Consider the following 72,089-nt stretch of genomic DNA (forward strand, 5'->3'; position numbering starts at 1 on the left):
CCCCCACAAGTTAAAAGAGCAGTTGTAACTTCTCTCATTGACCGTGCCCTGAAAATTTGCTCCGATTCATACATAAAAGCAGAATTAAATTTTATCACAGATATTCTTTTTGGCAATGGATACCCCATTCCTTTTGTCAATAATATGATTAACCATAGACTAAAAAGACATTTTCATAAAATCAATCATATTTCACAATGTGAGGCTCCAGAAAAACCCTCTAATATAATCTATCTTCCGTACATCCCAAGAATTACCACAAAAATAAAAATATTTGCACAAAAAACAACCTGTATTTAGTTTTCACCAATAATTTTAAAATCACAAATTTCTTAAACTCCGGTAAAGATAAAACCCCAGTTACTCGCCAAAGAGAGGTTTATCAAATACCATGCGATTGGGGCAATTACTACGTTGGCAGAACTCATCAGAATCTAGAAAAACGGATACACCAGCATAAAGAAGACATAGACAAAGCGTTAATTGCTAATAGTTCCAAGAACTCCTTTGATTGTGCTTTAGCTAGCCATATATTTGATAATCACAGCCACACAATACTTTTTGAAAAATCTTCTCTCATTAGTAGTGATTTGGGGATAAAACAGGTGGTCCGGGAATCAATCGAAATTAGGCTCAAAATAAATGACACAGAAACAAAGACGACATTGGTACGACACATTGGCGGCACTGTGTCGGCAACGAGACTCGCTTAGAATCGCTTAGAGAATACTTAGGAGAATATTCACTGAATTCTTTATACTCAAATTTAATTAAAAATGGTCTAACAAAATATTTTATTAAACCAATTGACAATAGTATTGAACCCGTTACAAAAAGGCCTTTAAGACTAGCTGCTAAAAAAGTAAGATTAGCTTTGAAAACTTGCAGTTAATAATTTCATTTTATTTCGTTTGGATGAATTCATCCTCTTTCATCATTTTATTTATCAGTCCTGGTTGAACTTCGTTGAACTAAGGATACTGGGGCTGTTTTAAAAGTTTTTAAAAACACTTTTAGTTTTGAATTTCGTATTTTAATTTAAGTTGCTTATATATATATTGTTTCTTTAATGTTGTGCTGAAGACGGGCCTTGGACATAGGGCCGAAATATTCACCGATTTAAATTGCACTGTCTTGGAAAAAATTTCCCTATTGTTTTTAAGTTGTGTTTGTTTGACCTTGAGCATAGTTCTATTTCTTGTGTGGTGGTAATATATTAAAGTTCAGAACAGCCACTCAAGAAAGGCCTTTCCGACCGTTAATTCCTCAGCTGACATTTTTTATGGCGTGGCTTGTTCTCACAAACTAAAAATCAACATATTGGTGAATGTGGAGTGAACAATTTGTGTTAATATTCCCCTTCAGTTTCATGATGTAATCCCAATAAAAGCCAATAAAACCCAATCTGTCACTCGCATTACGAAAACTGAGCCTAGTATAGGGAAGTCTGATTCAGTTGTTAAGTTTTCTACTGGGCCTTGACTAAGCCTCTTTTCCATGCTCACAGGCTCTTCCTCAAAACACTCAAACGAAATCGTCGGAGATTCTGGGAGTTCATGAGGTAAGTGACTATTAGTGTTAGGTCCGGTACAAGAAGGCAGAGGGGTCTTGTCTCTCGACTTGCTGATCAATGATCAGGACTTTCACGGGTTTCGTCTTCCAGTAACAGCCTGTCGGCAAAGTTACAGTCATGTTTGGCTGTATCTGGAGCCTGAAGAATAAGAATTACTAAAAAAAGACAAAACAAAAAGTTCTGCAGCACCAAAATAGCGTCCTCTAAGTTATGTAGCTTACAGTATTAGGATGTAGCTGGTGTAAATGATGTGTAAGTCTTACATGAAGTTAACTGTATCTTGTGGAAAACGCTATTTAATGTTACCAGCTATGATCAGTGACCTGGATACAAATGTCAGCAAAGGAAAAGCGCAAAAAAAAGTAGCGGGAAGAATCCGAAAAAAGAAAGAAGGAAAAATGAGACAAGACAGCGAGTCTGACATAGGCACTATTAATGTCATTGATATCGCCCGTCTGAGCAGGTTTTATTAGCTAAAAGTTTTTTGTCGTTTTTAGCAGGAGTTCCTGCTAGAACTTTAGAACAATTTGTTGCCTTCGTGTGCCGCCAAAATGTTTGCCGTAAACTTCTGATACTGCATAACGGAATCCCAAAAAATTCAATGGAAGTGAAAAAACGCTTCCGTTTTCAGAACCTAGACTACCAAGGTCAATCAAATTCCCAACACGAGATTTTTGAAAGTAGGTTTTCTGCTGAGGTAAAAATCTACTGGTCGCCGGATAAGCATCGTTAAAAGAATTCAGATTTCCATGCAGGTATACTCAAAGTACCTAGAATAGCAATCTAGAGGAGAACTTGAGATCTACAGCCATTTAAATATTGAAGATAAAATTCAATCTTCCAAAAAATCAGTTCATTAGTTATTTCCCTTTGTTTACTCTTATGTGCTTGCTAATTCCTCAAAATATATACGAGTATAGTGGTACTGGAGATTATAACTCTTTGCCTCAATGCTTATTTTGGTATTCTACAATTAAAAAGTTAAAATAGTACAAACTAAAGAGGCTCAAATCTAGATCCCTTCTTGGCCAAATTCTAAGTACAATCCAAATGGACAGTAATTATGAATTTTTCGCACTAAAAGTCAAAGATTGTGTAGCGATTGAAAAAATATTATTTTGCTTATACTAAATGCGGTACTAAATGCTAACCGCGTCAAAGGCAATATTATGCCCAAAGGTCGTGAACTTACACCTTGTAATTTCTCCGACAGTGCCGCTCACAGCGCTAAAGATTGTGTCGACTAGGCTAGCGCCGCTCTCAATTAATGGGAGAAAATTGAATATGTAGACATATAAATGTGAAATAAAATGAACAAAATAAAGTTCATTTTAACAAAATAAAAATGAACTTTATTTTGGTATTTCTAAATACATCGCATTTTACTCATGGTACAATTGGTAGTGCCCTGGTGGCGCTCACAGTTTGCAGCCCGTTATCAGGAATCCCCTCACTCGATAATGCTTTGGATTCAGGGCCAAATTCTTAGGTTATTGGTGCTTCTAGTTTATTTAAATTATCCACTTCTAGAGCTCTCGGTTGATTCAGGATTTATTTAGGAAAAACGGATTGTCTTTTAGCGTTTGTAAAAGGTGCAAATGTGAAATTAAGCGGTCATTTTACATTTGTAAAAGAATCCAAATTAAGTGGTCATTTTGCTTTTGCAAGAATACAAAGTTTAAACTGGGTAGTCATTTCCCAAATCAATTATATCCTTTTAAAGGCACGGGTGTTACTTCATATAACGACCAAAATGGCAATTTCATGGGGTTGGATTCAGCAATTTTGTTTTTGTATCGTCCTGATTGCTAATATTTTCTTGGTAGCAATTTGTTTTTGCTATTAAGCTGAATCATGAAACGCCTTTAGTCCTCACTCTAAACGGGTTGCGAGCAAGCAATTGATTCAGTAGATAGAAGAACTTCAGCGAAGGTCCTATCCTTGTGAAGTATACCAAATAAATATATTGAAGCAATTAGTGCTATGTATGAGAATAACATAGTTGTGGCTAGACCCCGGCGCCGAGGCGATGAGGGAAGACCGGCGGCGGCGGGGCCAAAAACAGCGCGCCGCCAGTAAGATGTCAGCGGTGCGCCGCCGGCGCGATCAATGTTGACCGCAAACATTAATGTTTTCGTCAGTCTTTCTCAAATCACAGCTTAAATTTACAACAGATTCGAGCCTATTCATGAGTTAAAAACTTCACAAGTCGCTGACTGGAAACTGGTCTTCTTCGTTATTCATCAAGAAAAGTAGAAATCTGGTAGAAACGAAATGACTGTGGAGTTTCAGAACCTTTGCATAATATGAGTGGTTGAAGTATCTATTAGCTATGTATTCTTAACATAAATAATTATCAAAATTAGTAGTTTTTTTCATCGAGCATTACTGCATACAAAACTTCAACTACCGTATCACAAAATTCGTCAGTTATCTGGGTAAAAACTTTGAATATAACTTTGAACTTAGAAGCTTAATTTTTTCATAATGCCCTTTGCCCATATCTGTTTTGTCACCTTTAAAACAGTTGAAATGGGCGACTTTGATATTGATTGTTTTTTTGCTCTTTTGGATTCCTAAAAAGCCTTCTTGTGTTAAAAACTGGGTTTTTAATAACAATTTAAAAAAAATGCATTTTAAAGTTTTGTTGGCTTCTTTATAGAATATATGTCATGTATGCTAAGGCTGAACTGCTGCTTTTTTATTGCTTTTGGCTGCTCTTTTGGATATTATTCATTTTTTCTTTTGGGGATTCATTCCAAATTATAAACTGATAAATACCTAATATCAGTCAAATTATAAACTGCATCTAAAAGGAGTAAATTTATCAAATTGAAAAATACATGATGAACACTTCACATGAGAACACTTCAATTACAATGAAACAAGAACACTTAATGGTTTATTCGGTATGAAGAAAAATGAAGTGCCACCTATTTTCTTAGGTAAAAAATGCCGTTTTAAATGTAATTAAATGAAATAATATGCAGACTGAAGTAGCACCGGGAAGATGTTGAGATTTTCATCCTGGTTCGTCATTTTTAATCCCAGCAAAATGTTAGGACACTTAGCATCAGTTATTGATTTTAAGCTTTGGTTTCCAAATGCTCACAAAAATTACCAAATTTAAGAAAGTTGCAACAATAAGTCAGCTGTGGTCAAAATACTCAAAGACTCCTCTTTGATCCCCACCCAGGCTCAAAGCTTCTGCTATGGTCATTTCCATGGAAATGTACCGTGAGCAAAATGCGATGCATTTAAAATACAAAGATTCTTTCCTTATAAAGATGATTCGGACAGAAATTAAACGTCCCCTAATTTAATTCAAATACCGCTTTCAAGAGTATAAATTCTTAATCAGCAAAAAGAAAAATTGCATTCTAGCTTCAGTCAAACAACGACGCTAGTCGGTTTGAATTTCGCTAAGATAATTAGTAACAAAAAAGATGCTACGCACAATATTTCTAAGGAAGTTTAAACTATAAGAGCCGTGTGAACGTTTGAATCATCAGAAATAATCAAGACAGATTATTGGACGAAGGGTTCGCATCCTTGGGCCACCTGAGCCAATTGTGAGCCAGTCCTCACAGCGCAGGACAAAAAAACTATGTTTGATAGTGGGGTAAAAGTGCTTTTTGGGAGCATTGGTAAATCAGATTTTGAAGGATTCGAAAAGCAGAATCAGGATCATTTAGACAGAATTTTTCGACGTTGATTCGAAAAGTAGATTCAGGACCATTTAGATAGAACTTTTTCGATGTTCAAGATTTGCAATTCTCTCATTGTTGTATCTCAGTCACCGTTGTGTCATTTGAAGTGACCTACTGCTGTTCACCTAAATATGTAAGTCTCAATAAATCCATTGCTTTTTACCTGTGTTTATTTTATTTTATATGCCCGTATCCAGCCTAAGGATAGCTACTTAGTTCGCATGTCTCCAAGGTAGCGCTCCTAGAGGAATCTGATCTCCAGATAGCTCGAAGAGAAGAGGTCACATTTATATGGCTACACATTTTATTTTCTCTCATTAATTGAGGGTGGCGTAAGCCTTGTTGTCACGATCTTTAGCGCTGTAAGCGGCGCTGTCGGAGAACTTATAAGGTGTAAGTTCACAGCTTCAATGTACGATATTAGATTTGACGCGGTCAATATTTATGACCACAATTAAGCCCAGTCCTTTTCTTCCACCGCAACAATTCCCTTTATAGCCGCAAATTTAATTCACCGCTCACAAATAAAATTCATTCACCGCTACAAATGGCACGGTCGGTAGGATGGGGGGGTGCGCAAAATAGGTTGATCCGATAAACTTACGTTAGGAGCAACTTTAATTAACGCGAACTTGCGTTAATTAAATAAATTACACTACTTTAGACTACGTTAGGCCCCCTGGATCCGCCACTGCGTTACACCCATATAAGTGCTGTAGGAGAGCGGGGAAACTAAGAAAAAAAATGTTCTATGGGATTTTCACCTGTTACTAGCGAAGGTTTTATACTAGGGAAGTCCACTTCAAAAATGTGGAGAATAAAACTTTATTGCACCAAAATGAAGCTAGACGCTGTGGAGTAATGGAAACATCTCAGTATCTCTAGAATAAACAAAAATAGAAAATCGGTTGATTCCACAAACGTGTGGATCTCTAATAGACTAGTGACAGCATTTGTTTTCCTTTCACGCCACCAGCATAGGTTTATTGAAGTAGAGGAAGAAGGTAAAACCTGTGAAAACCGGTATTTCTGCATCTCTCAGCCGACTGATTGATTACCATTGTTTCCAGCACTTTTGTTAGATGCTTGGTACATGTTTCCATGCTACTACATGTAGTAATACAAACAGGGTTTCCACCCTGTTTCAGTTATTACATTGCGTTTTCTATATTAATCTATTCATGTAATAAATCTGAATCTAACGTTCTGAATTTAAAAAGGGTATAAAGTGGGGTTTCATGAAATGTCACATTATATCTTTTAAATATTCCCAGGCGAGTTGGCTGTGTTAATTCAGAGAGTAATATGTGTCATTATTCAATGCTGAGATTTATAGCCCATTCTTTTAAACCGGACACTCGGGATTTATTAATATACTTCATCTATTACGGTATAAATAGGTTCTTTAGATGTTTAGGCGGATTGTACTTTTTCAATACTTTAGACGTCCTTATTTGTTCTGCAGAAAGAGTTCGAAAATGAAGCCTTTGATACCAAAAGTTTTTTTCTTGTCCTGAAAATCTGCTATGTGAGGAACAGATTATATCTTATGACAAAGGAGAAGGTTTTATTTGGGTAACTAATAACCACGAAAATGATACAATTACAATAAAAAAGGGGACGTGTTTAGTTCAAATTCAAGTTTTATCACAGAATGATTTAAATACATGGGAAAATTCTAAAAGAAACCTAGTTAACGGCATTAAAACCTCAAATATTAGGTACCCTCTAACTAAATCGCAATTTTTAAACAAATTTAATATGGATCATATTACGGACAAGGAACTTGAGAACAAATTATGCGAATTATTATGGAATTTTAAGGATGTATTCTCTGCATCTGAAGATGACATCGGGATGATACCGTTTTAAGAACACTCAATTTTAACGACTGGTAATCCCGTAGCGAAACAGCCATATCGAGTGCCATATAAGCACAAAGAATGGTTAAAAAATAAAATCCATGAATTAGAAAAAAATGAAATTATACGCCCAAGTATAAGTCCGTATAGTGCACCAGTGATCTTAGTACCAAAGAAGAATGGTGACCTTAGACTTGTAGTAGACTATAGAGCCCTCAACAAACAAGTAGTTAGCGATAAATTTCCTTTACCAAGAATAGATGAAATTCTTGACTCTATTTCAAGCAAAAACTAAATTTTTACTTCTTTGGACCTCACCCAATGCTACCACCAAGTGAAAATAGCCGAAAAAGATGTCCATAAAACTGCATTTTCAACATGTGAATGTGGTTCATATGAATACTTAAGGGTACCTTTTGGACTTAAAACAAGTTCAAGCGCGCTATGTAGACCCCTATTACACCTGTTAAGAGGATTAAAGAATATAATTCATTTTGTTGATGATATCATATGCGTGGCAGAAAACGCTGAACAACAATTAGCAACATTAGGTAGGGTCTTCAAGAAATTCAGAGAGGACAATTTAAAATGTCGGCCTGAAAAAGTAAATTTATTTCAACCTAAAATTAAATTTTTAGGAGTAGTAGTGACGAAAGGAGAGATGTCCCCAGACCCTGATAAAAACGAATGTGTTGAAAACCTCAAACCCCCTAGAACCATGAAATAATTAAAGGAAATATTAGGTCTTACTAGCTACTTTAGAAAATTCGTACGTAATTACGCCCAAATTGCGAAACCCCTCACGGGATTAACTAAATGGAACTCCCAAAATGTTACCTGGTCCCAAGAAGCTCAAACTTCCCTAGACCTCCTCAAAGAGGCACTCACTTCTGAACCAATATTATCACTTCCTGATTTCGAAAACGGAAAATTTGTGGTCACAACCGATGCTAGTTCAAAAGGTGTTGGGGCTATTCTCTCGCAAATAATTCCCATAGGAAACCTTGATCCTTTACAAGGACCTTCTAATCAAAAAAATAGAAAAAGTTATATGCTATTAGAGTAGAACTTTATCAAAAGGTGAAAGCATTTACACAGCCACAAACTTAGAATTATTATCTATATTCCACCACTTGGGCAAATTTAGACACTATTTAATTGATAGAAAATTTATACTACGATCAGACCATAAAAGCTTGCAGTACCTGCGCACATTTAAAAATCCCACGGGCATTCTAGCTAGATGAATTATGAAAATCCAAGACCTAGATTACGAATTTGAAAATTTAAAAGGTAACCAAAATGCAGCTTGCGACTTTTTGAGTAGATACCCAGAAAATATTCCGTCGGAAGCTGAGGAAAATGAAGTTAACGCCACCAATGCTAAGAGCAAACATAAATGTAAGAAAAACAAAGACAAAGACACAGTAAAGGAAAATAAGGTTAACTATTGTCCCTTGTCTTTAAAAAATATAAAAAGAAAGCAAAAAAAGGACGAAACTTGTTCAGCGCTTATTAATTATTTTGTGAATGACGATGCGTTACCGGATAAATTCAAAACTCTTGGAAAAGAAATAAATAATTTTTACTATGACCTTGATGAAGAAATAATATGTAGAATCGTGACTGCGGAGACAAATAGAAACCAAACCTCAATACTACCTGTATTACCACAAAACTTAATAGCACCTGCATTTGAATGTTTTCATTTAGATACAGGTGGACATTTAGGAGTAATGAAAACTTTCCATAAATTAAAACAATATTTTTACGTGCCGTCGGCAATGACAAAACTTAAAGAATTTTTAAGTACAAGCGAAGCATGTAACTTAAGAAAAATCCCCCCAGCTTATCCTAATCCTCCAATGGGAAGAGTCCCGGTAGCAATGTACCCCTTCGATATTATCTCATTTGACTTATACGGGACGAGCGGAGGCTTGCCTGTTTCCAGCAGAGGCCATACTTGTATTCTTTCAGTTATAGACCATTTTTCAGGATTTACTTTTGCAAAAGCATTGAAAAATTAAGGTGCTTATGCCATAAGTAAGGCTTTAGCAAAATTATTGTTAAAATTTGGTATTCTTAATAAAATTTATAGTGAAAACGGGAGCAATTTTGTTTCAATAGTACAAAAAAACTTAATGAGTTGTCTTAATAAAAAGAAAATAGTAATAGCTCCGAATCAACCACAAGCTAATGGTAAAATAGAAAATAGGCATAAAATTTTCTCGAACTCATTAATTATTTATACAAAAGACAATAGGAACGTCTGAGATCAATTCTTACCTTAATTAACTAACGTAATCAACACTGCTTATTCAGAAACAACTAAAGATAATCCATTTTATTTACTCTTTGGTCGTGATTTTAGAATCCCGTATGATGATATTATTGCATCTCGGCAGTATTACAATAACTCGGAGGATTACAAACAAGAATTCATAAATAGTATGAGAAAAACTTATAAAATAATTAAGCAAGAGTTGGAAAAATGTATAAGAAATCAAAATCTAAGAAACCAAGCCAAGGTAAAGAGCAATATAAACTTCAAAGTAGGAGACTGCGTCTACCTAAAGAACGAAGCAAAAACGGAAGGAAAAAACTTTCCAACAAATATTCTGGACCGTACAGAATAGTCAAAAAGTACGATAACGACTATACTTTTAAAATGGAGAACCCCGATAGTGGAAGAACTTACAAGGATCATGTTAGCCGAATAAAAAGAGCCAAATTTCCTGAGAGATAGGTATCACATCCATCCTCTACAGATTCGTCCGATGCAGAAAATGAGCCCCCTAGATCAAGATTGGCAGAGCTAAAAACCCTTAATTTTAAACAAGATTATTTTGAAGATGAGAGTGATGAAGAAAATTTTGAAGAATTTTTAGCAATGAAAAATTTAATTATCCCTAAGAAAAAATTCCTAATACCAGGATTTTTTCCTGAAATAAAAACACCAAGAGATTCAAAAAGTTATTCATCGGCGAGCGCAGGAGAACTAGATTATACGATATCTCCAAAATCCCAATTTTTCCCCGATAGAATTTCGACCCCATGCCCCCCCCCAAGATTTCCAGACGATATGGTTTCCCCTGCAACACCAATAGAAAGGCTCCTGTCATTGCAGGAAGAATTAAACAGAGCTGTAGAAACCCCTGGTATTACTGTAAAGAAACCCCCCCCCCCAAAGATTCAACTAAAACAAATCTGCGAGAAGCTATGGATTTAATAAATTTCCCCATAAAAACGAGTCAAAGTACATTGCCCGAGAATCAAACTCCCAAGGATGACCAGCAAGGACAATATCATGATATAACTGTATCCAAGGTCAAGCCTAAACAATGGACTTCATGGAGGGAAACCCTAGTGCAAAAAATGCCCCATCCCCTTGAAGACATGGCATTCAAACAGTGGAGGAACCCCGCAAAAACTATTGATTCCTCCCAAAGCTCTCAAGAATCTTTCAAATCTCCCAATTTGAAAACTCAAGGTGAGGACTTAGAGAATAAACCTTCTACTTCCAGAGGAGTAGAAATTTACGAAGGAAGGGGAGGTGATACATCGAAAACGTGAGGCGCAACCTCTAAAAGTTCTAATACGGATTCGTCGGAAACCAGTTCTGAAGAGTCTGACGGCGAATCAGACCATATAGTAGTTAAAGAAATAGGGAATTCAAGACCGACTTCAGCAGCCGCACACGCGAAACAAACGAAATTAAAAGGGCAAGAATTTTTTAAAAAACAATACAAAAAGTTTTATATTATTTCGCTATAAAAACCAAAAAGAAAAAACCGCAAGAAACAGAGGAGAAAATAACGACACAGTCAGGAAGAACGGTTGAAAATCCTGACAGATGGAAATATCCCTAATTAATGTAAAGACAAATTTCAAATCCCTTGGTAGTAAATTATTTCTGAAACGTATGAAAACTTACCAAAGAAAAAGAGACGCCTATAAAAATAATAACAAGAAAATTAATACAGAAGATTCTAAACTCAAAACTACCTATTAGTGTGGACCTACCTATAACTGTGGAAGAAATTAATCTCATATAAATAAACTATTTTGCATTAGTGCAGATTATAATTATTTTAGGCCTACACATAAAATAGGATACCAGTGTAATTATGTGCTGCACGCTTGCTTATTCATGTGTTTCTTACTCGAGAAATATAATGTAAAATTAAATTGTATAGCGATTACTAGCTACACTTTAAAGTTATATCTAAACCAGTCATAGAGGTATATCACGACCAGAATAAAGCTCGGAAGTCCTAACTTTACTTTCCTAACCTATCTAATCCTAAAATACTTATTCTGTTTTACGCCTACAGATCAGTTTTCTTTGGCCAATGCCACAAAATGATTATATAATAAAAAAATAACCTAAGTTAAAAATTAAAGTGCTGTTGAAAAAATATAATAATAACAAAGTAGTGAACAAACGAATTTTGCAAAAAACGGGTAAAATTAATGATAAATTAATTCTAGAAACAAAATATAAGATGAGGCTTAAGAATATCATCATAATCCTCGTTGTTCACGCAGTGGCCCAAGATATTGTAAAACATGGAGTAATATTCAAGCATGAAAATTCATTGCTAGCTAGCCATGACGCAAGGAAGATCTTTATGAAATTGGACCCCAAACCCTTCGAGACCTTGTTTCAACAAGTAACAAGACTAGAAAGAAACAAGAATGAGCTCAAAGAATTGACCAATTTCTGGTGGAACATGCTACTGGCCGTTAATTACGGAAAAATCCTACTTTTAATTACGGAAAAATCCTGAGACTAAAAAGGCGAAAACCAAAAGAAGAACACAGGGAAACAGCTGAGATACGGAGGTTAAACCCGGAACCCCCTGAGAACGTCTAAGCCAAGAAAAAGGGAAGACATTAAAAAACGAGCGGGTATAGAGGTCCCCACTCGTCCTTGCTATGTCTTCTTCCCTCAATGTAAGGTTGTTTGTGTAAAACCATGTGGCTAAGACGCTGCAACATACGTTTCTTAAAGAGCACGGACGTGCGTTAACAATGCAGGCATAAAATATGTTATAAAATTAGACCCCAAAATTAATAATGCAGAGTAACTTATGTTTATTTAATAATTATTGAAGGATTAAATAAACCCTTTATCGTTGTTTCCTATCTCAAAACAAATTTGAAGACATCTCTGTTTTAGATTTCCCAATGGGAATTATGTCGTTTTATTATAACCAACGTTATATAGTAATATCAGTGTATCTTTTTATATTATCTTGTGGGGTAATCGCCACCCTAAAATGTACCCAATGGATCCGTGACTTTTTTGCACTATGAGTATTTATTTTAAAGCACGTGTGATTCTGCATCGTTGTTTTTATTACAGGAAGCAGATTGACTTATTGGATTTTAATCGTCACAATACGTAGTCCCATGCAGATGCAACCTAGCAGCGTCTATTTTCATCATACCTCTACCAACGACGAGTACTCACCATACACTCCAGCCAATTTTTATCCCAGCTTCGTCTACGAAAACAACAGTTACCCTTGATCGTTGTTTCCTCGAACATCAACCATATTACGTATCAGGTAACATTATATTTGAATCTCAGTATCCAGTGCACTATCGAACTACATAATCACATAAATTCTGAGAATCCCATCGACCAGTACAAGATATATGTACATAAATATTGCCTCTATAATTATTAAGGACCCATATACCATATGACCGTATAGTCACGATCCTTGATGACCCCAAAAACTACTTATGTTTCACAGACTTACGCGTCGAATTCCTTTCGACCATCTCTCGGAATCCATCCTATCCCCTCTGTGTGGAAAATTCATATATGTTGTTCTATAATTGTTAAGAGATGATTTCTGAAAAATGGACCCGGAAATCAAAATTAACCACAGTGACCAACCCCTCAGTGACAATATACCCCTCCCACAAGTTAAAGACAACATGTTGAAGGAGTCACTATAGTTTGATGTCGACCTGTTCCAAACCCAAATTTCAATTCCCCCATGATTAACCTAGAAATTACCGCAAAGGTTAATAGACGCAAGCCATGAGCTAACAATTTTCTAAGAGACACAAATGAACAATTTTATGCGAGAATACATTCTCTATGTGCCACAAAATATCCCAAAATTGATATGCCGAGAAGAAAATAAACGCACTCCCAGTGTTCGACCCCTTAATAAGAAGGCACCCTATGAACTGTCAAAAAGCAGGTGAGAATGAACGCTGATAGAATATTCCCACACCTGTAATTGGAAGCTCATTTCCCAGTTGACAATTAGAGAAAGCTTGTCATGTGAACACAATCATGCTTGAACTGTCCAATGAAGAAACCATAATGTAAGTGCTTCAAAAATTTTGTGCCAAGACGAAAAGAGTGAAGGACATTAATTTACAACAGAAGGATTGAGTACGTTAAGGACTCGAATGATGATGAAATAGATGTAAATTTACACAGGTTACTTCTTAATAAATTTACGTTTACTGTATGTTACCTCCAATACCCTATCATTAACGTTGCGTAGCAAACATTCCCAGTGAAAATGTTCTAATGTTACCAGTGAACATGGTAAACCAAATGTTGTGTGTTTTAAATCGTTCTTGTATGTAGTGTTAGATGTCCAGATAGAGTTATATGTAGCGTTGTCGAGCTATTCATTTAATGTAGCATAGATAGAAAGTAGTGTGCCAAAAGTAATCAGTGTTAGATGTAGAAAAAAAAATTTCTTTAGTATAGTAGCTAGCCTAAAACCATGAATAATCTTAGACCGGTACATGAATTTTAGATAGGGATGTAGAATAAAATAAGAAAAGTAATAGAGAAAATTTTTAGCACTCCTGATTAAGCCATAACATAAATATAAAATAATTATGTAGAAGAAATAATTAATAAAATGCGAACATTTCAAAAGTCCAAAGGCAAGCAAGTCATAATGACGGGACGTCATTAATTAATGGGTCGGGTAATATGTACCGTGAGCAAAATGCGATATATTTAAAATACAAAGATTTTTTCCTTTTAAAGATGATTCGGACAGAAATTAAACGTCCCCTAATTGAGTTCAAATACCGCTTCCAAGAGTCTAAATTCTTAATCAGCAAAAATAGAAATTGCATTCTAACTTCAGTCAAACAACGACGCTAGTCGGTTTGAATTTCGCTAAGATAATTAGTAACAAAAAAGATGCTACGCACAATATTTCTAAGGAAGTTTAAACTATAAGAGCCGTGTGAACGTTTGAATCATCAGAAATAATCAAGACAGATTATTGGACGAAGGGTTCGCATCCTTGGGCCACCTGAGCCAATTTTGAGCCAGTCCTCACAGCGCAGGACAAAAAAACTATGTTTGATAGTGGGGTAAAAGTGCTTTTTGGGAGCATTGGTAAATCAGATTTGGAAGGATTCGAAAAGCAGAATCAGGATCATTTAGACAGAATTTTTCGACGTTGATTCGAAAAGTAGATTCAGGACCATTTAGATAGAACTTTTTCGATGTTCAAGCTTTGCAATTCTCTCATTGTTGTATCTAAGTCACCGTTGTGTCATTTGACGTGACCTACTGCTGTTCACCTAAATATGTAAGTCTCAATAAATCAATTGCTTTTTACCTGTGTTTATTTCATTTTATATGCCCGTATCTAGCCTAATGATAGCTACTTAGTTCGCATGTCTCCAAGGTAGCGCTCCCAGAGGAATCTGATCTCCAGATAGCTCGAAGAGAAGAGGTCACATTTACATGGCTACACATTTCATTTTCTCTCATTAATTGAGGGTGGCGTAAGCCTTGTTGGCACGATCTTTAGCGCTATAAGCGGCGCTATCGGAGAACTTATAAGGTGTAAGTTCACAGCTTCAAGCTACGATATTAGATTTGACGCGGTCAATATTTATGACCACAATTAAGCCCAGTCCTTTTCTTCCACCGCAACAATTCCCTTATAGCCGCAAATTTAATTCACCGCTCACAAATAAAATTCATTCACCGCTACAGAAATCTCCATAGAGTTTCTTTTTAAAATAGCTTTCAAGCTTAGTTAGGGGTATTTAGCCTTTTTGCTTTTCTCCAAAGCTTTGAAAAAAGTGTTATAATATTCCAAATGTTACATTTGTTTATTTGTGCATATTTTTTGTAATCATTTGTGAGGTGATCGAATTTTTTAAACCACTGTAGATACGTAAGAATGTTGCAACATCTAGTACCCTGAGGTCATAAGACTGTCAAAGACTCCTCCTTGAACCTCCCAAATTGAAAGCTTTTATTATGACCTGGCCTTTTAATGTAACTTGGACACTGGACAAACGGCGCCATTGTCACTCGAGCGCTACGTTAGGTGGGGATGTCGATATCACTTTCGTCACACCAATTCGTTTTAGGGTGAATCTGCCTGGTGCTTATGAATGAATGTTTTCAAAGTAAACCCGTTTCATCAATAAGAAAAAAAAAACCGGTTGGACGCATATGGTCCTTTCCCTTTGGACAGTAAAACCATGGAAGTCTTATATCAATTATAAATCTAGAAAATCTTTTTAATTTTTGTCAACTTTTCAAATTTTTTGCATCCCTGCTTTCAATAAAAAAAAATCAAGGTACTATAACTTAAATATAATAACTCTCTATGCCCCTTCCCCCCCCCTCTGGATAACATCTTGATAGGATACCGTCTCTGCTTTAAATAAAAAAAATAATTAACTTATTAGCACCCCTGCTTAAAAAAACGAGGTATTATCATTTAAATATAATAGCTCACTACCCCCCCTTTCTGGATACCACCTTGATAGGATACTGTCTCTGCTTTAAATTAAAAAAAAAATAACTTTTTGGATCCCTGCTTTCAATAAAAAAAAATGTCGAGATATTATCATTTAAATGTAATACCCCCCCTACCCCCCTCCCCTCTGGATACCACCTTGATAGGTGGTATCCATTTTGGTAGGTGGTAACCGTCTAAGGTCAAACGAAAAGTTTGTTGTCCCCGAATAGGATGGGGGATGTTGTAAGGAAAGATTTAAGGGAAATGGGAACTTCTGGAGTGCGTGTAATGGGGGAGGCCTCTTTTATACCATTCAATCATGGGATGCAGGTGGGGTCTGAGTAGCTTTGTTGGTCTCACGTGGCTTGGTGCTACAGTGAGGTACTAGTACTAGTAGTAGTAGTAATTTGTTTGGTTGGTTTCCTACAACTATCTTTTGAAATAGGTTATCCTAGTAGGTTTTGCTGGATTTTTTTCTGATGTCTTTTTCAACTTCCCATCAAATTTGGTAATTAACGCTTCTGTTTACATGGGCTAAGAGAAAATTCCTAGAAAACATTGTGAGTTAACAATTGGAGGGTGGAAAAGAAGCATTTTGTATCAAAGATATCTAGATATATCCTGTTTCAATCCCGTCGCCATTCTTCTAGTTGTAGTTGTAGAAGGCGCAGAATAAATCAAATTTTGAAGAAAAATCAACAAATCTTCCTAGCCTATATATTTTGGATATTTTTCGTTGGTCATTGACAATTATGAATTATTATCCAATATCATTGGACAGTGGTTCTTCTGATGAAGGTTTATTTACTTATTCTTTCTTTTATTTGTGGTCAGGCTATAGTTTAAATCAGTTTGAGAAGGAAACATGTTAAGCAAACAATTTTTACTTCATAGCCTAATATACGGAAAATTTGGGTAAAATTCTACTTTAGCTACTTTTGACTATCCTGGAAAGGGGTTGGGTTAGGAAAATAAAACTTTCATGGATGGGTCTACAGGCTAAAGTATGTCCTGGGAAGGTATTTTGAAGTACTTATCTCCACTCCTTCTCCCTCTGGAGGGTCCTGACCTTTGGTGACCTTTAAAAATCTGTGTGTTATAGAAGTGAAACCTTGCAAAATGAATCTTCTGCTTAAATTAAGTGCAGCAAAATTGGGTAAATATCTACCAAATCATATTATTGACTTATGCATAAAGTGAATATGGTAAAGTTCTACCAAATCATATTATTGAGTTAGGAATAAAGTGAATACACCATTTGATGCCTTTTTTTTATGCTGATTACAAATATAATAATTATTTCTATTGGAAATGAATTTCAGCCCCCCCCTTTATATATGCCAATTCAGGGCTAGGTTAGGTTGTAGAATTATATACCCTGAATTGGCATATATAGGGGGGGGGCTGAAAGTCATTTCCGATAGAAATGATTACTATATTTATAATCAGCATAAAAAAGGCATCAAGTGGTATATTCACTTCATGCGTAAGTCAATAATATGATTTGGTAGAACTTTACCATGAGTATACCACTTGATGCCTTTTTTTATGCTGATTACAAATATAATAATCATTTCTATCAGAAATGAATTTCAGCCCCCCCTATATATTCCAATTCAGGGTATATATTTCTACATTAGGGGGGGGGTGGGTGGTGGGGGTAAAGTTTAAACTTACTTCCCATTTACATCAGAAACAAAATTTGCCCCTAAAACCCTAGGAAACTACTTGATGATTGTGTATGAAATTCTTATAAATGAATCCATAGCCTTAGTGCTCTCCTGAGAAGTCATTTTGAAATACTTAGCTCAAGCCATTCCCCCTGGAAAAGGCACTGACCTTTTATAGTCTTTGTGTGACAAAAGTAAAACCTTGACAAATAGTTGTACAGCTAGACCAAGAAATAAAGGAAGTGTTTTTAAACCTCATTACACAATCCTGAATTATAAGGTTTACACACAGAAAAGAGCTCTCAAGCTCCTATCTCCACACCTTCCTAATTTGGGTAAAGTTCTAGGTGTTGAGCTATTAGCTATCTTGGAAAGTAGTTGAGTTAGGTGAATGAAATTTCTAATGATAAATCCATGGCCTAAAATATACCTTAAGAAGGTATTGTCAAGCTACTATCTCTACCTTTTCCTTGTTTCTGGGGCTTGAAAGCTTCCATAGATACCAATCTACTTGTATAAGCTTGAAAAGAAATGTTTTACTTTGATTTTGGGTTTTCATTTCGTTTTTTGTTGGCTTTAATTTTTGAAAATTCATTTTCAATTATTCCAGTACAGTTTTAAGGCAAATTAAGGCTTTTTCATGAACACAAGAAAAACCTTTGAAGGCTTATAAATCAGAATTGAGCAAAGGTATAAGGCTCAAAACACTTTCTTTTTGTCTCATTTCAGCAGTAGAACTATTTCCCAAGATTTTATCTTTATGACATAAGGTTTTAAAAGGCCAGTGGCTTTTAGAGAGGGAAGTCATGGATGTAGGTACTCCAGATTACTTTCTGAAGGGTCATTAAGGCCCTGGATGAATTCCTGAAAGTTTAGTCCACCTAACTCAACTACTTCCCAAGATAAATTTATTTTAGGCTGTAAATTTATCCATCAGGGTGGGAGTAAAATGAACTCTATAATCAACTGATATATAAGCTTGTTTAGTGGACTATCTTGTTACTCTTTGTAGTTTTATAATCAAATTAACACTTACAAGCTGTGTCTTTTTCTGCAATATTTTATCAATTATTTAAGCTGTTTTTTTTTGTTTTTTAAGCTGTCAATTCAATATAGTTTTTTTTTATGAATTCTATTATTTAGACAACAGTTGGTCATTTATTCTTATTTTGTGTTTGTAAAGAACTTATATTTTTTTTTATTTGGATAATTCTCTTGAGTAGGGTTTTATCTTATTTCTTTTTAGATGCAGACTTTGGTGATTTCTGGCTGTTTTTCCTACATAAGCCTGTTGGGAAATCATGCTAGATCAGATAATTGCTGACAGAAGGGCACATGTTTTTTTTTTTAAATGCCAATAGGACTAAAGGAAACAGTTTGTTTCTTTTTTTATTTTTCTTTTGTAATTAAAATTATCTTGCTGTTTATTATCTCTTTTTTCAATTTCAATAAAAGGTTATTTTGCTGGATACAACAATTATGTCCTACATTGGACTTCTAATTAAAAACTAAAAGCATGTTGGGTATAGGCTTTACTTACAGAATCATAATATTCATAAGTGTACAAAGGTCTAACCCTTAAAAGGAGGAGGGCAAAAGGACTTTTCCTAGATAAGAGAGGGGAGATTAAGACAGAAAAAGTGTATTTTTATCCAAATTTTTTAATAAAGGGGTAATGATTAAGCCATTGTTTGACCAAAAGTTCTTTTTTCTCCCAGCTGTTGAATATAAGCTTCCATATTCCTTTTTGTTTCCTTATTAACTGTTGCAATTTAAGCACAATTCAAATATGACTAGCAAGACTTAAATTACAAGGATAATCCAAAACAAGCAGGCAAGAAGAAGTTGGTTTATATCACAAGGTCAAGTGTTACACCTATTTTTGTGTTGTTGTTTTTTACATGCTTTCAAATAGATTCAATAGCAGCTATGTCCATACAGATTGGTGAATATCCTATGTTGTCTTCTTCTCATTGAAACATTTTTTTTTTCAGAAAATGAAGAGAAAGGTGAAATTGAAGTTTACAAGAACCAGAATATCAAAGGGTAAAGCCATAACTATACTTAATATTACTTTTTTCAACATTCTTTTAAACCAGCATAATTGGAATTGGATAAACATGCATAGATTTAGGCCTTCAGCAGATTTTAGAGGATTTTTTTAGGGTGGTTGTACTTGCAAAAAAAAATATAAATAAATAAATACTAGATGATATTTTTGAAATTAATTTTTTTTGTTTCATTCTGACCAATCTTGGGAGTGAGCTACCCAACCCCTTTGTGTGTGTGTGTGTGTGTATAGGTATAGTCTGTAAAAACACAAAGAGTAAAAATCAGATACTAACTGGGAAAAAACATTTTTGCTCCTCTATAAAAAAAATATTGTTTTTTTTTATTACTTAAAATGTGGAAGCAATTTATCTGCCAAGCAGGATTCCCCTAAAAATACAGCCAAAAGCTGCCGAATCCAACTAAAAAGTGCTATAAATTCATTTGAACTATTTATTAGTGAGCTCAAAAAAGATTTACCTCCAACACCAAGATCTGATTTTCTAAAGGTTATTGACAAATAATAGATGCCATTTTGAATTGCCACTGTTTGTTTCTGAGCAATATTGATTGACTAAAGACAAACTTCCACAAGGAAGTGTAAAAAAAAAAAATAACAAAATGTCCTTTTTTTCTCTTTTTGACACAAAGCGTCAAAAAGAGACACTTTTGGTTATGGCAAATGGCAATACTTTCTGAGCCATCAATAGGCTTTATCACATTGAATTTCAATGGTATGCATTAATATCAGTCCTGAATAAGATCTTTTTAATTGAGAACCCTAAAAACAAGCAAAAGTTTGTTCTGTCAGGGTTATTACCTGAATTTGCTCCTTTTCTTAGTCAGTAGCTTAGTCCTGACTAATTTAGCAACAGTAAACTCTAGCTTTTGGTTGAAAAATAACAGCAAGGGATAGAAACAGCAAAAATGGATTGGAGAGAAAAACGTACGAAATACTTGGAATAGAAAATTAAGTATGGTCTTCCAGATCACAAATTTCACTTTTGTTCATGGAACAATGCACCTCAAGACTGGTTCTTAAAACTTTGGAATAACGACATCTCTACAGCATTACAGAGGCATAATTTTGTCAAAATCCTTTGGGGGGGGGGCATAGTAGGAACCGTTTTTCAAAAATAAATTGAAAATGAAAAATGAGCCATATAGTACAATAAAGGTGAAGGTATACTAAAGAAAACTGACCTGTTGGTGTGGATGCTTTAATTATGTAGGCCTATCTTAGTTTGGACAAGATTTTTGAAGACATCAAATTTTAGCTGAGGGGGGGGCAACCCCCTGCCGAATAGTAAACTACACCCCTTTGATAGAGGGTGTTAGATGCCAGCTTGCCTCAACCTTTTCTTTTTGTGCATGACACTGGGGTGGGAGCTAATTTAATGACAGCTTCTTGTTATTACTAAAGCTGTATGAGAAATCCCCTGACATCTGATATTGATGCAATCAATCTATATTAGGGAGTGGATAGTCCTTTGCTATTTCCAAGGGGGGCTTTATTTTAAGATGGCACAAGTGTCTTGCGCATGTTGTATGAATTGTATGTGCAATGTCCAAATAGCTTAAATAACCCACTTTATTTAGCTGTGTACACTAGCTCCATAGGGATCGTTGAGGCTTTGCCCAGTGTCAAACAACCACATTACCTTAAATTACCTTAAATTGCAGCTAGGAGCAATCTAAGGATTTCTTCCTGTAGAGCTCCAGAATGATGACTGGAGTTGTATTCAAATTTTTTTTGTGACCAGGTGCTGTTGCATGATCAGTAGCATCCCAATTGAGTTTACACTCTCTGGAGGACCACTCAGCATCCAACCTTCATTTGAAAACAATAATGGATTCAGCAGTAACTGTTTCATTAGATAGTTTGTTCCAACTGTTGACAATTCATGATTGAGTGCGGACTCTAGATATGGTAGACTTTTTGACAAGTTTCAGGTGATGATATCTAGTTCTTGAGTTGGGACCAACAGTAGGGAATAATGCAGGGAGAGTACTAGCTTTCATTAACTTGTAGGCTAAAATGACATCCCCTCTATTTCTCCTGTAAACAAGTGTAGGGAGATTCAGCTTTGATACTCTTGCTGGGTAGAAAAGCTCCTGCATGCCAGATATTGCTTTGGTAACATGTCTCTGCATATCTTCAAGAACTTTTATGTCTTTTTTAAAATATGGGGAGGCAAGAAACGTTCAACTTCAAGCTTAGGACACATAGGCAAGGAAGGGTAGATTCTCAATTCTGGTCTCATCTTCTCTCAAGAATCATTTTAGAATGGTTGGAGGTCTTATGTTTGGAGAAAGACAGATTTCTTAGATTCTTTTAGATAGCTAATACATGCATGAAGTTCTTGTTCTCTTCTATGCTGAAGCAGATATCAATTGATAATAAAGTCCAGTATATTAAGGGCTAGAAATGCCACTAGAACAAGTCAGTTTGTTTAATTTCCATGAAATAGATTTTATTTACATTATTTTCAAGATTTGCTTTAAGTCATAACCTTATGATATGATAAGTCTTATGTTGAGAAAATATATTGTTCATGGGCTATTTTAGTCCTTTTATTTTAGTCTCAAATTAGCTAGTGAAATACATATACCTGAAACAGTGACATCATACTTGAAAGATGGTGTGGATTCTTTCTCAGGAAAAAGGATGTCTTCTATACTCAAGAAGCTGGAAGGCGAAAATCTTCAAAAAATAAAGACTATAGAGCCTCTTGAAGTCAGTAAAAGAAAGAAGTTGCTGGATAAAAAGGTTTGTTTTCAAGACATTTTCTATTCTCTATCAAATGTAAAGGCAATTCACTTGATGTAAAGCTATTGATTGAAAATGTGCTATTAACTTTGAGTTTAATAATAACAAAGACCACAATACCTTCCCATCATATGAAATATAAGAATTTTGAATATAGGTATTTTCAAAGGCTATATTACCTTTCCATGACAATGAATAACAGTTCAAATAGGGATAAATTATTTTATTAGACAGTGAAAAACAATTCAAAAAATACTAGATATTTCAATCATACAAAGAGTAAAATTTGTTATTGCTAAAAGCCCATAGGCCATGGTAAAAAATACAAATAAAGAACAATTCCAAAGAAATTGCACAAATCCTAAAATAATCCTACAGAAATCTACTCCAATATTCATTGCGAGACAAAGGAATCCTGCCAAGCTTCTGATACCCATAAAACACTCATCCGCACACAAATTCACCAACCACTCAAAATCATAATCTCCCTACCAAGCACTTCTGGTCTCCAATCACTCAGCTCCTCACATTCACACATCAAATGATATATGCTCTTATCTAAACCTCCACACATAGGACAAAAATAAGGACCAGCCTTAAACCTTTCCCTCCCAATAAACTTTCTTCTTTGCATACAGTGACCATCATCAGCAGATATAAAAAAAATATCATCAGCAGAAGTAAAGCAAATAAAACCAAAAATATATATATACAAAATGAACAAATTACATATTATTTAGTGCTCTTATTTTTTTCAACTTTAGTAGTGATGGATACTGAGGACTATGAATCAAAATTAAGGACTTCATTAAAGGAAGAAAAACCTACAAAAGGCTTTTGTTATGATACAACAGAATCATGTACAAATAAGTTTAAAAAATGAGTTTAAGTGTTTAAAAAGACGAAGGAAGAATTAAACCTCGACTTTGTTATAAATGTTAACCATGCAGTTCCTTGTGCCCTAAACTATATGGACTTCCTAAGATCCAAAATCCAAATCTGCCGTTACAACCAATTTTATCTAGTACAAAGTCACCAACAAGTCTTCTAAGCAAGTTGTTAGTGTCTAGACCAACCAAGTTGTTAGTGTCTAGATCAAAGTGGTAGACGAAACCACTTTGGTCTACATAAATCTCTTATATTAAGAACACTTCAGAATTAGTTTAGTGTTTAAAGAAGCGAAAATTTCTTCAAGTTTGTTGATCTCAAGTTTTGGCATCATGTCAATGTTTACAAATATTGATGTGAAAGCAGCTGAAGTTCTTCTTGAAAGAAAGTCATTAAGAAATTTGGAAGTCCTTGTAATTATGAATTTAGTAAGATTGTGGAGCATGTTCTCTTATTTTTATCAATTCAGAAAGAAAATTATTGAACAGGGAATTGGTTTACCTATGGGGGCATCCTTAAATCAATCATTAGCAGATATTTATATTGAAAATATAGAAACAATAACGTAAGATTCATATTTCTTAAAACATAATTTCTGGGGCTGGTATATGAATGATATAATTTCAGTATAGAAACGTGGAGAGGAGGTATTAAAAGGTTTTTCGGAATATTTTAAGTTTTTGGGGGCTGATTTAAATTTTGCTGCTTAATTAGAATCTTCTTCTTCTTCTAATTCACAGCAGACGGGCTATTCAGTTAGTACTATTTAGCTCTTTTCTCTTTGCTTCACTCTGTGGGCTGCAGAGCTACTGGCTTGGTCGTCTCTTATTTATTAGATATTCTCAGATATCTTTCAGTAGATCTTTTGACTCAAGGAGTTCAAATATAAGATGATAGATATCGGTTTCTGTGCTCTGTGTGCAGGTATAGTTGGCTAGGGTCTTGGCTGATAGTGAGATTTTGTGGTGTTTGAAGCATTTTAGCAGTTTACAAAGCAAAGTATGTTGTGCAGACGTCAGTATATTACATTCAAATTGATAATGGTCAATTGTTAAATTATTCATATTACAATGCCTACAATGAGGGGACAGGGGAATTGAACCACTTGAATTAGAAAACTTATACGAGAATGCAAGGAAATTTAGTCCATTTGTTCCAGAACGAATTCTATGATAAACTTTAGAAAGATACTTATTGGGAAAGGGGGAAAGAATAGGATTAATCTTATTAAAATTAATATCTGATAGCCTCCATCGGTAAATATCTCTAATTGGGATTGGTCTCCCACTTGGCTGGTCAATATTTATAGCATTTTTTGCTATTTCATCAACCTGATGATTACCACTTATGCCAGAGTGGCTAGGAATGTACTGAAAATAAGTTTTTATGCCACTTGAAGCAAGATTATCTATAGTACTGAGACAATGATAAGTGTCAATGTCCAACTTATATTGAGGAGCTGAGACCAGCAACTCAAGGCTTGATAGAGAGTCGGAATATATGATAATATTATTTGAATTTGCAATCAAAGGTTGGTTTTCCTTAAGGTGTTCTAATGCCATGATTACGGCATTTAACTCAGCAGACATTATAGATAAATTATTATATAATCTCTCGCCCATTGCAATTTTCAGGTGAGGAAGGAAAACACCACTTGCAACCTTCTCATTCATTTTTGACCCATCAACAAATATTTGGAAGTGATTTTTATAGGTGATTGTATTAACTTCTGCAATTTTTTTCTGGACAAAAGCAATGGGGGTTAAATATTTGGTCTACTTTGAGAATTCAGTATTTATAATGGAACTGGACCAAGGCCATGGGGGGGGGATCAGGGGGCCGGTGTTGCAAGAAGCGTGGCGTATATAGGAAAGTTTTTCTTGGTATGGACATACTCATTGTCAACGCTTCTAAGCAGGGCTGTTTGTCTTAAACGCTTATGTAGTGTGTGTGAGCCATGTGATCCAATTTTTGACAGGTGCTTTGTCGATAGAAAGCTAAGTCTCTCCCTTATTGTTGTTAATCCACTCTCCATGAGCAGAAACTTGGTGCTTGTGGGTTTCCTAAGACCAAATATGAGACGCATTATATCATTTTGTTTTGTTTCAATTTTTTGCATCTGGGTCTTTGCACATGCACCATAGACGATGAGCCCATAGTCAATATGGGGTCTTATATGTGATTTATAAAACTGGATTAAGGTTTTCTCCTTACGGCCCCAGGGTGTGGAAAGAAGTCTTTTTAGTATAATTATTTTTCTACAGAATTTTTTTATTGTGTTTGATATGTGGATGTGGAAATTAAGTTTTTGGTCAAGCATTAGACCTAGGTAATTAATATGATTATCTTCTGGAATAGTTATTTTATTTAGAGTTAGTTTTGCATTAACATGGTTTCGCTTCCGGTGAAATTGGATTATTTTTGACTTGGTGGGTGCAATGGGTAAATCTGAATGTTGAGAGAATTTTTCAAACTGGAAAAGTGACTTTTGTATATTTGACTGTGGTATCTGAAAGGTGTTGCCAGATGACCATAGCACCAGATCATCAGCATATTGTAGATTTGTGTGGGGTAGGCTCATGTCCCAGAGATATAGGGCAAATAGGAGGCAACTGAGGACTGCTCTCTGAGGTAGGCCTTTGGTTATTGTCTTTTGGGGTGAAGAGGCTGAACCAACACAAACGATGAAACTTCGCAATTCTATGAAAGATTTAATAAAAGATACTAGCTTAGGGGATACTCCAAGGTTTACAAGTTTGTTTAAAAGGATTTGGTAGTTCACATTGTCATATGCCCCTTCAAAATCTAGGAAAGCTGCTACTAGGACATTATTTTTTTAGAAAGATTCATTGTTTCCATTTTTTAGAAAAATGAATGCATCTGTTGAGGAGTGGTGTTTCCTGAATCCAGTTTGAGTGTGATATTGTTTTTTTCAACAAACCAGAGGAGTCTGTGATAGATCATTTTCTCTATTATTTTCCCCATCACAGGAGTAATCATTATGGGCCTATAAGACTCTGGGTTATCTTTGGGTTTATTTTTCTTTAGGATTGGTAGGAGGGATGAACATTTCCATATATTGGGGAACATAGAAGATGCCCAAGCGTGATTCTAACAATTTAGCAGTTCTTGTTTGTATGAAGGTGTGAGATTCTTTATCCATGTAGGGTGTATATTGTCATAGCTGCCGCTAGTTTTGGTTTTAATATGATGTATTGCATTATTCAATTCCTGGATTGAAAATGGATTAGTTATGTACTCGGATCCTGGGCGTGGATGGTAACTTGGGTTCATAGGAATTGGGGACAGTTTGCTTTGACTATTTGATGTTAGCTTATTAACAAAAAGAGTTGCAAATAGGTTAGCTTTTTCATTATTATTGTCATAATGGGTATTATTATGTATAAGCTCATACAGGAGTGGGTTGGGGGAAGTCTTTTTCCCACAGATGTGGCTTATGACTTTATGTATAATTGGCTCATGTGTTTCTCTGGAGAGATTATTTGCAAAATTATTCCAGTATTTATATTTAGCATCTATTATAATCCTTTTTAGATTAGATTCTGCTTGTAATTTTTTTAAATATGTAGTAGTTGATGGTTTTTTATGAATTCTGTCCTAGCTGCCTCTTTTATTCTCCATTTATTTAGGCACTCATTTGTCCACCATGCTTTAGGAATTTGTTTAGGGAATGTTTTCCTTGGTGTTGTCCTGGGGATAGCATGATTAGCTGTATTTATTAGTAAAGATGTCAAGGCTTCAGCATGTGTGTCAACTGTTGTCTTAGAAATGCATGAAATTTGGGTGAAACTTGTAATTTCATCATTTAGCTAATTTTGGACATAGACCAATTTGCTTTACTGTTGATGTATTTGGAGGCATGAGATGAAGTTTCAGCAGGTTCATTTAGGTAGCAAACTATAACCAAGTGGTCAGTACATAGACTATCAGTTTTATCGATGTAAATTTTACTCAAAAAAATTAATGACACAATTTGTAGGTCAATTGTGGATAATTTGCCACTTTTGGGGTTGAAATATGTTTTCACGTTTGGAGGGGTAGCAACAGCTGATTTATTATTATTTGAAGTCATATGCTCTATGAATTTACCAGCTTTATTTGCTGGTTTATTCCCCCACAAAAGGCTCTGGGCATTGAAATCTCCACGAATAATGATATTTTTTAACATATTAGAATTATTTATATAATTATAGAAATCCTTGGCATCTGTAGTTTGGCCACTAGGGTTATAAAAGCTTATTATTTAGGCTTTTAAATTATTCAGCCAAACACTGATACCAATTGCGTCCACATCATTTGCAAAATCTGGAAAATTGATGCCACAAAATTTTATATTATTTTTAACTAATAAAGCTATCCCACCTCCTTTTCTCTCTGAAGATCTATCCTTTCTGAGGATAGTATATCCCAGAGACTTAATTTGTTGATTTTGGGTTAAATGAGTTTCCTGGAGGTAAGCAATATTAATGGAATTATTATTCATAAAAGATATTAGTTCATTTAGCTTATTTTCTGTGAGTGATCTTACATTCCATTGGAGTATTGATATATGTTGTGACTGTATCAATATCAATATGACTGTGTATCAATGTTCAGCTTTGTTAAAAGTAAAGCAAGATCTTTTTTTGCTTGAATGAGCATATCATCTGGGATGTAGATTTTTGCCAATTCTGCAATGATTTTTGTTTTTTGTAGTCGATGTATGTTCATGGCCTGAACTGCATTACAGTTTAGAATGAATAAGCATATATTTGGGGATTGCATTTTTGGTTGTGCATCCTGTTTGTCGGTTAAGGGATTAATTCCTGGTAGTGTTTCTGGTTTGTTTCTTCTTGGGAGGGGGCCAGGCTGACCTCTTCTCACCGGACAAGGTGGCTTGGTGGCTCGGCGATTCCTTCTGATGGGGCTTTCAGCTGGGGAGCTTAGAAGATGGTGTTTTATCGGGGGTGCTTGGTGCAGGGGGGGCGTGTGACGGGGAGGTTTTAGTTGGTTTCACTGCAGGCTTTATTTGCTATTGTGTGGCAGCATTTGCTTCCATTGCTGCAAAGGGGTATAGGATGGCCTTCTTTATTGATATTTGGAGCGTTAGAGCTCTTTTTTTGTATGCAGGGCATAATGATTTATTTATAGATTCATATGGGCTTTTGCAATTGATGCCTTGAGACTGAGTGTTGATGTAAGTTTGCAGGTCTTTAGGGAGGAATGATTTACAAGAACTACACTCTCGGAAAATTTCATTGCAGTTATTTGTCGGGTGTCCAAGTTCGTGACCTTTATGGTCTTGAATAGTGTAAGAGTTGAACTCTTTGTGTGATTTTATTTGTCCAAATAGGAACATTTTTTCCGGAGTATTGAGTTTTTCCTTCAGTGTAAATAAGCAGGATCTACTCGTTTTAAGCCATTAGAGTTAGGTTTGCCAAGTTGGGTAACATCATCAACTGGGATTGTGTTTCCAGCCCTATTTGAGAGCCCTTCTTTTAACTCCTGAGTAGATATCTCTGGGGGATCATTATAAACTTCATTTTTGATTGGTGATTTTTTTAGGATCAAATTAGATGCAATAATTGGGGTATTCAGAAGAGATTTTAGGTTAATTATTGTATCTGGCAATTTCCGATCTTCTACAGCTATTAGCAAAGATCTATCATAGTTAATATTAAGAGAGAACATTGATTTTAGTAATTTAAAAATTGCAACTCTTGTTGCAGTGATCATTTTTATTTCAAAGGGGGTAGTAGGAGTAATTTTAAGGTAAATTCCTAAGTTTTTGGAGGGAGGATCTTGGGCTGGGAGAGGGGAAATGCTTTTGGTTGGGGATATTTTTTTCTTTTTTTTAAAGCTTCTACAAAGAACCTCTTGAAACTACGTATCATCATTTATGGTTAAATTATCCCCTACACTTATCATTGTCCTATTCTCCAAATTGGAGCTATCATTTGAAGTTTGAGATAGCGTGCTTGACTAGCAACGACGAGTATCTTTCACTTTGACACTTTCACTAGAACTTGATATGGGATCTGGTGGGACTTTTTTTTTGGAGGACTTCTAAACATTGCCTATTGGAAAAAGCTTTAAACAAAAAAAAGCAAAATTAAAATAAGAAGGGAAAATAGAATGATATCAAACCGTCTGCACTATACTATGGGGAGGAGAAACACCACAGTATAGCACTGAGGATGAGTTGAGCAAGATTGGTATGGTACAACTGCTGATTAGAAGGAATAATAATTCACAAGAAAATCTATTTTAATTTTCTTATAGAGTTGCTGCTGTGATTCTCTAACACAATTATTTTAATATTCTTCTTATTCTAATATTATTCTTCAGTTTCCTTGGATATTTAAAAGTTTTGATTTCGAAGAGGACGGGAAACTTCCTTTTCTTGATGTTCTTCTTTGAAGAATGAAAATAGTCTGGACTTTGAAATTTACAGAAAACCGACTAACGACAATAGATTTTTTTTTTCTCTTGTCATGCTTGCCAAGTAAAAATTGGTTTGATCTTAACTGACCGTGTTTCAGTATATGATCTCCGAAATTTATTTAGGAGGAGTTATCTTTTCTGAAAGAAATAGTAATAAGTAACCATTACCCAGATTGATTGACTTTTCGAAAAGAAGAAAAAAGTTTCTGGACATTTCTAAGGAAGCCAGGGTCTAAAGCAGATTTTCGGACCAGGGTCTAAAGCAGATTTTCAGGGAAACAATCGAAATAAAGAACATTTTATTCAACAACCTAGATTTGAATAGAGATGCCGGTGCATTTGGCTTAAATTCAATTTACGATAATTTACTGAGGTCAGATAAAGTAAGGTTCATTTCGCCCAATGCTTTTGACCTATGCCCACCTGCTTATTCAAATAAAGCTAATGAACCGGAAAACAGGTAGACAAGAAGGGTTGCTTCCAGTATTGCGTTGAAAAAGATACGAGCACTAAATAATATGTAATTATTTTATTTTGAATATATTTCGTTTGTTTTATTTGCTTTATTTTATTATATCTCGTGATGATGGTCACTGTATATGTGATTGAAATATCCAGTATTTTTTATTGTTGTTTCACTGTCTAATAAAAGGTTTTATCTCTATTTGAACTGTTATTAATAAGAATTTTGAATACGGTGAATAAAATATAATCTAGGTGAGTATTTTGGCTTTATGACTAATTAATTTTAATAACTTTTTCCACAAAACAAGTTTTTCAATGAAAAGTAAAGAGCTCCATTAGGCCAAGAATGAGCAAAAATAAAGTCAAATAATCTTCCATGCGTAAACTACCACAAATCACTGTCAATAAATAAATGAAGCTCCAAACGAACATAAATTACAATAAATAGCCGAATCAAACTCAAAACGTACAAAAATTAACAAGAGTCAAGGTGATAACCCCCATACCTTCTCAAGACCAGAATACAACTACTGAAAAAAAAACAACTACTGAACTGCTCTACTAAAAAAAAAAAAAAAAAATAAAAAAATGACTATGGATTGTCAGTCAGTTTAATTGATAAATACTGATATTTATTCCTTAAGGTTTTGATAATTTTTATTTATGAAAGCAAGAAAAGTGAAAAAATTTCAAATGTATTTTGGTTTCAGTAAAGCGAAAATTGGGTTCTGGTCTTGAGAAGGTATGGGGGCTACGACCGCAAATGGTCATCTTAAAAAAAATTTTCAGACGCATTTCGGGAAAATACGTGATGTAGCGGGGGGGGGGGGTTATCCACCCTCCAATCACTCTGAATCTTAAAACAAGCACTAGAACTTCTGATTACCAATCCAATGAGCCCCCTCCGATGTTTATACAATCATCCTTTCTATATATACCTTATATGTCCACAGGGCATAACTTAGAACCCTTGCTCTGAGGGCTGTGGGGGGTTGCCATCTTCAAAGACATAATTTTTAGACCTCTCAATTATGTTGAACAAAATGGCTATCTGAAAATTTTCATTGGATGTGTTTGGGGAAATGGTGGGTGCAGGAGGAGGGGTTAGTTGCCCTCCAACCACTTTCGACTATTACAAAGGGCACTAGCCCTTTCAATTTATAATCGAATGAGCTGTTTTCGTAGTTTCTAGGACAACAAATGGCCATCTCAAAACTTCTATCAGTCGCTGCTTTAAAGTCTATATATATATATATATATATATATATATATATATATATATATATATATATATATATATATATATATATATATACACATATATATATTATATACCTATATATATATATATATATATATATAATTTATTAATGTATGTAAATATAAATTTATTTTTTTGGATTTATTTTATATCTATTTTATGTGCATAAAGTATAAATTTTATTTTATACGTATTATTTTATTTATATATATTTGTGTTTGTAAATCTATTTATATTTGTTTATATATAGAAGGAAAAGGAAAAGACCAAGGGACAAAAATGGTTCAACTTGCCTGCAACAGAAATGACTGAGGAAAAGAAAAATGATTTAGAGATTATTCAAATGCGATCTATTCTGGACCCAAAAAGATTCTACAAGAAGAACGACATGAAAGCTCTTCCAAAATATTTTCAGGTATGATTTCATTATTTATGTATATCAAGTTTCTATTTTGTAGGAAGATCTGTTGTTTTTTGGTTGTTTCTTTTTCAAGTTCTTTCGGTTTTGATTTTTTAAGTTCCTTTTCATTTAAATTTTTCTTTATTCCTTTTGATAAAGTTCCTTTTGATTACGATTTCAAGATTCGGTATATTCTATCGAGAAACATTGTCTCAACACATTTCTGAAATAAGTACTGCAATATAAAATTTTTTACTTCGCCACTTGCTGAAAACTTTTATTTATTGGAATCGTTTGAGTCACTTCCAGTTTACCTGCCTTTTCCTTTCTTTCAAGAATATCTTCTGGTTCGATTTCATTCCTTATATCACACCCATCGAGTTGTTACCGTTTAGGGAGAGTGGGGGCTATGTCACTTCTAGTAGTGTTTTGTTTCAAGTTTCTTTTTCCTAAAACGGAGGAAAACAACTCATTCAGGTTAATTGAACGAACTTATGCTCACGGCGACGGCGACGGAAAAGATCAAAATCCAAATATAAAGCAGAAAAGCTCAAGTTATGACTCAAAAAGACGTTTTTTAAACTCAGGTTTAATCATCATGTTTTGTAATAGTATGCAAAAAGCATATGTCCTTTTTAATTGTTAAGAATTTACTGTGAGGTGGGTAGGAGGGACGGATTTGTTCAGAATTTGAAAATTAAGTAATAATTTACAAATTATGGAAATTCGAAAAACCACAAGAATTAGAGGGATCTGGCGTGTTAACAACGTAATATTTATTGCAAAAACTGCAGTGCTATCTATTTCATATATTAATGAAAGCTCGCTTTTTACGTAAACGATTCAAATAGTCAACTCTATTAATTGATTAAAACAATTGTATTCTGGTATAAATAACTCTGACTCCATGCCTTAAGTCTTAGTTCCTCCAGAGGTATAGAGGGCGTTAGTGATTTAATTCCAATATTTCCCTAAGTTGGCTGCTGCGTAGATATTCTCTCACTCTATGTTAGGTAGACTATGATCTGGCATGTGGATAATATGTTCAAGGTTTAGCCATCTTCGTTGTCTCATAACGGAGGTGATTTCTGGTTTTCCTGTGCGACCATGAATCTGGTCGTTGCTGATATGATTTTTCCTGGGATTTGATTGACAAAAGAAAAAACTCACAGCACAAAACACTAATTGAGACAGAAGTAGGCTATCAACGTTAATATGTGCTATGTTATAATAAACATTTATTTGCTAAAGTAAACCCGAATATGATGAATCTGTATAGTAAGTACATACTTTTCCTGTATAGTGTAGTAAATAAGTACGTCTGTATAGTAAGTACATAACAGTATTACTATACTGTACAATATAGTAATACTGGTCTCGTATCAAATCAGGAGTTAAGCAGAGTTGTGTTCTATACCCCTTTATAGTTAGGTACATAAGCGTCAGGTTTGTGAATATTATGGTAAAAGCATGAAATTTGGCCGACATGTGCAGAAAAATATGGAGAATCTGACTGAGGGCAGAACTACATTTTCCGACGTGATTATCATGCCCTTTTGCGTTTCTCCGCGCGGGAAAAAAAAGCTGACTTTCAGAGTAGGGAATTTTTCCGATCAGAGGGTTGTTTCTGACTAATTTATCTCTCCTGATCCCTAAAATGTGCTTACTTTTTTCGTCCAACTCCTGGTTACTGAATTATCATCATTTTTTCCATGCACTTCTGAGTAATTTCCGCTTTCTGACTGTATTTTTCATCTTAATCGCATAGAAACTGGTGAACATGTTATATGAAATAATGTGAAAAGTTGACTAAGTCCCAAATTCAAATTTGTCTCCGCGGTTCCGTGCTACTTTGCGCTTTTCTGCGTGAAGAAAAAAACAGAAATTTTGAGAATGAGCGATGGCTGAGTTTAAAATGTGGTTATTTTCGCGATCGGTTTCTTGGTTCAGGATTTACCAGCTTCATAACCATGGTTTCTAATCCGTACTCTAACAAGAACTCATACCTTCCCTATAACATTCCGAAGGAGATCATACGTTTTTGGCTGTAAGTAATTAATTACCGTTTCAGATATCCTCAATAAGCTTTAAGTAAAAAAAAAATCATTTATTAAACTCAAGCAACTTGACTTAATAAACTTTGGACATAAAAAGCGTACCATTATGAAGATAAAATTTAGAACACTAAACTACTTCAGACATTTCAAATAAGTTAAACAATTACATGGATCATAGGAATGAAATGGCTAATTTCAACTTGTTTCATCATAAAGATTGCTATAAAAGAAAATGAGGTTCTCATGGACAGGATACAGGTCGAAATCGGCTTCTGACAATTAAAGCTACAAAAAGTGCACTACTGATTGTACTGATTATCACAACCTTTGCACGAGCAGCGATCTGTGCATTTAAGAGAAGCTTTTGCACATTTGCACCTGTTTTTGCACTTTGTTTTACAGCCACATTTGAGCAGTTCTTTGCAAATTGTCACTGCCTCAGGAAGATTAGTCCAGAAAAGCTCCTAGCTTCCATCATGCTTCACCCAGCCGTATAAACTTGGATCCAGTGGGAAAAGTTCTGGACAGCACGATGATGCCCATATCTGGGCCTGCAAGTAAGCGCGTTTGGTATGCTGCTCAAGAGCAGCCGCTGTTGAAGGCAGTCTTTCCATTCCGGCTGTTTTTTTGTGAAAAGCTCCTTCCGCAGACCGTTCACTTCAGATAAGCCGCTTGATTTTTCGTAAAGAACGACGACGAATTGCTGGATGTCTGTAAAGTGACAATCTAGTAGCGGGGCTCCTGATGTACTAACGATAGTCGGAAGAATGGATTCCACAGCTTTCCAGGTCTTCTAGACATCCTTTTTATGAAAAGCAAAAGAAGAAATCGTATCGCATCCAGAGAAGGCATGCAAAAAGAAAAGGCTGCGAGACCTGTAAAAAAGGGGCATTTTCATTCATTCCGAGCTTATAACGTTAAATTACGATCAACAGTTTTTGTTCTCTGAAATAAAAAAAAACAGCAAAGAAGAAGAGGAAAGGAAGGAAACGAAAGAATAGAGAGAGCAACAGAAAAGTATGCAACCCAAGACATGACGCTTTTTCCTTTTTCTGTTTCCTCTTTTCTTGTTTTTTACTTGTTTATTATGATTATTACTATTTTCCAGCTGTGAATAAGTCCCTTTCTAAAATTTCTAAATTCTACGTTTCCTAACCTTTCTAAATAATATATAAAGGCTAGGAGTTACCTTATGACACCTCTAAGTCTGATACTAGCACTGATAAGATCAGTAATCTTTGTAAACGTAGTATCTGCGTTTTATTGTAAAACTCGCGAGGGGTTTATTAACCTTGTAGCACTGTGGACGCCTATCAATTACATTTCCCATTCCTACTATTTGGAAACAAAAACCACATATGTGTGTGTGTTCATATGAATGCACACACTTATGCAATCACATTCCGAACTGTTCAGACTAATAATAATCTCAAAAAAAGAGAAACCCTTTCCAAATCAAACATCTCTAATCCTCCAATCTATCCCTCGCAGCAAAATGGGCAGGTATTCTGCGTGGTCGCTCCGTCTCTAAATTATTTTATTCCTTCCTTTATAAAAGAAAGAAGGATTTAAGAGTGAACCTCTTTAAAGAGGTAAATATCAGAGCACTTTTTGCATTTCATTTATATTTTTCAGAAATTATTGGCACTTTTCCACCAATTATTGTTTTTCTCATTATCTCTATCAAGCTTGCACAATTTTTTCGTTCGAAAATTTCAAAACAAGTTTCTCACAAAAATAACAACGAAAAAAGGCTCTGAGCATGGGCGCCCATAAGCTGAATTCCAGGGGGGGGGGCAAACCTTGTCTAATTGGTACTTTTAATGCTATATAATAGAAATCTCAGAACAAAAAAATAAAAATAAGGCAACATCATTCAGCCAGGGGGCGGGTGCCCCCCCCCCTTATGGGTGCCCATGGCTCTGAGGTGAAGAAAAAATAACGAATAAATATTTTACAGGTTGGAACAATTATTGATAGTCCTGTTGACTATTATAGTAGCAGGATACCAAAGAAGGAAAGGAAGAAGACGCTTGTGGATGAACTTATGTCTGATGCTCACTTCCAAAGGTAATCTTTCTTCCCGCTTTTCAGTAGGATCAAGGAAGATAACATGTTATTAAAGACTGTAGATAATGAAAATATCTCCGGCTTAAATCTTGACTAATTTATTCTGATCTGGGGTGTTTTTGGTGTGAACTGCTGTTTCGGGAAGAAATTATTTTCTTCAACAATCCATATCTTATTTGAATCCAATATTATTCTCGTCATATAGCGAAGCTGTGATCTCTGTGTGCACTAAGGGTTGGAAAGGACGAACTAAATGCCTTTATTTGTCAATTTTTCGCCACATGGGGCCGCGAGGAAACTCGCAAATGAAGTCGTGAATAAAAGACAATCCTTTTTATCCTTCTTCTAAAATATCAATGCTCATAAAATAAATAAAAACTATAAAGTACGAATATGAAAATATATGTATTCGCAGTGACTTTGCATTTCTTCTGCCTTATTTATTCCGCCCTGCTTGCTGAAACGTACGCTGGGGGGATCGAAATTTCAAACTTTTTGGCGATTTTCTTTATGGAATTGCCACCTCCTTGTACTAAATTCCCGTATGTCTCTACTCCCTTAATAATATCAATTTTACTCCTGTTCCATTTATTTCGATAATGAATTGTCACTTTTTACGAGAAATTGAAATCCTTCAAATCCGACTTTGTCTTACACTTAAATACTATATTATTATTATTAAATTATTATTTATTTTTCACCCAGACTAAAGAATAGTATAATCCATGGAGTGACACACACACACACGCACAATAAGCAAAAAAAAGTGATAATATAAGGAATGACTCACAATTGAAAAAACCTGATAATGCGGCGACTTGGAAAAATACGGACGCGTGGTGTATTTAAGAGCTATCTGGGCAGTACTTCCAGTTTCAGAACTCAGGAACTAGAAGTTTTTTTTAAATGAGAACTCTTTTTTGTACGAGATGGAAACTTGAAGACTTCCAAAATCTGAAATAATCAATCCAGATCTTTTAAACCCGTCTTTCTTAAGACATTAAAAAATCCCAGAAGCAAAAAGAATAGAAAGATCAAAGAAAGTCAAAAAGAGCTTGGTCAGCGCACGTCTGCTATATTCCCATAGGATATGTTGCTAGTACTATCCAGTAGACAAGAGACAGCGAATGTTTTCGAGAGTTCCATTTGCCTTTTCTTTCATGTCATCGTACTCTTTTATTTCGCGTCTTCTCGAAGAATCCACCACTTTTGCTAGCCAAAGGTGGATGTACACCTACTCGCTTATTGCATTGATTCTCCAAATTATGGAACCTGGCAAACTTCCATAATTTGGAATGTCTCTAAGGTTGCTGCCTTATTTCTGTTTTTGTGTCCTAAGAAACGATGTAGATTTTCAATATACCTCCGTAGTATCGTAAAAAAATCTGGATGTCTTGGCTGGTAAAAATAGTAAACCGGTTGATATATGCGGTTGACCACCTTTATAACTCCCAATATTTTGACTTTTAAAGCTTCTGCTGGCAGGCGTTTTCCAAGGTTTTAATCTTTTTATTACTAACGTGATTTATTTTTCAGATACAACAAGAAGAAATTTCTGGAAATCCAAGAACGAAAACAGAAGCATTCAGGTTTTCATAAGCATTCAAAGCGATTAAAGAAAAATAAATAGTTACTTTTTACGAGTGTTCCTTATCCTAGTAATTTTTGGGTTATTTGCTTCCTTACGATTTTATTTCAATATTTTCGTTAGAATCAAAAGGTATTAACTCCACCCCCCCTTTTTTTAAAATAAGAATCATCTCAAATAGTTAGAGCATCCCAATTGCTTAAGAAAAAAAAAGAGATATTCAGATTTAGTGAAACTTGTATGATTAGACATTATGAATTTGTTTTCTTCGATTAGACAGAGCAGAATTTTCTTTTCAACTTGAGGAAAAATAAGTCCCTAAAAACATTTTAGCATAACTGCTAGGGAAACCTAAATAATCAGCTCTAAGGAGACGTCATTTGAGGTATTTGAAACCGCCGACACAGGGGACATACTATTTCTGCTATAGTTACATAGAATAGACAGTGCTTTGCTTAACAATTGTTAAAAGATTATAATTTTCTTTAAGTGAGACTAGCCTCGCGGTAGGTTTTTGAACTGAGTGCGCAGTTAATAACCGCTCTCAGCCTATACACAGATTTTAATGAAATGTCTTTTGAGTAATTTGGTAGCTTTTGGAGTTTTTTGTGCTGCCGGGAAAATTCCCTAATGGACCCTTTGTCTTTGGGACAGTCAGCCAACGCTGAGGCTCGCAAAATAATTTGTAAGGTATCGAATGGCTTCAAATGTTAGACTCGTAATTTGCGATTACTCAGAAAATAAGCAGCTCAGATGTTAACAAGCGAATGTTTCCAATTCAGCACCTCTATGCGAATTGATTTCTGCTAGTCCCTCTTTTCCACACCATTTGTTAATGATACAGTATTAATTCATGTGTCATTAACTAATTCTGTAAATAAGGTTTTGACTGCAACTAAATTTGTTTACCCTGTCTTTGAGATGGCCAGCCGACGCTGATACTCAAGACTTTTTTTGTTTTCATCACATGGTTTGTACATATTTTTCATTTTTGAAAAGATTGAATATTTTGTTTACATATGCTGCCGCTTACCTTCACTTATCCTTCATCTTCTAGGATTTGCAGGTGTAATTTATCCGAAAACTAATCCACACTATTTCAAGTAGCTATCCTCCTGACCCCTGACGTCTCGTGAAACACTTAGCACAGTAATAGGGCTTTTCGGATAAGTGATCTTGGCATGCTCGAAGGCGCTCTTAAAGCAATCCGAAAATTTCAACAGCTAAATACTTTTATTATCCTTTTGGTGATTTCAAAGGACTTTCCTTTAACATTTGAAAAAGTCTGTTCTCTTTTCTATCAAACATACCAACTGGAATTGATATAATGAAGGTACCTGATCGTTTTCGTTTGACAAAAATAACCATTTCTTCCAAGTACCTGGCTTCAGTGGTGTCAATTGGGAGGGGGAATTGGGCTCCCTGGATTTTGATAATTACCTTTAATGGAAAAATGCTTTTTTGGTGTTTCCATCGGAATAATTAAAAAAATCACCCCCCCCCAAATTAAAAAAAATATATATTTGCTGCATTAAGGTTTTTTTTTCCAGCTATTGAAGACTTTCGCATCTTAAAACTGATGTTATCAGAGGGCGTTTGCTGATTCAAGCTGAAATAGAAAAATCTTTCACGGTAATAACTTTGTGCCATTGTGAAGAGCAGAAGGCTTGGCCGTATGAGACGCCCAAGTGAAAATTTAATGTGTCAATACCTTAGATTCATTCCTCTCACTAATGGGCAGAAATGTAACGAATTGAGGCAAAAAATAGGGAGGAGGTATAACCGTCTATTCATCTGAGTACTAAAGCCATTGGCAAAAGGTGATTCAGAACTCCTGGGAATCCGTTTAAGCAGATCCTGTACCTCCAAAAAATTATGCAATGAGTACAAATTTGAAAAAAAGCAAATTATGTGGAAAAGCTGAAAAAAAAAATATCAACGATTGTAGGGTGGGCTATGGGCTGAAGACCACCATACCTATAAGCCTGTATAAATAACAAACAGACCATGCAGGAATTACAAACAATTTATAGAACTTGATTTATGGCAAAAACAGAATATTAACAAGTGCTAAAGATATCAGTATTTGGAGGCAATTAAGCCCAAAAACTTGTGGCAGTTTGGCTAGGGGCCAAAAGAAAATAACTACATGTTTCATTTGCTTTATGGATCCAGTAGAAAGGTTGATTCTATTAAAACTGTTTGGTTTTCGAAGGAGACTGTTCTTCAAATAAAACAGATAAAAAGAGGAAACGCTAGTACAATCAATGTAAAGTGATTTTTCTTGTTGTTTAAGGTGGGGAACTGCAGCTTTCCTGGTAACTATGGGCCGTGGTTTGCTCTTTATTAACCTGCAGCTATCACTGCAATCATGATTAAGTCAAAGGATTTTCTTAGTTGACTCATTTTCAAAAATGAAAATAATAAAAAACGACCCCAACCTATTTAAGGAGTGAAAATAATGGCATAATAGTGTAAAGTGAGCTCTAAATGATGATCCCTTCTAAACTTAACAGAGTATAACTGTTTGCTTTATTATCGGGTGGGATCATCATTCAGACCTTTCTTTGTAAACTGGCCCCACAAATGTTGTTCTCTTTTCATTTGTAGAGATCGTGTAAGTGTGATAGAGACTAACCAATAATATGAAGCAAAGGAGAAATACTCTCCTCACCCATTTATACTTAAAAACTGAGCCTTTCTAAAAAACAAAAAACTATATTTTTACCATCATTTGGTTAAACACAAATTCTGTAATAATAGTATAAAAAACTTATTTATTGTAGTTTCGGCTTAAAAAAGGAGAAAAAAATAAAGAGCAATAGTACACTATTAATCATGTCAAGTAGTTCCAACAATCTGATCCTGTTTCAACGACCTTCAACTGAAAAAGAAAATTGTACATTACTACTGTCTTCATCAACATACTTATGCCAACAACTTATCGAGCTGATTTTCAAGTCACAAATTATAATGAATATTAATCAAAACTGTAAGCATTTGTAATTAGGTCATCCCAAATTGACAAATAGCTATCGCCCATAAAAGAAAGAAAGTACTAACATTAAAGTCTCTTGTCAAAAAAAAAAAAAAAAAAAAAAAAAAAAAAAAAAAAAAAAAAAACTGTATGGCATTGCTTTTGTTAACACTAAAACCTATTGCCCATGCTGCTTGCTCTAGATCACAACAAGTATAAACCAGAATGACTTCAATAAGGTAACATGTGTCCCGTAGTGGCACTGCGGGTTTGATCCCAGCTTGGCAGTATGGGACCCAGATTTCGAACTCAACAGGAGCAACACACTGGAGGATTCCAGGTTGTTTCATTTTTGCTATATAAATCAATGTCATATCGCGAATAGAAATCCGACATTTCCATGATGGGGGGAGAACAGATGGTAAAAAAGGATAATTATAAAATATTTAGGAAATAAGGGAAAAATGAAACAACTCTCAAAAATTTCCCGTAACAGGTCAAGCTTAACAACTTACACAGTAAAATTGGTTGCATTTCAAATTAAAAACAAACGAAAAGGTAATACGTAAAACTAATGAAGGTCGTCTCTTGAAAAAAAAAGAACTTAAGTGGCCGTCATCATGATTAGTAGAAGGTATTCCCAGAAATGTTTAAAACCCGCAAACCATAAATATATTCCAATTTTATAAATTTAAGTAGCTTTGCTTTCATGTATCACCACTCATAATATAATGCTCTCTTATATCCTGTATGTCTACCCAATAAAAAGAGATAATTCCCAATCATTGATCCAAAGGACACTTCCCCCCCACAAACTCCAAATTATGGCCTAAAATTATACTATTTCCGTGATAAGTCTATGTGTACATAAAAAATTATGAAGGAAGTACACCTTAGTTTCTTTCGAAAGGGCAATAAAACTTAAAAGTATCATGAGAAAAAAGGAAATTATAACAGAAACACAATATTAAGAGAGTATTAAGTGTTTAGATTTTGGGGGGTAACTGTAAGTGCCTCCTTCGAACAATTACTAAAACCTCTTCCACCAACCGAAGAGAAGAGATTTAAAATTTTAGATATTTGTATATCTAAAATTTACTACTACTTTATTGTAGATTCAAAAACAACTCCAGGTAATTTTCTAGCGATGAAATCTGTCCATTAAGTTCGTTTTAAAGTGTTTCATACAGACAAAATTTCAGTGTAACATGTTAAATAAGTGATTTTGGCCAGTTTTTGTCTTAGCACAGCATTTGAAAATTGCCTTTGAAAAAAAAACTGTGGCCTTAATAATTTAAACTATGTCAAGTCTCACGAGTTTTGAATTTACAGATTCAAATTTGTGTCTCATGATTTGGCGCTTCAGATACCTTGGTTCATAATGGAAGTCACTTGCTTTCTCAAACATCCTGAGTAAATCCTACTTGCTAAGACGTCAAATAATTGGGAATACATACTGAAGTAGGTGCTTAAAGATAAAATAATAATAAAAAAAAAACAATTTAAACTAAACTTACTATAGGTGGATAAGTCGATCTCATCTGGTAAGGGGGTGATACTGACGTCAAAGCGATCCTGAACTGAATTCAACGTTTTGACGTCTTCTTCAGAGCTGACAAAAGTAATCGCCAAACCCTAAAAAACAGACCTGTATAAAGACCTGTGTAAAATAGAGACTCGTAAGAAGACTAAAAATCCTCGTGGGCTACAATAATATCCAAGATGTTACTCCTTTTAGATACGGACTATGGACAGTTCATAATAATAATATTCAATCTGCAAGCTAAAAGTTAATACCGGCTTGTATGATTTGTTTCCTGGTAAACAAAGGAAGAAGTGGACAGACGCAGTGTGTAAATGCGAAAGTGTAGCATTCTCTCGTCAAAATTTGGAATTTAAAAATATAGATAACATTTATTTGGCCAATCTGACTAAAAATCCTTGTGGGCTGCAAGTCTCTTAAGATGTTAACTTAGACTGGATTGGCTTAAACCTCGTTAGCAAGCATCACAAATCTATGTCACATTCCACAAATCTATTACCGTAATAGTGCGTGAAATGAGCACTAATCTAGAAAGAATTCCCAACTCAAAAGTCACGTTGAAAACGGCATTTTAAAAAAAAATATAAAAAATAATGCTACTTTTGGTAAGGCCTTAAGTCAAGAGAGGTGGTTTCATGGGCGTCAGCAGTAATAACAACTACAAGTGTTTCTATAATTTATTTCAACACAACTGCGCTTCACTTACAACCCCTAAAGATAACCAAGAATAAGGCAGGAAGAATTCATGGGTCCTGTATTCCTCGTCCTACACAGCTTCAACATCTACCACAACCCAAATCATCAAAAAGTTTCTTTATATTGTTAATGACAAACAACTAAAAGATTTATATAGAGCAATGTCGTTTTATGACTTTCAATGCTATTGTTGGGGACCCTATTTCTTCTGTCCTTATTCGCCCAAAGAAGTTTCATTTTCCCCTAACTGAATTATCAAGAGCTAGATTTTCATTAAGGTGGATCGCCTATGTTGCAAATCAATTTAATCTGCCTGAAATATAGTCAAAATCCTAAACCGATGAAAATCAATAAATATATATATATATATATATATATATATATATATATATATATATATATATATATATATATATATATATATATACTATATATATATATATATATATATATATATATATATATATATATATATATATATATATATATGAACTATAACAATAAAATTTCCTAACTATCAATTCTACCAGTCATCGAGAAAAACTTTGTGGAACTGGGGGGACCGTGACGCCTTATTTTACTTAATTAAAAAAAAAAAAAATTCTATGAAAATTTATACGTTAGAATATTTCGTAAGAAAAAATTTCTATATTTAAAATAAAATAAAAACAAATTCCTTATCATGTATCCAAATGAAGGAACCAGCCTTTGACAGTAAAAATAACATATTTAGAATTTTTATTCCTCAATCTAATGCCATTTTCGAGAAAAAAAGGTCTAAGTTAATCGAACACAACCAACAATAGAAATCCACTAAACAAAATTTCTAACATAACATAATTGAAAAAAAAAAAAAAAAAAAAAAAAAAAAAGAAGTCCTACCTTTGTTCCAAAGCGACCAGCTCTAGCCACTCGATGAAGATATGTATCAGAATTTTCTGGCATGTCGTAATTAAAGACGATGTTGACACGTTCGATGTCCATGCCTCTTCCAAATATGTTGGTTGATACAAGCATTCTCTAGAAAAAGATTTAAGAAAAAATAGATAAAACCATAATAAAATTTAAAATCAGCAGACTAAACAATGGGAAAAGCTCAGACATCGGAGGAAACACGCGCTAATCAAAGACCAGAGTCTGTTCTGGCGTGAACCGCGAATGATAAAACCCGAAATTTCATCATAGCTATTTTATATAGACACCAAACAAAATATGGAGAACTTAAAGTGGTGATAAGTGCTGATAAAATCAACACTAGTATAGTGCAAAAGGAGGAAAAAATTATTATAAAGTTTTAAATTTCGGTGCTAGTTTTTAAGCTAGGAATTTGGAAACAGCAAATGATTTATATTCAGCTGCTGCACTAAAATCACTTAACTTTATGAGTTAATGTGGCTACCTAAAGTTTTATAAGTGACAAAAAAAAGTAGAAACAGAAAGTGTAAGGAAATAACTAAATCATGCAAAAAAGTTAAAAAAACAAAAAAAAATTATCTCTTGGACCTAAAAAAGTAAATAAATAAGTGCCAAAAAAAGAAAAAAAGAAGGAAAAAATGATGTCTAAGAATGGTATAAAAATCAGGAATTGTATCGGCAATGAGACATCAAGGAGGAATCGAGGAAATAGTTTGCATCATTCCATCACTATTAATATTGTATTCATAGCCATAAATTGCATGTTTAAAACTATTAAAACTCAATTTAAAACTATTTAAGAGATTTGTTGGGTGACACTTTTTCTCTTGTTCCAAACCCCAAAAAGCTGTGTCTCCTTTGCCTAGGAAATATGTCTTAGCGTCCATTTCTCTTGTCTTATTAGTTGTTTAAACTAAGTCTAATTTTCAATGAAATTGAGACTTGTATAGCTGTGATTTTTAATGGGAAAACAAGATTAGGCTAAATTAATCCCCCTCCTCCGAACTTCCCTGAAATATCGGGGTTATATCGGGTAAATATCAATGTTTCTATAAGTGGAAACAATTATTTCTGTAAGAGGCACCTCTCCTGCCCCCATCCTCGGCTAGCTAAAACCATGGGCTGGAAATAAAAAGTCGTTTGTACTAGCAGAGTGAATTAGGTTTTAGTGATCTTTTATTTGTTTAGTGTTGTTGCTTAGTTTTTTTTTTAGTGATTTATTTGTCAGTGTTTATTGTTTTTTTCCAGTAAATTAACAATTCAGTTTTCAACCGCTTTCACAATTTTTCGCAAGAAGTACAGGATAGTTCTTTTTCTAACATTCGACTGTTAAAAATGAAAAGAAGGTACACTTAACAACTTGCGAAATAATTTCTGATTACGCAATGAAGAAAATATTGAAACGAAAGTATGAAAAGTAAAACCTTTAAGTTAAGGCCGTAAACAAAGTAAAGTAACTGTGATTCCAGAGCCTTTCAAATTTTCAATCTAATTGTACAAGATTCCCATACCAGTTCGACATTTATCCCGTCAAAAGAGGCCTCTTCAGCAGCAAAGACACGTTGACATTTCCGGCTTGAAAAGAGACATAAAACTCTATGAGTCAATATTCGTATTTCCAAAATTGGAGTTTCCAATTTCCATCATCAGAAGTTTCTAGTTGCACCTTCACAAGAAGTATCTTGAATTCAATTACTCCACAGTTCTAATGACTAACAAAATCATATGAGAAAACGTGGAAAAAAAAGCTGACGCAAAAACATAGGATTTTTCCTTGGAGAGGGGAGCGGTCGAAGAAGATAACAAGGCGTTTTATGCTACTATTTTTCATTTGTTTCGGGGGGTCACCAGGAAAACACCAGAAGCTTCTTCCATTATACCTTGAAGTTTCAACATAAATGATATAATGTATCTAATATTACAAATTTCAACATACATTAGTCTTAGGATTAAGAGTCGTACCTCCTAAATTAAAGAATTCCAAGGTGCGCTTGGCATAGATAACTTGCGATGACATTTTCAAAAAATGTGGAAGAAAGTTACACAAAAACGCCAGAGAAAGTCATTAGTACTAATGGGAAGGGAGAGAGTGGAAGCCACCCCCTTGTGACAGGTTTTAATGGAAAAAAGCAAATCATCGCGAATATTTTAGCCTTTATTTCTTAATAAATTGTGAAGAATGAGTAAATTGAATAATTTAGGGGCCTCGGTGTTTCGTGGGTTATTACAGTTTTACCACGCAATAAATGAATTTTTAAATTCTGTTCCGTTGCTGAAGGGAATTAAAATCCCCCCACCCATTATAAAAAGAAGTTTTTATAATGAGTTTTATAATGTACTGTAGTATGTATTATCTTACAATGTAATGTAGAAGTTTTATAATGTACCCAAAAATAGCAACGAAGACCACATTGCCTTTCCATAACCTTTCCATAGGAAAATCTTTTTGCAAGACTGTGGAGATAATTTGAATGAATACTCTCATTGAATCGCCTTGTTTTACCATACTTTTTATCAGTCCTGGTTGAACTTCGCTGAAGTAAGGATGCTAGGACTGCTTTGAAAAATTTTTAACTTTTGGTTTTATTGGTCGCATTTTGTTGTGAGCCTTTTTTCATATATATATTTTTGTCTTGCTGAGGACGGCCCTTGGACATAGGGCCGAAATATTCATTCAAATTATCTCCACTGTCTTGCAAAAAGATTTCCCTATTGTTCTTCGTGTTTTTGTTGTTTGTCGTAGCTACAACGACTACCAAAGCGAACTTTGACTCCTGTTAGGATCCCTCTTTGTGGCCATGGTTCAGGAAATGGTTGACTATTCAATATTTAAAATTATAAGCTATATTTTAAAAGTATCGAGCTATAAAATAAAATCAAAATAGAACATCTGAGAGGAGAACTTACCGCTCTAAATTCCTTAAATTCTTTGTATTTTTCAAGCCTTTCTTCTTGTTTCATACCAGAATGGATGGCGATGGCAGGGAAATTCTGGTCCTTTAAAAGCAAAGTCAAGCCTTCACATCGACTCACCGTTCGTGTGAATATTACAACCTGAAAAAGAAAACTGCTCTAAACATCTTCATTAACATTTATGGGTGAAGAATTAATTATAGTCGAAGATCGGGAGGCACGGACAAATCAAAGACACATAGGTCTATTCTGTTAAAACTGGTTCAAATTGGGACGCTGACAATTGAACTTGAGTCGACTGATACTAATGTTTTAGGGTTATTTTTTGATGTAAAAAAATCCAAAGACATAAAACTGGATATTTCAGGGCTTTATACCACGCTGAATCGGGAAAATAAAGAAGAAACCTAAATTGGTAAATTCAACATCATTCTTCGTCAATATTCAAACAATATGCTGCTTCCCAAAGACAACTTCACCTCGAAAGGAAAGCTACACTTTCTTAATCTGTGTCTTCTACTTTTAGCTTACTTTTCGCTGATTTTCAATCCTTGTATCTTTTTTTAACGCTAATACTAAAACGACATAGCTGCATACAGTTTTTTTTGTATTCATCGGGGTATCGAATCCGAAATTTTCAAGATTTTTCATCAGATCTTTTTAGCTGCCTCTAGATCGCTAAATATGCCCCGAAAATTCGCTATATTGAATCTCTAAATTAAAAAAACAACAACAAATAATTATGCAGTTTTTGCATAACACCCAAACTTTTCTGGGGTCCGTTTCAAGAAAAAAAGAAAAAAGGAAGACAAAAAAAAAAAAAAAACCAAAAACTTAAACGCACCTAAAACCTAAATCCTTCACAAAAAAAATATTTACAAACATAAAGTCTTATTCACAGCAGCTTAATACAATATAGCAAAAAGTCACGCTAACTTTTGTCTACAAAATGTGGCATAAAGAAAATTTAACGGAAGAGGACGTGTGAAACACCCACCCACCCGCCTCAAGAATTATTCCTATTTATGCATCTAGCATGAATTGTTTTATTTTTGTTACGTATAAATGTTACTACTCATGGAACAGTGTGACAGAGGAAACCCTTAAGCTAGATTTGTCAACATAGTCATGTTAATTTTCAGAAGAAGAAAAAAAGAAGTAAAAGGACGTCCTTAAAAAAAACATTGGTTTCCCGCTTGAATTAAACTTAATAAAATTCGAAATCTATTAGCCTAATATGCAGCTATCTAAAAAAAATATAAGATGCTTAGTATTTAGCTTTAAAAAGCGACAAGGGCTATCCTCTCCCAAGTGTAGAAAACATTATTTTGAAGGTGGAGGATTCAAAGATAAAAGAGGTCACTATTTTTTAGTAGGAGCCAAAACTTCAATAGTTATTATACAATTGGTTTATTTTTAAACTGAGTCCTCTAGTTATTAGAAAAAAATCCTGCTAAAAGAGCTTTACAAGTTATAGATCACTACCACCAGTTTTAAAAAGGTAATAGTTAGATAAGATAAGACATTTCAAAAAAAAAGTTCAATAGATAAAATAACTACCCTCCCCCCCCCAAGGTTTCATGGCTTGTAAATGAGGAAGATCATGCAAAACTCTTTTATACTGAATTATCAAACATCTAGACACGTGACAGAAGGAGAAATAGAAAGGGACCGAGAGAGAGAAAGAGAATTAATTTAAATATGACAAATCTACAAGTCAAATCAGAGCATACGGGACTCTAAAAACTTTCACTTCATATGGTAATGTTCATTTAAGGTTACAGAATTAAGAAGAAAAAAAGTTCTATACCCTTATTTCAACTCGGCCTTTAAGTCTTCCTTAGACAACTGATTTGTGTTTAGAAAGTTCAACATCTCTTATTCGAAAGTAACTCAGGATTCACGATATGCTAAATTAGCAGAAGAAATTACCGATCCTGTGGTTGTGTTGAACCTCTTAAACTTAGAAGATACACTTTATTCACAGTGAAAGTTTCTATATCAATGGTTATATTATTGCGCTTGGCTTGCTTAGAGGTTCAATCCTCCAATTGCTATTAAGAAACAAACTGGTTAAATAGATAAAATTATTCACCTGGTTAAATTCCAGCAAGTCAAGAAGATCAAACAATTTCTTGTTTTTTTCCTTTTCTGTAAGTCTCACAAAATGCTGCTGCAGTCCATGGAGAGTTAACTTGGTTTCATCATCGACAAAGACCTCTAAAGGCTGTGGAGCAAAAAAAAACATAACCATTGAAAACATTTGTGAAGAAATTTATATGAATTTAAAATGTACATACGTAAAAAAGGATTATTGAATATTAACTGATTTATATATTGGGTTTCATTTCCTGGCTGCTGTATATAACTTGCCAATAGCTAACTCAATTGTGGTTTTCAATTCCAGTCTGTGCTGTACAAATCAGCTTACTTGTTTTTTGGGTTGTATTATCTTTATGAATTAATGGATTGTGGTCTACATATAATTCTAGCAGATCTGTACTCACATTGTTTGAAACTATTGTGAACAACTAGGAAATACAGAGGAGAGCAAAGGACTTGTAATTCTATAAAAATCAGGATTTATAGAATCTAGATATATAGGGGGACTAGTTGCCCTCTAATCACTAACGACTATTAAAAAGGGCATTAGCCCTTTCCATTTTCAATTGAATGAGCCCTTTTCGAAGTTCTTACGACAACTCATTCGATACCAAGTGCCCTGGTCTAAAAAAAAAAATAATAATACATTGTACCCACATCGACCTTTACTATAATAATGTCAAGCCTTCCAATCACTTTCGACTATTAAAAAGGGCACTAGCCCTTTCAATTTCAAATCGATTGAGCCCTTTTTGAGTTTCTACGACAAAATCTGGAATATATATTATAATACAGGAGGACAATGTTGTATAGGCTAAAGGTCTTTGGAATGTAAATAATGCCCAAATCTAGGATGCATGAGGCGATAAAAACAGGGACGTATGCAGGGTGGTGAAATGACTATATATAAATCAGTATAAATATACACAGAAACTGAAGACATCGACCAAAAGGGCTAGGAGCAATGGTACTAGTATATCCTTAGTCGTGCTTTTTTATCACAAAATACTATTTATTTACCCATCCAAATTAAGTCCTTCAACAACGTTGGACTCACTTCCCCCCCTCTCCGTTGAAAACCCCTTCCCCCAAAAATAACTGTATGCTTCTCCTGATGGAGAAGGTGAAAGAAGGGACTTAAAAATTAACCAAGGCGGAAAGCCAATCTTCATAAATTACTGAGAATATCAGTGTTTATTAAGGTTTGCTACCCTCCAAAACTAAACAGAGAAAATCAAATAAATTAAGATAAGATTAAGAACTCCCAATGTATTAATTGCAAAACAAAAATATAAGGCACCGTGCCTTTTGTAGCTTTCAGAACGAACAATACAGAAAAGGAAATATTTTTTTTTTAAATTCTGTAATGTTTTACGTTCTGAAGACAATTATTGCAATTAAAACGTATTAAGACATATCAGTTGGATCGTTCAGAAGACGATCCAGCTTCAAGCACCACAGACAGTAAAAGCTATCTGATTCTTCAAATTGGTTAAGTGGAAACTCACACCAGCAGATACGTCTTAAAAAATTAAGGAAAATAGGAGAATCAATTTTTAATGAAAGACACTCATATGTAATTAATCAGTTTTAACACTTAAAAGGCGACAATTTTAAAAGTAAGGAACGAGTGTAAAAAATCAGCAGAAAATGGACGAAAAAATATACGTTCATGGAGCTGTGTGACTTAAAAGAAGAAAAACAACAATTATTAACTACTGCATTATGAAACTGTTGCTTCAAAAGTTTTCGTGCAGCTCATCTTAATGGAGAATACTTTTCTATTCAATACTATTCACTGTAAAAGAAAGATAAAAGAGTGTTTCCCAACGCAAATGTCTTAAAATATATATCCTTCATGGCATATTATTAGCGTTAGTTATTTGTTTCTTTAAAGTAGTCATCTGAAAAGCTAATTAACGAAAAGCATAAGTTTTGGTTGTGTAAACTGGGTTGAAAGTTCTTCTATCCATCCACTGCCTGGCATTTTTCTCTCCTTTATTTTTCTGATTTTATTTCGTTTTTTACATTCTGTACATTTTATGGTTCGTTTACACATTGCAGAAATCCATGCAGACATTCGTCCGTTTCTGTTCGAACTATGGATAAAATAACGCTGCGTTTTAAGTCAAAGATTTCAAATTATTGCAACAGCGTGACCTAGAGTCAAAGAGGTGAAAGGACTTGTTGGTAGCCATACGGTGGATATGCCCTGTAGGTATCATCAAAACATCAAGAAGGGTATTATGTCCTTACCCTCTTCTGAAAGCTGTTGAGCAATAGAGAGCCAAATGACACTTTTTTCTTATAGCCTGGGTGTGCAGGATCAAACAAACAAACGTTAAACTGCACTTCACTCCGACACCACAAAAGACATCTATTTCCCCCCAAAATATTAGTTGTTTGCACTTATGACAAATTAAATTCGTTCTAGTCACAGCAGCTTTATCTTGTTTATTTCCTACGTTTGGGATAAAGCTTACTTCATTACTGTTACTTATGATACCTATGGTATAAGTAAAACAACTTTAAAGGCTCTTCATCCAGCATACAACAAAATCTAACAACTGCCAATACTGAACAATGCTGCCAATTCTCAGGAATTCAGGAAGGGGCCCAATATGTCCATTTTTTCAATAAATATGCCAAAAAAGGAATTTTTAATGAAAATACCCAAAAAAGGTATTTTTCAAAATTTAGGAAGGAAAAAACAAGGGAGTCACGTCCCCCCCTTGACGCAACAAACACAAAATCCATTGATATTTAGTTCACTGACTAGAGATCAATAACTGACAAATTCCGAGTCAAGGGCAAGAAAAGCTCGAAAAAAATTAGGAATATCAGATTTTACATTTCGACGGTATATACAGATATAGAGCAGATTTAGAAGGTAAACAAAAATTCCCATACAGCCCTTAGCTGATTCCTCTCTGCTCCTTGCTGCAAACAAACTTTGAAACCACGCACTACTTGTTCATCCGATTAAAATAGGCGATGTTATTTTTACTCTGATCAAACTTGCATGTGATCAGAGAAACAGTTGATTTATATTCTGATAACACAGATAAAGTATACCTGTAAATATAAAAGGAAGCTAGAAGGAACATATGATAATCTTTAGAACACATTTGTTCCCGAGTTTGCGCAGAGTTGTTGTTGTTTAGTTGACGTTTGAGCGAATCAACCGCTCGTATACGTGCGATCCTTTATTAAATTTTGGGCCCTAAATGGAGCCACGTCACATTGAATCACACAAATATGTTTGGCACAGGCCACGTCAACACTTAACTATCATGGGGTTGTACTAAGACATTGTACAGAGTGTTCTTATTTAAAGCACTGACACCTTTTTACACATCACATTCTGCTATGGTCAATTGCGCTGAGTTTCCTTGACTTAAATCCGAAGTATACCTTGCCTTGGAAACGACAAAAATACTAGCTAAAATATAAACAGCGGGAAAATCTAATTTTTCTTGCATTTTGCTTCAATTTGCAATAGATGCTACTTTTCTCGCGACCTTTAGTCATCTATAAAGAAAAGACTTGTCAATATTGGCACCTAATTGTCAAAAAAATTTGGATCTAACGCATCGTTTTTGGGGTTGGTGCAAATGTTGCAATCTTTTTGGCGTAAAACGAAAAGTAGTACATCATGGGAGGAAGTAATGTTTTAAAGTCCTGATCAAATTGGGTGGATGAGTATGCTCAGATGTGCTTGATACTACGATAATTTATCAGTTGTCTGGTTGAAGTGACTATATAAGGTTTTAGACCTTTTTCGTGGGTCTTAAAAGTTTGCACGGTGACCAAGGTCGTATCCAGATGGGGGTTTCAGGGGGTTTGAACACCCCCCCCCCCGAAATGTTTGTTCGACTCGTAAAAACGTAACAAAAATGGATATAAACAAATGTTGTATGTTTTTTGGTTATTTATGCCCTCCTCCGTGACTGAATCAGTGTGCACCTGTTTTACAAGTGCGACGTCTTTGTTTTACAAGAGACCGGGTAGTCTCTGAGAGAGGCAAAGCTGGCATAACTTTTTCAGAGTTGTTGAAGCACAAGTTAACACTGAATAGTCGAAGAGTGCCCCCCTCCCCCCACAGAATATACACGAGGACAATATTCGTTTAGAAGGAGAACTGTCACCAGGCCCGTGCCAATATTCACTCATGTTTTCAGTAGTCTCACACACGTACAATAAAAAAAATTCAACTGCATGGTAAGAATAACATAATCAGAATGGTATTCTTTTTTCTTATCAACTCAATTAGTTGTTTGTTTTAGAGTTGATTAGTTTGGCAAGTGAGCTAAACAATTGTCACTTGCTTTGGTTTAATACCAATTTTTGTTTGTAGTTTTAAAGTATTCAAAATTGTATGTGCATGCAGTTGAAATCCCAAAGTTCTCTCAGGGATAAAACACAGAATATTCCCAAAGTGAAATAGTCTTGAAAAAAAGAAAGCACTTCCTATTGTATAATCTTAAGTATTTAAAGTCGTTCGCTGTAATACTATAAGTGGTTGAAATAATGTCTAATATAGTCAAATTTTTCCATGGAGCAGTTGTGCTTGAATAAAAAAGTGCATTCTTAGGTTCTTTCCATCGAATAATTTTACAATACACAATACATAAAAGTATGCTGTGAATATAGATGAATTTGTAACGTAGTGGATATGTTTTCGAAGTTTCAAGGTATTTCCAGGGACAAATAAGATATTTTTTCAGGGAAAATTCATGAAAAAGGAGCGTTCTTGTGTCCTTTTTATTGCACAATTTTAACTTTGTTGCATAAAGATAAATTATGTGTCTGTATCTCAAATTCTAGGATGTCCAGGAATAAAGAAAAAGTCCAGGGAAAGAACATGTTGTTTTTAAACACGCTCAAAAATTCAAATTCTACCCCTCTGAGGCTTGTGAGTGTCTTTTTCTCCCACTCTTAGAACTATTTAATCAAACTACTTTAACGGATTTTCAAAACTCAATTAGCACCGTTATCAAAGATGCAGCTGTAACTTAATCGAAATTTTCATTTCTATCTTCATTGCACTTACGACCAGAGACAATACGGAAAAGGGTAAACCATAATTGTAATGGAAGTACGCTTGGCATGCATATTTCTTGTCCGAAAATTCCAAGATTTTCTTCCTCTATTTAGAAAAACCTCCACAAGAGCTTTTCTGGGAAGTGGCCAAAAACCCAAAACAATTCTTATGGGATGCCCATTTTCCAGACTTTGGGAGGGTAGACCCCCTATCACTGGGTGCAGATATGACAAATGTTGATAATTACGGATTTTAAGAAAAATTAAGACAGGTAGACAGCTCAGATGAATCTTGACGAACACAGATTGACCCCGAGGGTGAACCTTTCGATGGGGAAGGAAAAAAGAAAATAAATTTACGAATATAAGACAGAAAATAGAAATCAGAATAAAATAGAGAAGTCCAGGGAAGATCATTCTGTTTTTATACATACTCATAAATTGAACTCCCCTGGAGCTTGATATATGTGAAATAGCTTCCCTCCAAATTCTCTTTAAGGGTGTTATGCCGAGTTGGAAAGGATTTTTAGATGCATGATTGGCAATCACTTTCAGATTGTAGCCTAACACAACATACCGGAGTAGATGACCTTACCAGCTGACAACGGCAAAAAAAGTAAGATAAAATGGAATACACATAGGCCTAGATTTACCAAATAGGCCCAGGTCTAGGGGCGCAATAATTTATCACTGAGATTTTACTTAACAAAAACTGGTCTGATGTAATGTATCGTCAAAGTATCAGGTGCACTCCGCCACCCCGCTGTCTATTAACAGAAAATTCATTTTAAAACAACACAGGAATTTTTTGGTCACTCATAAACTGTCAAATGTCTCCCAAGAATGGCAGCTGAGACTTCGCTATCACCTCTCTCTGTCATTACTTTTGGCTCAATAGTTGCGTTCTTTTATGTGCTTCCACTACTCGCGGATCTTCGGGGATTTCCACAAAATCTCTCAAAAACGGAGCGGCAATAACGCTTGGGCCTAGAAGCGTCAAAGCTTTAAATCTGGCCCTGAATGCACACACAAATTATTTTTTTTTGCTGCCTAGAGAGTATACACTATACGTATGAGCACTACCAATGGTATTAGGAACTCTCCCGGTTGTAAAACAAAGGGTAGCATGAAGTAGGTCTGATGCTTTTTGCTCCAAAGATCTGAATGCAGCATTTATAACTTACTATTGTGCCACTTGCTATTTCACTAATCTGCTAACGCAAAACTCTTGACTTAACTAATTCAAAATTTCCTTTTCAATACCTAGTAGAAAGCCTAATATAAATAAAGCGTCTTAAAATGAATAATCCTAAAAATATATGCTACCAGAAATCGCTATTTTGATAAATCCTTTTGGAAATAGATGTCCAGACCAATCTGGAAGAAGTGATTACCGTTCAGTTGCACATTCAAGGCAATATCGTTTATAGAAGCTTGCAATATTACACTGTGCAACATCATTTTCAGCATAAAGAGGGAGCGATAAAGATACCCGTAAGAATTTCAATAAGGCACAATTTTTAAAATTCTTGATGGTCAAAGGGAAGCCATAAAAGAAAAAACCCTTTTTGCATGAAAATTTATGTTTTTTTTATATATATTTCAAAATGTTTCACAACATGTATTTGGTCTTCTATTGGGGATGGAGGCAGTTACCCTTTACTTCTAAAATCCAGAGATTCATAAATTTAAAAAATAAATATCGGTTCCATATCTAATATTTTTAACGGATTGTCCCGGCAAGAGCAAAAAACATCTGCTTTTAGATCAAACAACTGCCAATATTTTCCTATTATTAATATCTTCCAAAAGAATAGAAAACCAGAAAGCTTTTAGGTCTTCCCTAGTCTGTTTTTTTTTAGATTAGCTTTTGCTTTACTATTGTTTTAAAGGTGCTTCTGTTAAACTTTGCGAAGACTATGTTTACCTAGAATATTCAAGGTGGTATCGGAACTGGATGAGCCATAAATCCACAAAATTTTTGAAGGATGCAACTTTATCTATTACAAACTATTTAATAACCATTTATTAACTCGTAAAATTTGTGAGCACTCTTGTTATCTGATTATTTGAGTAACGGTGACTATTTGAACTTACAGAACAAAAGGTGTAAAATATCGAAATTTTATGCGAACAGTTCTGTAAAGTTCAATTAAGTGTGTTTCTTAGTTTTAAAGAAGTCTGAATTCCTGCCTGACAATATTAGCGGGTTTCATTTGTTTTCAGATAATCGGCAGCAGACATATTCGAGGGGGGTTCACCAATTTCTGAGGGCGACAATAGTATTCCCAGGGTGACTTAAGAACAAACGTACACAAAATTACCTTATACGGTACATATAAGGTAAAAAGTAGTATTTCAGCAAAAATATAAAGTTCTCGAAGGAGCGCAAGATTGCAGTATAATATTGGAAGGCGTGCAGACTTAAAAACGACTGGTGGTTCCTGGTATACAGGTTATAAATGTTATTCACTAAAAAAAAAAAGAAAGTTAAATACAATAGTGAGAAACAAGTATGATATATTAAAAAAACTGGCGGTGCATAGATGTTCTCTATGAGGGAGGGGAACTGATCTTTGCTACAAGACAGTTGGCTTCTACAATTTTCTGGACACTTCGACGAATTTTCTCAAGGGACTATAGTGCACAGAAATACTTGAGAGGCAACATGTCACCCCTCCCCCCCCTGCGTAAAGGCTACGAATTTTCTTCAGCATTATATTAAAGATAGTAGCAAAATAGATATATGTAACACTTAAAATAATTCCGGCCAGGTTTTGGGGATTTACCTCCGTGTACATAGGGTATCTGCATTGAACTGACATTTGAAATCTACTAGCTAAGACGATCAAAGTGGCTATCTGGCTCAAGACAAAACCAAGATGAAGGCCTAATTGCTATGACTTAAGCGTGGAGCCTTGACACCATTCATCTTGAATACTAGGCCTTCTAACGCCCATGTACCTTGCGTTGGTGACTTCCAAGGAACCAAACACGCTCTCTCTCTATAACTCATTTCTGGTAAGCTTGCAGCCACCCATGCTTGGTCTTTAGCATTACCGATGTCAATTTACAGACAAGAATTCACCTAAAGATTGGTCCAAACATCAATCCTCTTCGCAGGAAAATAGGAACAGAGCAATCATTGACAAATTATTTAATCGCCTTATGGAAAAATTGAAAGATAAATCCCCCCTTAAAAATAATATTAACGCTTTCACCTGTGTTTCTGCCGGGGTACATGTAGCCATGGAGGTCCCGTGCCAAATCTCCAAAAACTCAGATATTTATAGCATTGTGTCCCAAGTTTCTGATAAATCCCGTATATCCAAGTTGACAAACTTATCCACTTCCCAAAATAATTCCAGCGCAAGAGCCTGTGCGCGTGTTCAATTATAGACACAACATTAGCAAACTCAAAAATAATTATAGAAATAGCAAACTTACAAGTAAACTAGACCAATAGCTATTTGAATGCTTTAACAAGCATAAAGGACCTAAGAAAACCGAACATGAATCCCATTGGTTCTCTAACTGTTCTCTCTTTCTGAGCAAGAACAATATTATTTTTGCTTAAAAAAAAACAGCACCTTTGCAATGGGATGAAGCACCCATAGTTCCAGTTTACAAAAGAAAAAGTAAAACTACAGACCAATCAGGTTCACATTGCCAATATTAAATGTGCCTTAAAGAACTGTCAATGCCTTGCTTCTCAAGCATCTCTCAGCCAATAGTATATTTCGTCAAAACAATTGGCCATGGCCTTCCTGTAGATCTTAGGTAGCTAGAAATCGCAAAGGCGGTCAAGGTGTCAAACTAACATCTTTGTGGTCAACAGTAGTTAGTACTAGTTCACACATAGGAAGTACCTGTGTGAACCTTTTACCATTAGAGTGCAAATGCGAGACTCTTCATCAATGGTAGGTAGCTGGTTTTGCCTAGCTAAGTGTTCTATATGACCCCAGAGGCATAGAACTTGGCCCAACGCCAACGAAGGCGGCCAAGGTGTAACGCTATCATCTTTGTGGTCAACAGCAGTTAGTACTAATTCACACATACCAATACCTGTGTGAACCTTTTGCTATTAGAGTGCAAATGCAAGACTCTTCACCAATGGTGGGTAGCTTGTCTTGCCTATCTAACAGTGTTCTATATGAGACTCGAGGCACAGTTCTTGGAGCAACCTAGTTTTAAGTGTATGAAAATGTGCTGAATGGTGTTTATAACTTTACGTGCCAACAATGTCGAGTTGTTTGGAGTTGTATATAAATAAAACTCAAGTCTGATTTGACCTGACACACAGGCATAGATATTGAGAAACATCAATATACTATGATTGACCATATATATCCTCATCCTGTCTCCATTACTGCATCGGGTACCAGAAGAGACCTTGGTGTAACGATAACTAAATGTCCAGAGAATGCGTCTAATACACTATTCACAACTGCACAATTCTATGCTTCCCTCAAAGAACTGTCACCAGTTGAGGGCCAGATATTTCTATGAAACTTTTTAAAAGAGTTGTAAGGCCAGTTCTTGATTTTGAACGTTCTTGGCATTCCTTATTAGAAGAGATCGATTCATCTTGTCAAGGAAGAGCCTGACAGTGCTTCAACACACTCCACAAAAATGGCTTAAGGAAGTTGCTGGTCGCTGACCAAATAGACACTGGGCATTAGAAGCCTAATCACTGGTCTTTAGACGGATGCACAATGAAATGACGCTTACTCACAAACTTGTTATAAGATAATTAAATTTGTTTAAGCAAACATATAAAACATTTGTTTAAGCATTCAATACAAACATATATAGACATTCATTACACCCAACCATCCCTAAAACCACTATAAAAAGCCGGACCGAGATGCAAGTACTCCGGAAAACATTTAAACAAGTATAAACATAAGCGACATTCGTTTTTTTTTACGGGTAGACAAGTCAGATTTCTCTTGAACGCAAAACTTGGCTTCACCTTTGTAACACTAAATTTGAAAGAGAATTAAATTAATTTATTCCAATACGTATACAAAAATCGGTAATTAGTAATGCAATGTTATTATTAAATGTTTTTAGGAATTACAAGTAGGTTTCAAGGTATCGAGTTGAGGCATTTTGAGAAAGTTTCTGCGAAAATACGCGTTCCAGGGTAATATACACTGGACCACTGATAGCAGATTAAATGGGAGGAGCTGCTTGTAAGCGCCGAGGATATAGTAGCCAAAAAAATCACTAAGCCGTGATCTTACTGTTATATTATTTATATACAGTGCCTAAAACTACCAAAAGTTAATCTATACAGAAATCTCTTGCGGAATTTGACGTGATACCAGACCGCAAATCAGAAACTAAGTTTCCCTGTGAACATATATAACACGTTTCATCAATAACAGGAGCCTAACAAGATATATCAAGCATAAAAATACTAGATCCTTAGAGCTTTGGTTAGGTCCCAAGAACAAAAAAAAGCTTAAGTAACCTAAATTTAAGACCCTATCATCTGTTTATGCTTGCTGTTTTTTTACTCATGCAAAGCAGCAAGCAAAGGAAAAAAAGGTAAAATTGTTTACTGAAAAACCCATCTTATCTTGCTATGAGGGGCGAGAGCGTGTTTCGTGTTCTCACCCCTCTTCCACCGAGCATCAGAATGTGTGCACACCAATAATATAATTAAATAAACAAAAAGAAACTAACTGAAAGTAAGGAGCGACATTAAAACTTAAAACGAACAGAAATTATTCCGTATATGAAAAAGGCAGTCCCCTCCTCAACCCCTTACTCTTCACGCTAAAGTTTGACTCGTTGTCAGAACTCTACTTTTTAAAACAATAAAAAAACTTTAACGTAAAGAGTGAAGCTTTGAGAAGGGGACAGCCCCTTTCATGTACGGAATAATTTCTGTTCGTTTCAAGTTTAATGTCGCCCCTTACTTTCAGTTGAGAAAACTTAGTTGTTTTTTCTTTAATTTAATTTCTGAACGTTTTCCCACTAATGCAGGTTCGAATATGGCTCGCCGTACATGAAAAATTAAAACACAATTTGCATATTAATATTGACAGATTTATTCCGTATATGAAGGGTTGCCCCCTTCTAAATGCCTTGCTCTTTACGCTAAAGCTGTTGACACTTAAAAAAAGCTTTCTATTCTAATTAAACACCACCCGTGTTTCAGTAGACGCTCTTAAAAAATTGGGACAGTCAAACTTTAGCGTAAAGATCAAAGTGAAGGGCTGCTCGGAATGATTGGTGAAGGGATGGAATGATTTCTGTTCGTTTTCAAATAATGCCGGTAAATCAGGCTCACCCTCTATGAAATATACCTCTCCCCCTCGCGTAAAACTCCTTCGTGGAAATTTCATCCAACGTAAAGTGCCCCCCTTCAAATTCCCTCCAGACATTTCCTCGTTGAGAATCCCCCCTCCCTGTAAAAATCCTAGCGGAAGATTTAGCCTGGAAAATTGCCCTTAGCATTCTTTCATTTGAGTAAGACTTTATTGTCTAATCGGTTTATTAATCACTCCAGAAATGCCCCCTTCCGTGGAAATTATTTCCCAGAAATCAAAACACGCGAAAAAAGCCCCTGGATCATCTCCACATGAAAAATTTGGCAAATAATATGTAAGACAATTAAAAAGAACTTCGTATAGTAATTCTGTCAGATCCCCCCAGTGTAACATTTCTGTCGGAATATTCCACCCCAAAATTCCCATTCCCAAGGAAGATTCTCCCTAAAGAAATCCACCCCAAGCACACCCCCCCTAAAAAATGTCTGTATACTTTCCAATAACAAATACAATACGCAAACAATGGGCGAATTTCGTAGCTTACAGGCCTCTCCCCACGGACTGTGTAGGGTCATTTTGCACCTACAGACATAATTATTTGATCTTTCAACTATACTGAACAAAATGGCTACTTCAAAATTTTGAAATAGGCCTCTAAAACTTCATAATTTCCGTTCAAATGCATCCTCTTCCGATCTTCGAGGACCATTATTTCGATACAATCACCCCTGGGGAAAAAACAAAAAGAAAAATAAATAAATAAATAAACACGCAACCCTGATTCGTCTTCTGGCAAAAATAGCAAAATTCCACATTTTTTGCAGATATGAGCTTGAAACTTCTAGAACAAGATTCTCTGGTACGCTAAATCTGACAGTGATTTTTATTAAGATTCCTTTAATTGTAGGGTCTGTTTTACCCCATTTCAACAATCAGGCAAATTTTCTCAGGCTCTTAACTTTTGATGGGTAACACTTGATGGACCTTATATATTTGGAATCAGCAGAATAAGCTGATTCTTTTGGTGTATCTACTGATATTCAAATTCTGTTTTTTACAGTTTCGGTTACTATTGAGCCGAATCGCTCCTTACTTACAGTTCGTTACCACGAACTGTTTTATATTCAGTTAAAGGCTCAAAACAAATCCAACCTTGCTCCAGAACGTACACCCGTCCTTACATCCCAAAATTCAGCAAACTCACACCAGAAATGCATAAAATTCGTGTTCTTATCCCTTTCTTACTAATCATCGAAATTTACACACACCTATAACATAATATATTCAGTTAAATGCTAAAAAACGAATGCAACTTTTTTGGTCCAGAACGTACACCCATCCCCAAATCCCAAAAAATCAGCAAACTGACGCCAGAAAATGGACACTATTCGTGTTCTCACCCCTCTCCCACTAAACATCGAAATTTATACACACCTAATAACATAATATATTCAGTTAAAGGCTCAAAAAACGAATGCAACTTCGCTCCAGAACGTACACCCATCCCCACAACCCAGAAAATGCACACGTTTCGTATTCTCAATCTTCTCCCACTAAGAGCCGGAATATGTGCAAACATGGCATAGTGTATTCAGTTAAAGAAAGTGCTATTGAAATCCGACCTAACAATGCATTATTTGGACCATAGAGGTAATACCTCAATTAAACTTTATGTTCACACAAGAGCAATATTCGCTTGTCACAGCAGCTTAGTTGCCAAGTTAGAGAATTTTAGTTGTTTTTTTTAAGCAATTTATTGAATTGGAAAAATGTAAACTTTTACTGTGCAACTAGGCAATTTCCCCCAGATACGACAACGTCCCTGTAAATTTGGATTTGTTTTCACTGCAAATTTAGTTGTTTTTTTTTCTTCTAAACAACAGCAAATGCCATGGAAGAGAAAATCCTATGTGAACATAATGTCAATTTAAAATTGTTATATCATAAAACTAAGAGAGTAATCCCTTCTTTTTTGGTTTGTTACTGACTGACTGCACTTTTTTTTCTATATGAGCCTAGCATCAGTCAATATAGTAGGAGCGCTAGGCAGTAAATGATGTAGTTGAGCAGTCTTATAGTTTGGTTTGACAAATGCATGAAAGCAACATGTCCAACGAAAAACATTGAAATGGATTCTGTGACCTTGCTTTTAATCTAAATCAGAGCAAATAAACTAATCCATGACAGCAGATAACAAGAAACAATATCAACACTTTTCAGCCACCCTATTGCCTCTAATACGGAAAAAAAGCTTCAAAGCTAAAAATATAAAAGCTTTAGAAACTTTCTTTAAGATATTTCTCAATCACTTTACTCTGACATCTACAATTGTTTAACATACCTATGCGTATAAGATTTCCAAAACTAAATAATCTGTAATTCCATGATATAACCTCTGCCTACCATTTATTTCTTCTTTCTTCGCAGCTTTCAAATCATAAAAAGTTTCTAGTCATTTAAAGCATTCATCTTATAGGTTAAATATAGGCTATATAGGTTAAATATACCAGAATGTTACACATGGGTTAAATATAGCCTATATCTATATAGGTTAAACATAGCAGAAAAGGAACATACTCTAGAATTGATGCAAAGTCGAAACAAAATTGTTTTTTCTGGCCAATTGTTACCTATAAAAATCACGCGATGCTATACGACGGGTAACAGTCACTCCGAAGTACTTTTAAAATCAATCAGTCGAATTTCTAATAATGAACAACAACAGAGCATATTTCTTTTTTGCCCGAAACCAAAAGGCAAGCGAATAAATGCCATTATATAGGGATAACATGCAACCAGTAGGTTCCAATAAAAAGGTAACACATTTTTTTTTGGGGGGGGGGGTTTTAAGAGGGATTTTGCGTTTGGGGTAAGGGACAAGCTGTTTTTCCAAGTTTTCATGAAAGTATAGGCTATCTATTTTCTTTGTCATGTCTGTCGTCCAACAAACTAGTTAAGTAATATGAACACACCAACATAAATACACAATATAGAGGCTTGCCTGTCTTAAGGAAATAAACCAAAAAATAAAAATCCAGTATGGTCATGAAATGTCCATTTTCCAATTTGACTGGAGCCATCCTGTAGAAGGGAAAATTATTTGAATTTACCTTGGGAGTGAGAATTCTTACTTAGTCAGGGGTCGATGTTCCCTCTCTGAAGGACGAAAATCAACTCAGAATTAGTTCCTGTCACAAAAATACATCTGAGACGGAGATGAGCAGCATCACCAGACGATCTTGATGTCGGACACAAGATTTAAGCAATTCACTACTAAGAAGTCCCAAAAACAAATACCCCCAATTATTGGATGCTATTTAATGGATTCTTCAATGGATTGGCTCATTTCCTGAATATCTACACATTGGCCCTGGCATATGCTTTAACTTGTTGCAGTGCAGGATTTATCTTTCATAGAGGAGAAAAAATACTGATAGAGAAGATTGAATTGGTAATTACATCATGCATGAATTTTCGGCAGACGGGCCGAATTTCCTTAGACAATGTGGCTGAAAACATCATTACTTGTTTCTGATGAGGAGTCGATCGGTAGATCTCTTGAACGTCTCGGCGCATGTCTGCAATAGAAACAGAAAAATAAACATCGACTTTTCCCATAATTCACAGGTCTGTTCAGAAAAAAAAAAATGTAAGTAAGATAAACAAAATGAGTAAAAGGACGAACTAAACTTACCCAAGAAAAAATCAGAAGAGGGCGAAAAAAAAAAAAAAACAGTAAGCAGAAAAAAGCTTGTCCCTGAATTTGGTATTTCTCATGTTACCATCAAATAGTTCCAATCCTTACAAAGGGGTGAGAGAAAAACTTACAAAAGGGGAGTACACGAACCATTACACGACATAATTAAGTTTCAGATCATTATTATTCATCTGAGGTGTCCCTTGAATCACCTTCAGGATGGAAGAAATCCCTTTCTGTGTGCACGCTTTCAGTGAGTTTCTATGGGAAAACCACCATTGTTTTCTCTCAGAGCAATTTCAAATACATCCTATCTTTCTTTCTTTGTATACTGTTTTGGACTTTTAAAGCACACGTGAAAACAAGAATATTCGGTAAGTTTGAATTGTCAGAAAAAAAAATACAACTTATATAAAAATATTAAACTTGCCAAAACAAATTATATGAAAAAACCTGTATACTGAATATAAGCTCATAGACTTCTTTGAACATATACGAAAAATCAAATATTTGATCAGTAAGACACATGATTGTCTTTTTGTTCAATAAGATCAAGTGACCTTCAATTGATCTGAAGACACAACTGATGATCTGATCAAATTTAATATTCCTGGCTTATGAGACTTGCTAGCCAATAGAACTAACAAGGCACTTTAACCAGGCCGTATAAATAGCATACTATTGGTGGTTGTTCGGTGATGCTTTATTGATTGTGACTTTAACCAGGCCGTAGAAATAACATGCTATTGGGTAGTTGTTTGGTGATGCTTTATTGATAGTGAGTTGCATGGCTGTGACTTTAACCAGGCCATAGAAATAACATGCTATTGGTGGTTGTTTGGTGATGCTTTATTGATTGTGATTTTAGTTGTGGTAATTCAAACGACGTGGTGCAACGTTTTTTGAACACTCTAGTTTTAGAGCCCATTGTAATCTTCATGTCTCTTATCTTAAATAGTTTTCAATATGTTTACAAGTTTCTTTTATTTTAACTATCTTCTTTTCTAAATAGCAGAAATAGTAGGGAAATGAATATATTAGCATCAAATATACTTCCGTTGAATCTTTGATGACTAAGAAAAACTTTACTTATGCAAAAAATTGCTCCCTAATAGCAGAGAATAAAACAAAGAAATACCCAAACAATCTGGTCACTGTTGTTTTCTCATAAACCATACTAAACATCGGCACATACAGTTCTAACACTTGGAGGAGGGGCCCAATACATAAGAGATCCCGCATTTGGTTCACTATTTTTCATCTATCTGGTAGGAGGATCTTTTGAACTAGTTGAACTTTTCCTTAGAGAATAATCCAACTTGTTTTAAAATGACCATTTTTTGTGTTGTAGCATGGTTTTCATGCATTTTCAATCTCAACAAAAAATCAAAGCTAAGTTCACAAACACAATTCGGTAGATGGATAAATATTCATTTCAACTATCGAATGACAGTAGAAAAATAATATATTAAAAACAAACAGAGGAAACATTATCCTTAATAAAAGTAAATAGAAAGAAATATATCCCACCACAAATCTGAATTGGTAAAAAGCAACTACAAAAACCGTGAATTGACACTGGCAGCTCAAATAAATTCAAAATTTATCTGCATGGATTCAATTAAATAATTTCTGAGACCACACTGGCTAATCATAATAAAACGAAAAAATAGTAAAAAAGTAAAAAACGAGGATTATACAAGCCAGTGAAAAATATGGACTAAAATGCAAATATTTCGGTCAAGACCTCAGCTTGACCGTTATCAGTGCAAGATAATAACATAAAAATTACTAATAAGAAATCCAAGGATACTATAAAAAATTTCAAACCTTAAAACAAAGCACAACCAAAATTTTAAGACCCTTTCCATGTAACGGTGAAAGGGTAACTGAATGAAAAAATACAGTACTGAATGGGAAAATTCAATTTTTCAATTTATACAGAGCATTTTTAAAAGCTAAACACTTTCCAGGTAAAACATCATCACAGATTAGATTAGGTTACAAAACGAGAAATTTTTCATTTAAGTAATAACGATCAGAATTAATTAGTTCATTATAAATGGGGCTTAAATAGGTTTCTCCCGTGTCTCTCAATAGAGAGCAACTTTTCGGTGAATATACTTTTTTTTATCTCATACTGCCTCGCTGAAAACTTGGATGAGATGTTTTTTTAAGAATTCCTTGCAATTTGTCACCTAATTTGGGAAAATAGGCCCAATTTTCCCAAGAGGCGAATTGAATGGTATATGCAAGAATTTCCTAATAAATCCCCCAGCAAAGATTTGTCTGACAAATCTGCAGCATTTTGCCCAGCCGAAATTGAAAAAACGACATCTAACTGTATCAGCGAACTTTGGCAGGTATCTTACTTGCATAATTGCAAATAACACTGTCTAAAACCAATCCTAAAAATTTGTCAATTCAATCCTGTGTCTAGTATGGCGCAATAGGTGGGAAAAGTGCCGCAAAACTTGAGAAACCTTGAAGACGATTTTCTCATAATAATGAAGAGTGTATCTATGCGTCTTTACATTTGGACGGCCGAATAGGTGCTGTACTTTGAACAAAAGCCTAATGTAATTGTAGTAATTTGTGGCACTAAACTCAAAACTATTGCCAAATTTTCCAAGGACTTTTTAGACCTCAACCAATTCATGGCTTTTTCAGGGCTTTCCCGGTTTCGCCTTGATACAGCAAAGATTATACTGATTGGAAGTCATTATAATTACTTCCACTTGGAAGCTTAAAAAACGTACATAACGTTTTAATTTTGGAAGTCCAAATATGAAACATCGAAATACTCACCCAGGGCTTCTAGCATTTTATCGCATTCGTCCAGAACGAAATGTTTCAGCTTGCCAAGATTAAGACGCTTTTGTCTGACCAATGCGAGGACTCTACCAGGTGTTCCGACCACAACATGAGGCTTACTCTTCAGTTTTTCTTCGTCTTTTGATGGTTCAAAACCACCAAAAAAGACCTCTACCTATAAAAACAAAAACGGTAAATTTCTTATAGCAAAGGCACTAGTAGGGTTCTTTTTTTTCTTTCCTTTTTTTCTAACAGTCCTTTTTTGGCATAGAAAGACAAAAAATCTTATCTCCATAAGATTTTTTGTTATTTTATCAAGTGGGTTTTAAAGTACCTTTTTAACAAGAATAAGCTGCACCTAGTTACAATGCATCAGAATAAAATCAAGCATGGCTACTAATGAGCAGTCATACAACGTAAGCATAGAAGATAAAATAAAAACAATAACAGAAGATGATGAATATTATTGTTATCGTTATTTCTGATTTACATATTAAAAATATAATCATAACTTGTAAAGAAACAATAGAGCAGTCAATTATAATGTTGAATAATTGAATCTTTTCTGTTGTATCTACAGACAGGATCTAAACACCCTACAAAGGGATTATAGGTTTTGATGTAGATTCATAATTTTCCTTTTACTAAAAACAAAAGCAAATCTTGGAGTTACTTTTGTGGAACGAAAAGGTTTGAGTCCATCTATGTTATACCAAAAATGAGCAATGCACCACGAGCATAATGGTACAATAGGTAACACTAATATCAATGACAAACCAAAAACTAATGTGACCATCAAATTATCATTAAGGACTAGGGCCTCCTAGGAAGAGGAAAAAAAGAAGAACAAATTAAAAGTAATCTTGGATAGTTGATTCTCTGAAATATGAGGCATCATTGAGGCATCATTTTTTTTTAATTGAAAGATTAATGTTAATAAATTATCATTTATCTATCTATATATATATATACATATATATATAGATATATATATATATATATATATATATATACATATATATATACATATATATATATATATATGTATAGATATATATATATGTATATATATATATATATATATATAATGTAAAAACGCCTCTTCAATGCTCGGGACCATACAGAGCAATACTAAGATTTCATAATCGAATTTTATTTTGTATCTACAGACAGGATCTACAAACCCTACGAAGGGAGCATAGGTTTTGATGTAGATTATTAATCTTCCTTTTACTAAAAACAAAAGCAAATCTTCGAGTTACTTTTGTGGAATGAAAAGGTCTAGCTCAGATAAACTCAAGATGGATATTACACCAAAATGGCATAAAAGTCGTCTTGACATGACATAACGAACAAATAAAAGTTCAAATAAGGATAAATCCCTATTTGTATTATTTTAATCAAACAGTGATAATCAACATCATTATATACCTGTATTATTAAACGAGTAAAATGCTTACGACATGACTTAAAGATAACACTAACATCCTAATAACACAGGAAACTAAAAAAGAATGTAATCTCCCACCATTATACCCGTTATATATAAACGGAAAAAAGTATATATTTAGTTGTAATAACGCCTCTTCAATAATCGGGACCATACAGAGCAACACTAAGGTTTCATAATCAAATTTTATTTTGTATCTACAGACAGGATCTACAAACCCTACAAAGGGAGTATAGATTTTGATGTAGATTATTAATCTTCCTTTTACTAAAAACAAAAGTAAATCTTCGAGTTACTTTTGTGGAACGAAAAGGTCTAGCTCAGATAAACCCAAGATAGATATTACACCAAATGGCATAAAAGTCGTCTTGACATGACATAAGGAACAAATAAAAGTTCAAATAAGGATAAATCCCTATTTGAATTATTTTAATAAACAGTGATAATCAACATCATTATATTATCCGTATTATTAAACGGGTAAAATGCTTACGATGACTTAGAGATAACACTAACATCCTAATAAGACAGGAAACCAAAAAAAAAAAAAAAGAAAAAAAGAAAAATGCAATCTCCCACCATTATACCCGTTATAACAAAAAAAATGATTACTTCACATCCTATCTAGAGGACTATAATATATATATATATATATATATATATATATATATATATATATATATATATATATATATATATATATATATATATATTATATATATATATATATATATATATATATATATATATATATATATATATATATATATATATATAATGTTACGATGAATGTCCGAAAATTGAATAATGCCCGAAATACCTTTTTTCTCCTTGACTTGTCACCATTGCCAGTCAATATTTCAATTTAATGCAAGTTTTGATAATGGGGGGTTAGGTAGATTAGGTTTGGTTAGACGAGGTTAGGTTGGTTTAGGTTATGTTATTTTTGTAGAAAGGTTAATTTCATCTAGAATATATCAAAATGGATAACATGCCACTAATATAATGGCATAATTATCATTGACATGACATAAAAGTAACATATATCAAGTATATTGGTACACCCGATAGGGGACTATGAACTCCTAGGAAGAGGGAAAAAGAATTAAAAACTGGAAGTCTTCCATGGTTGGCTCCTTTGACATCTGAGGCATCATTACCTCGTTTGGTATTAATAAATAAATTACTTAATTCAAAGATTATCTTCTTATTTTATAAATACAAATATCAATATATATATATTTATATATAAAATATATATATAACTTGTAATAATGCCTTTTTAACACTTAGAACTAGGTAGGGCAACACGTTCCACACGATTGAACCTTTTCTGTACCGACAGACCGGATCTACAAACCCTATGAAGGCAGTATAGGTCTTGATGTAGATTTTTAATCTTCCTTTTACTAAAAACAAAAGCAAACCTTCGAGTTACTTTTGTAGAACGAAAAGGTTTAGTCCATCTAGGATATATCAATACGGATGATACACCAAATGTCATATTAGTTGCTAAGACATGAAGATAACACTGACATCAAAATAATATATTAAACCAAAAAAAATATAATATAACCTAACCTCCCATCATCAAAACTTGTATCAAAATTGAAAAAATTGACAGGCAACGGTGACTAAATCAAGGGCCAACTAGAAAGACGAGGAAAAATACATAAATAGAATAATATTATGAAGTAGTTCTTTGATATTGAGGCATCATTTTTTCACTGGCATATTCCTTATTTATATATCTGTACCAGGGGACTAATCTTCACTAAGTGAAGATCCGTCCCGAACGACAGAACGACATTTTTTTCCCTTTTTTTATTTTCCGAGACAACTTTTATTTTATTGGCTATATAAAGTAAAACCATTAGGGTATTAGACGTATGGGTAATTGTGATATTTTACATAAGAAATTTTCCCCCCGAAATTAATTAAGGCCCTAGACGCATTTCAGCAAAATCATGACCAATATAGGGCAGTTGTGCGGAACCGTGTAACCTGACAAAAAAATAAAAGAAAGAATGAACGATATTTTGATTTGGAATGCAAGTTAACGAAAGAAAAGCCGAGATATTTACCGAGTCATTTAAAAGAATGTGATAGCGCTGAAGAGATCAAAATTTAAGATTAGCTGAATATAAAGATAAAGAAGAGATTATAAAAGATTAATAAAAAGGAAATAATATATTATTATATATATATATATATATATATATATATATATATATATATATATATATATATTATTATTATATATATATATACATATATATGAGGTAGCACACACCCCAGAGATGGCTGTTTATCCTATGAGGGAACAAGATTACATTTTAGTAGGGGAAGTGAGTAATGACGAGACTAAGTTGGTATTCAATAATTTAAAAAAAGGTTCGGCTGCAGGTGTTGATGGTGTACCAGTAACGTTATTTAAGCATTTTTTTTAATGTCTATAATTGTTTTTCTTTGTAATAAGGTGTTAACTTCAGGACGATGGCCAAATGATTGGAAGAGAGCATTGCTTATGCCGCTTTTTCAGAGAGGAAACCCCAGGGTGCACAATAATTATCGTTTAATAGCGCATGTCCCTGCTTTAAGTAAGGTAATGAAAAAAATATTAGATACTAGGCTTTCTAAATGGTTAAATAAAAATAATGTGATACATGAACAACAAGGTCGTTTCCGGACAGGGTATGGGATGGTACAGTATTTATTTTAAAGGCAGTAATTGATAAGTATGGAAAGGGAAAAACTTGTCTTTATGTGGGATTTCTGGACCTTTATAAGGCGTTCGAGTGTCGACAGAGAGCTATTGAAGGATGCCTTTTAGAATTGGCCTCCCTCATTTGTTTGTGAGGTTGATCGTGAGTATGTATATTTGTGTGAGCGGAATCGTGTTAGTTGGTAACAGGTTTTCTAGGCGTTTTAATATTAAGCTGGAAGTAAAACAGGGCAGATCTCTTTCTCCTAAATTGTTTAATATCTTTATAAATGATGCTGCTGATTTTTTAAATAGATGGGGTCCGAAAGTTAGTCCAGGAACCCATAAACTATAACTTATTATTTGCAGATGATATTGCTTTGGTGGCTAATACACCACAAGATGTGCAGATGCTTCTGAGTCTCATACAAGAATATTTGCAGATGAAAAAATTAAGTCTCAAAGTTGAAAAGTGTGAAGTTGTTATTTAAAAAAAAAGGAAAGCAAGCGGCGAAGATAATTTAAGATTTATATTTAATAATAAGGAAATGAATGTAAGTAAAAGAATAAAATATTTAGGATTCGTTTTATCACAAAATGGAAGTTTAAAGAGTCATGTTGATGAAATAATTAATAGAGGTAAAGTGGCCATGTCTGCAGTTTTCAGAAATCCGACGATAACGGGAATTAAAAACCTACAAATGCATAAAAGGATATGTAAAACAAAAGTTTTACCAGTCATAGAATATGGAGTCGAGATTTGGGGTGGAGAAGGGGCACAGAAGTTGCGAGTCCCTCCATCTCCAGTATTATAAACGACTGTTTGGGTCACAGAAGACAACTCATTCACAGATTCTGAAAGGTGATATGGGCCTGTTTTCGTTAAAACTACGTAGGTCTATTTTGATGCTTAAGATTGTGGTTGAAGCTCATTATGTGTAATGAAGACAGACTAGTAAGAGCAGCTTATTATCAGATGTTGAATTATGGTTAGAAAACGTCGTGGCCATCCCGAATTCAGTCATTACTAGAAAGAGTGGGAATGCCTTAATTATGAAATGATGATCTTGGTTCCCGTGATCTACCAATAGATTTAGAAAGTTAGGTACGATTTATCTTAGAGGGTCAAGAAATTCAGTATTGGAAAGGGCTGGTTTTAAATTCTACAACATTGAATCATTATGATCAGGCTAAACCTAGTTTTGAAGGGGAAACTTATTTTGAATTCAATTTACCGGCTATGATTTTATGTCGATGGATTCAGCTTAGGGCGAATTACCTTCCAATCCAGAGCAAGTAAAAGGTGTTCGACAAAAAGATAGTTGATCCTGAATGGTGGTGTGTATGTCCTCTTTGTAAAGATGAGGACGAAGGTTTG

At 34.6% G+C, this 72,089-nt stretch overlaps 2 protein-coding genes across 2 annotated transcripts in view; one reads left to right on the plus strand and one right to left on the minus strand.

Moving 5' to 3' along the window:
• The first annotated feature begins 16,551 nt into the window (after positions 1–16,551).
• LOC148948349 (deoxynucleotidyltransferase terminal-interacting protein 2) lies at positions 16,552–37,671 on the plus strand. Its single transcript, XM_089093893.1, has 6 exons — positions 16,552–16,708; positions 19,575–19,626; positions 22,213–22,399; positions 31,708–31,872; positions 35,875–35,984; positions 37,521–37,671. The coding sequence occupies exons 1-6, from the start codon at positions 16,663–16,665 to the stop codon at positions 37,612–37,614; spliced, it is 654 nt and encodes a 217-aa protein (XP_088950019.1). The 5' UTR covers positions 16,552–16,662; the 3' UTR covers positions 37,615–37,671.
• A 2,650-nt stretch (positions 37,672–40,321) lies between these two features.
• Positions 40,322–72,089, minus strand: part of Hel25E (ATP-dependent RNA helicase 25E) — a 49,115-nt gene continuing 17,347 nt past the window's right edge. Inside the window, exons 4-10 of the mRNA XM_089094300.1 lie at positions 66,552–66,732; positions 63,506–63,624; positions 48,712–48,843; positions 46,611–46,757; positions 43,671–43,808; positions 42,067–42,184; positions 40,322–40,456 (exon numbers count right to left, since the gene is read on the minus strand). Of these exons, the coding sequence (XP_088950426.1) occupies positions 40,443–40,456; positions 42,067–42,184; positions 43,671–43,808; positions 46,611–46,757; positions 48,712–48,843; positions 63,506–63,624; positions 66,552–66,732 (849 nt within the window). The 3' untranslated portion in view covers positions 40,322–40,442. The remainder of the gene's footprint in view (positions 40,457–42,066; positions 42,185–43,670; positions 43,809–46,610; positions 46,758–48,711; positions 48,844–63,505; positions 63,625–66,551; positions 66,733–72,089) is intronic.

The sequence above is a fragment of the Artemia sp. Qi Xiang Cuo genome, chromosome 9, assembly GCF_049724085.1.
Source record: "Artemia sp. Qi Xiang Cuo chromosome 9, ASM4972408v1, whole genome shotgun sequence".
Taxonomy (NCBI): domain Eukaryota; kingdom Metazoa; phylum Arthropoda; class Branchiopoda; order Anostraca; family Artemiidae; genus Artemia; species Artemia sp. Qi Xiang Cuo.

What these genes read in the sequence shown, in the direction of transcription:
- LOC148948349 (XM_089093893.1), top strand. Translation starts at nt 16,663, where the DNA reads ATGAATTATTATCCAATATCATTGGACAGTGGTTCTTCTGATGAAG. An exon ending in CAGTGGTTCTTCTGATGAAG is followed by an intron (nt 16,709 to 19,574) that starts GTTTATTTACTT and finishes TTTTTTTTTCAG; the next exon opens with AAAATGAAGAGAAAGGTGAA. An exon ending in CTCTTCCAAAATATTTTCAG is followed by an intron (nt 31,873 to 35,874) that starts GTATGATTTCAT and finishes AATATTTTACAG; the next exon opens with GTTGGAACAATTATTGATAG.